General features: G+C 37.1%; 5 protein-coding genes and 1 non-coding gene across 8 annotated transcripts; 4 read left to right on the forward strand and 2 right to left on the reverse strand.

Moving 5' to 3' along the window:
• Positions 1-17746: 17746 nt before the first annotated feature.
• LOC108985787 (UDP-glycosyltransferase 73E1-like) lies at positions 17747-19441 on the forward strand. Its single transcript, XM_018958210.2, has one exon. The coding sequence runs from the start codon at positions 17870-17872 to the stop codon at positions 19337-19339; it is 1470 nt and encodes a 489-aa protein (XP_018813755.1). The 5' UTR covers positions 17747-17869; the 3' UTR covers positions 19340-19441.
• A 1031-nt stretch (positions 19442-20472) lies between these two features.
• LOC108985791 (protein CYPRO4) lies at positions 20473-25239 on the forward strand. Its single transcript, XM_018958214.2, has 2 exons — positions 20473-22354; positions 24684-25239. Exons 1-2 carry the CDS (start codon positions 20708-20710, stop codon positions 24963-24965), a joined length of 1929 nt encoding a protein of 642 aa, XP_018813759.1. The 5' UTR covers positions 20473-20707; the 3' UTR covers positions 24966-25239.
• A 3170-nt stretch (positions 25240-28409) lies between these two features.
• Positions 28410-31637, reverse strand: LOC108985786 (UDP-glucuronate:xylan alpha-glucuronosyltransferase 2). 2 transcript variants are annotated; one of them, XM_018958208.2, is made up of 3 exons: positions 31416-31637; positions 30647-31289; positions 28410-29558 (listed from the first exon to the last, which is right to left on the reverse strand). In XM_018958208.2, the coding sequence occupies exons 1-3, from the start codon at positions 31608-31610 to the stop codon at positions 28615-28617; spliced, it is 1782 nt and encodes a 593-aa protein (XP_018813753.1). In that variant the 5' UTR covers positions 31611-31637; the 3' UTR covers positions 28410-28614. The 2 variants fall into 2 exon arrangements, with proteins under 2 accessions (XP_018813753.1, XP_018813754.1); XM_018958209.2 differs by having other exon boundaries at positions 28442-29558; positions 31411-31466.
• Positions 30366-30438, forward strand: TRNAR-CCU. Its single transcript has one exon. It is a non-coding gene; the product is annotated as a tRNA-Arg (tRNA).
• A 1719-nt stretch (positions 31638-33356) lies between the features above and the next one.
• LOC108985790 (protein TIC 22, chloroplastic) lies at positions 33357-37152 on the reverse strand. Of its 2 annotated transcripts, XR_001995251.2 has the most exons (9): positions 36711-37151; positions 36453-36515; positions 36180-36254; positions 35377-35427; positions 34677-34736; positions 34503-34574; positions 34089-34124; positions 33798-33974; positions 33357-33689 (listed from the first exon to the last, which is right to left on the reverse strand). XR_001995251.2 is itself a non-coding variant. In XM_018958213.2 (8 exons), exons 1-8 carry the CDS (start codon positions 37101-37103, stop codon positions 33882-33884), a joined length of 843 nt encoding a protein of 280 aa, XP_018813758.1. In that variant the 5' UTR covers positions 37104-37152; the 3' UTR covers positions 33797-33881. The 2 variants fall into 2 exon arrangements, 1 of the variants encoding a protein (XP_018813758.1); XM_018958213.2 differs by lacking the exon at positions 33357-33689 and having other exon boundaries at positions 33797-33974; positions 36711-37152.
• A 12860-nt stretch (positions 37153-50012) lies between these two features.
• On the forward strand, positions 50013-52207 carry LOC108985789 (patatin-like protein 2). Its single transcript, XM_018958212.2, has 7 exons — positions 50013-50238; positions 50446-50627; positions 50786-50960; positions 51159-51323; positions 51434-51736; positions 51835-52010; positions 52122-52207. Exons 1-7 carry the CDS (start codon positions 50104-50106, stop codon positions 52204-52206), a joined length of 1221 nt encoding a protein of 406 aa, XP_018813757.1. The 5' UTR covers positions 50013-50103; the 3' UTR covers position 52207.
• Positions 52208-72089: the final 19882 nt, after the last annotated feature.

The raw sequence follows: 72089 nt of genomic DNA on the forward strand, positions 1-72089 counted from the left end.
CTATATCATAAGTGAAAATTAACCTATAAAATTGAGTTAGTGTAGGTTTGAGGCTGAGATGAGAATTTTGTGTTTTGTTTTAGGGTAGATTTGGAGGGTAAGATGAGAATTTTGGCTTCGTTTGGTTCTTCAAATACTCTCAACTCATCTCAATTCATCATTACAACTTTTTCAAATCCCAATACAAAATATAATAAACAATTCAATTTTTTCAAATTTCAAAATAATAATAATATTAAAAAATAATATTTTAACAATATTTTATCATCTCAACTCAACTTAACTCAACTTACTTCAACATCCAAACACAACTAAGTGTTTTGTTTTGAAGTTTAAAATATTAAGTTTTAATATTATTATTGTTTTGGGATTTGAAAAATGTGTAATGATGAGATGAGACGAGAATTTTGTGTTTTATTTTATGCTCCAAATCTGTCTTAGTGTTTAAAATATTATGTTTTAGTATTATTCTTATATTGAGATTTGAAAAAGTTGAATTAAGATTTGAAAAAAATGAATTGTTTATTATATTTTATATGAAGATTTAAAAAAAATATAATGATGAGATGAGATAAGATGAGAATTTTATATCTCATCCCATTCCAAATCTATCCTTAGTGTCGTCTTTTTTTTTTTTTTTTTTTTTGAAAAAAAAAAATACTAACGGGCGCTGAGAAAGAAAAGATATAAGATTTTGTGAAGCAAATATTGCAGCAGTTAGAGATGAAGATGCTGGATGGATTGGACTCGCATTAACTATGGTTCTGAATTAGAGACTGGGTTCAGTACGTAGTTAGTACTGATAAGAGTTTGGCAGCAATTGACCTGAAAAGCCATGCATGTAGTTTATTAAGGATACCTTTTTCTTTTCCATCATGTAATATTTGTCCAATTCACCTGCATAATTAGAGCAGATGTTTAGTTCACCAAGCTTAAACTTTGAACCTTTGATCTCCTCTTCCACTCTTTTGATATCATATATGCTCTTTGTTAGGCCTATATTCATATAAATTATTAATTAATATATAGTTAGTATAGTTACAAAATATAAAAAAAAAAATTAAACAATTATTATTAAAAAAAAAAATATATTATTATTTTGACTAATCTAATATAAAATTATAGTTTGAATGTTTTTGAATTTATGAAAAAGAATAGTATTATATGTAGTTACAGTTTTACTTATATTTTTATTTATAAGATTTATTTTACTAGTTTTATTTTAAAATTTAAATTTTATAACTTTAAGCCTATCAATAGTTGACATGTACAAAAATAAATTTTTTAATAAATATATTTAACATTTCACTACTCTTTTATGTATTTTATCTAAGGATAGTGCTACTGGACTGACAGTCCCAACCAATAGTGAATCCATGCAGTGTATTTTTAGAGTTTTTTTTTTCTTTTAAGTTCTTTTTATATTTTAAAAACTTTTTTTTTATAAAAAATATGTAAATTAAATATTATTTATTTATTTAATCTAAAATAAATAAATTATTGGCCAAACCATGAGTAGACCATCGGTTGAATAAGCATTCCCCTTTACCTAAATTTTGAAGGTGACGATGAATCCCATGTGCTCTAACTATATCCAAAACACGAGGCCCCACAGAATATTTATATGCACGAGACAATTGAGGTCACATATAGGTCATAATGCATAGACCTTATCGACGTTAGCGCACTGATAAGTATTGTACGTGCTGGAAGCGCCACAACACAAATCGAGCAGAGTTTTGCAGTGCAGGTGGTGTCCATCCCAGCCCTGTAACTGGGAGGCTGAGTGGTCCAAGCTGGGTGGTTGAGTCTTGTGTGGTGCAATAGAGTCCGTGTAGGGCTGTCCCATGCAAAGCGTCCTGAGCAATGCAAGGTTATCCGAGTCGTGTAGGCCTGGTTCGTGCCTAAATGGTGAGTGGTCAGGCCGTGGGGGGAAGACAAATCCGAAAGTTGAACTGAGGCTGGGGTCACATCTTGAAAAGCTGAGTTGATGAACTGAAGGGAGATGAGCTCGACGAGTCCGAGTTGTGAGGGGTCTAGGCACACGGTGTCCAAGTCCTGCAACTGGGAGGTGCCCATGCACGTAGGGCTTACCGAGTTGTGAAAAGTCCATGCACGTGGGGACTGTGCAGAGTTGAGCGTCTGAGGGGAAGTTCGGTTGCGGAGTTCCCGAGCTAGGTGAACGGTGTCCTAGCAGTGGGGCCTGGTCCGAGTCGTTAGGTTGCCGAGCAGGTGGCTCCCGAGCTAGTGCATGGTTTCCAGGCAGATGGGTCTCGTGCCAGTGAGGGACTACTGAGGAGGTGATCACCATGGTTGTGGCAGATAATGCCGGCAGCCCTCGTGGCGGTTGACCATTTCCTTTGGCCATGGATCTGAGACCATCTTGGGTGCACAGGATCATGCACCCGTAGGGATGCTTGCGTGCGATTACTGCAGGAGGTGGCCACTCAATGGAAACATAAGTAATCAGCAGACCATCTGGTTGTCACCGTAGTTCCTGTCGTGCCACAGCGGTCTTGGGCTGTGAGGCCTTCATCTCATGCAAGAGCACGGTTTGTGGTCCTTTCGTCGGAGCTGCCTTAGGAGGATGGTCTCCGTCAAAAACTGCCGGCGAGCCACTTAGTGGCCATCGGCAGGTGCAGTGGGCCCGCGGCTGGCTGTCATGGGCCTAGATGATGCATGCGATCATGCACCCGTTATATGCATTGTGCTCAGCCCTTGGCGATGGGAGCGATTCGATTGGAGACAAAAACCTTCGGTGGCCTCGGTAGTGGCCGCTAAAGGGTCAGGTGCCAACCGTGAGCCTTTCAGTCTTTGCGGGGCAACAACCTGCCGTGCACGACGTGCACAACCTTTATTTCTGGTGATCACCATAGCCGTGGCAGAAAATGCCGGTGGCTTGTGTGATGGCTTGGAGTGCCTCCTATGGCTCTAGGCCATGCATGGCCTGAGGTGCAGCTCAGGTGCACAGGACGTGCACCCGCCGGGTTGCCATGCATGGCCAATACGTACACGGAACTGTGCACTTTTATGCCGTGTGTGACACATGTTGTGCATGCATACCATATTGCTTTGGTGGGTACTGCATGTCTAAGCGCTCAGTAATTGTCCGCTAGTGCATGTGTCCATGCACAAAACATACCCCCGAGCTCGGAAGGTAAGTGGCCCGGTCACTTGAGTTGCAAGTGCCGTGTGCAAGTCGTTCGATATTATCTAGAAGACGTAGAGTTTACTCACCCGATCTTTGAAATGGTGTCATTAATAAAAACAAGAGCAATGAAGCAAAGACTACTTATCTGTAGGAGACTTCATTCAGAGATTTATTTAGTGCACTAGAAAGTCATCCTTCTCCCACCAACGACTTAGAATGTGATCAGATCCCACAGACGGCACCACTGTTGATGCTAGAAAAATTTCTCAACACATCGAGAGAAATAGTCAATCTCAGCCCACTGGGGTAACTTGGGCCTCGATCGATGTTATTTGGAGCCCTCAACAATGTTTCGGTGTGGCGTAAGGTGTCGATGCATATGCCCAAGGTAGTGGATAGAACATAAATGCAGAGAAAGTAAAGAGAGATGGACACAAAGATTTACGTAGTTCGGCACTAGGCCACGTCCACGGGGGTTTGGGAATGGGAGTTTCCACTATAATGTGTTTGTTTACATTCACTCAAGGTTCCTCATATCTTACTGTACAAAGAAAGCTGGAGATTCTCTTGTTGGAGAAGAAAATCCCTCTAGAGCACTCCTCTTCGGGGTTGAAGAAGAACCGAAGAAGAAGAAGTTGAGAGCTTCCTTTTAAAGTCGTCTGGTCCATCCCCTTTATTTGATCCCCCTGTCATGAGTTGACTTTACCCTTGGCGTGTCTAATTTGCTCTCATTGGCCTCTGACCCTTCTGACATTTGCATGCTCTCATGTCCCTCATTGTCTCTTTCTTGTTTCCCTTCTCGTCCCTAGTGGTGGCCTAGTGGGCTTGGCCCAACTATGGGCTATGATATTTTATCCCTCCATAATAGTAATCTAGACTTTCCTTGATCCTACGTATGAGTCTTCGTAACTTGTTGCTTGTCTGAAAATGCATGCTAATTTCAATTTGCCTTTCAATGCCAAGTTTACGATCTCTCCTTGCCAAATGATATTGGAGTTCTTTTTCTTTCTTTCATGTAGATTAGCTTTTTAAAATTAAATGTGGAACATCTACATTATTTGGAGTACTTTGGGCGCTGTAGTTGGAACGTAACCCGACCTTTGCATATACCTAATTTGTAGTTTGTAGTTTGTTGACGTTCTTCCAGCCTTTAGTTCAAACGTCAGGATTCGTTGCCAACACAGCGAGCCATGCATGCAACACGTACAATTAGTTCCACATATGGATGTCTAGCTTTTTTCTCATTCCTCCTTTTAAATATCCTAGCATAGTTTAATTTGCTTTATTAATCTGGTTTCTAAGCACATCACTTGGCATGTGAAACTCAATATATGATTATTTCAAACTTTAAGATAGCAATAATTTTAAACATAATTGATATAAAAGAATTACACATCAACAGTACGCTAGGTTGGTGTGTAAATAAAGAGATTTATAAATAGCTTTTTTTTTTTTATAAGTGACATCATTGCATATTCAAGGATATGCAAGTATCCAGTTAAAGAAGTTAAGTTCTTGGAAGGGATAAAATATAACCAAACTCATTGTATTTTCTAGGCCCAGCCCAAGGTGGGAGGTCTCATCAGGAGGAAAGAAAGAGAGATGATGGGAAAAGACAAAAGACAAAAGACTAATGGAGGACAGAGTGTCAGCATGAAAAGAGGAGAATTGATATAAATGATATGTGATGTGACATAAAACAAGCAAGGGTCAGAAGATAAAAAGAAGGAACTAGGCCATCAACGGGGGCTTCTTCTTTAATCTCGACTCTAGCTTTTCAAGGGGAGGGGATAATCTTCAGTGACGATCTCTCCATCAGAAGATAAACTCTTATATCCATTGTACAGTAAGGATGAGAGATTATGAGAGACTGTAAATAAGCTTATTATAGTGGATATTCCCTCCAAAAAACTCTCGTGGACGTAGGTTTTATGCCGAACCACGTAAATCTGTGTCTTCCTCTCTTTTACATTCTCAGTATTTATTTTTTATTCACTGTCATGGACATACGTACAGTTGTACGGGCTACATCGAGGGCTCTAGACCATACCGATCGAGGCCCAGATCGTCATAACGGGCCGAGAATGACTATTTCTCCTATTCTGTCCTATTGTGCGATTTTTGACATTAACAGTTGGCGTCGTATGTGGGATCTGGGTTCCTTTCTATACCAGAAGTGGGAGAATGACGATTTTCTGATGCGCTAAAAGGTCACCAAACATGCAGATTAAATCCTCCCATATAAGTGTTCTCAATATTTTAATTTTAATTTTTTTACAAAAAATACAGTTGCTCACCCATGCAGTTAAATGTGTTGCACTTAAATGCATTTTATGCGCCCTGTGTGTAGGGCCAGGAGCCTAAAACTCTCCAGCAACTTGAACTGGGATAAGCAAAGTTTTGAATTTTGTTCTGATGACCATTCCGGTTGAAGTACTGGAATGAAATATTTTGGTATCGGTACGTTTCAGTGTATCGTTTTGGGATAGTCGATATATAGATAAATTACACACACACACACACATATATATATATATAGAAAAATTATATTCCAAAATAATATGAATACAAGTCTTAAAAATATATATATTCAAAAAACTCAATAATATTTTTAAGTTGTAATTAGTTCTCAATCACACTGCTAAAAAAAATCAATGTAAAAAAAACTGCTAAAAAAAATCAAATATCTTCATAAAAGAACACAGTGCATATATACTACCATGGGTTCTTTTTGGCAATCCGTTATTTCTGATTACCTTGAAAAGATCATCAGGTCTAATTGCCTCTCTCGCCCATTTACTTTACTTCAATTCATGTATTAACATTTAAGTTGTAATTAAGGTCTTTTTATTAACTTGCTTGTACAAGAAATGATGCATATATATGTGATGAAAAGGGTTGAGACTTTTACAAGTTTGCCCTTTTCTTATCAGAATATTTACTAAATTTTCATTTAGCCCAATTTTGGATTGGAATACATGTTTTGGCCGAAACATCGAAATTTGGCCGAAATGGACTGGAACTGACCAGAACGGTCAGAATTTGAGCTGAAACGGAACAACCCATCACACCTTACCAGTTACTGTTTCGGCACGAAACATTCCGATCGTAACGGAACGATTTTTAAAACCTTGACTCTGAGTGCTTACTACTAGATCTTTATGCATATTATGCACTTAAGTGCACATTACAAATGTTGTGCATGAAAATACACTAGGCCATGCACTTGGCCAGCGGGCACAAACTAGGTGTGCACTAGGGGAATCTGATGACCATGCATGTTATGAATAGTGCCACACACGGTATGTAAGAAGGGTGCACGTTAACGTGCACCCAGGACGTCCCTCGCCCATCGACCTTGAGCCTGGTGAGGGTCCCGACGACCACCAATTTGGTCGTCTGATATTTCTACCGCCGCAACGGCAATCCTCGTGCACAGAGGTGGCGAGCTCCGTGAGCTGGGGCCACGCACGTAGACGGTGGTCGCATTATCGGCTGCCTCCGATCCACCAGCAACCTCCACTACACTGCATAACTCCCTCTCATGCCGATGGCCACCGGAGATTTCTGCTGCCATGAAAGCAACCACCCCGCATGAAGGCAACCCTATCACACAAACAAGTGCACAGGGCGGCTGCTTGTGGCCAAAATCATTTTGGCCCAACCCAACTGTTGTATGGTAGCAGTGCTTGCAACCACCATGTGGACTGTTGGAGTTTTCTATCCCTGCCAGAGTGCCTGCGCTTAGCATTGCCCACAGCGAGCAATAGGTGCGCACAACACGCACCCATCGGGGCCTCCCTTGTGGTCATCACGAGCTAGCAGAACCACAGCTAGGTACTGCCAAGTCCGCCGACAATTTATGTCACTGGCGAGGTAGATCGAGTTGCTCGGCCACCAAGTGGCAAGCAACCACCTCCATGGCCCAAGAAGAACTTCGGCCACTCATTGGTGAGCAACCACTTCCTCGCCCAAGCTCCTCACCCGAGCTGCACAGCCCATTCCACGGCAATGCAGACCTCTCGCCTAGACTTCTCGGCCACGCACACTCGTTGCCCACTCAGGGCGAGGCCTCCCCTCGGCCAGACTCTTCGCCCACTGACAACAAAGCCACCCCTCGCCCAGACTTCTCGACCATGCAAACTCCTCTCCCTTTTACGTCAAGGTCTCCCCTTGGCTACACCCATTGCTTACCTAGGCCACAGCCTCTCCACAATCATTAACATGCATGCGGACACCCCAAACCTCCCTCACAACCGAAACATGGCTGCTCACGAGCCCCGCCAAGATGCCTTAAACCATCGTCATGCTCCGATGGGACAATTCATGTGCGCCCCAACTATTCACACCGATTCCTAAACTTCCAATGACGAGAAGATCAGGGGAGCCAAGCATCATGTCTTCAAGGGCTTGCCTCATCCCTTCCCTCAATCTATGATGTCGACAAGAAGACCAGGAGAGCTAAGCACTGTCTCCACGGGCTTACCTCAATCTACGAGGTTGATGAGAAGACCAGATGAGCCAAGTACCATGTCTCTGCGGGCTTAACTCATCCCTCCCCTCAGTCTACGAGGTTGATGAGAAGACCAAATCCAAGTACTATGTCTCTACGGACTTGACTCATCCCTTTCCTCAGTCTACGAGGTCCACGAGAAGACTAGGGGAGCCAAGTACTTTGTCTCCACGGGCTTGCCTCATCCCTTCCCTCAATCTACAAAGGCAGACAAGAAGAAACATGGGATGGAATCTCCACCAGCGAATGCCGGGTATGCACTAGTGCCATAACATCTGCCAGCAAGACTCCTTCAAGAACGAGCCTTCGGAGTTAACGAGCCTCTAAACTCCACAACTACCATGTGCAAAATACCTTCGAGAACGAGTCAACCGCCTAGGGTGGATCCAAGGGGTCTACAGGTTCCATGACCACTTTGAGTGGGTTACCAAATACAAACTTCAACATTGACAATAAAATGGACATGTCAATAGCTGTTCATGATGGAAAAGACAAATCTCACTGACACCATCGAAAACAAAAATGTCTAATGAATACCCATTTACATGCCACCGCGCTCGCCATTTACGCAGTCGAGTACATCACCAGTCACAGCCAAGCCCCGAGCTCGCGATTTAGGTGGTTGATTACATTTCCCGCCACAGCCAAGCCATGCGCTTGCCATTTATGCGGTCGAGTATATCTCCCACTAAAGTCAAACCCCGCGCTAGCCAATCAAGTGGTCAAATAACTCTCCCGCCAAACTCCAGCCCCACGCTTGCCATGCTCGCGGTCGAGTACACTCCCCACCAAAGTCGGGCCCCACGCTCTCCATTTACGTGGTCGAGTACACCTCCAGCCATGATCGAGCCCGAGCTCGCCATTTATGCGGTTGAGTATATCACCCACCACAGTCGAGCTCTATGCTTGGCATTTATGTGATCCAATACATCTCCGGCCACAATCGAGCCCTACGATCACCATGTACATGGTCCAGTACACCTCCCTCCACAACCGAGCCCCATGCTAGTAGCTCTACGCTCTCCATGTATGCAATAAAGTAAACCTCTCACCACAACTGAGCCCTGAGACAGCCACTTATGCGGTCGAGTACATCTCCCGCTACAACCGAGCCCCGCGCTCGTCATGTACACAGTCGAGTATACCTTCCGCCACAGCTGAGCCCCGAGCTCGCCATTTAGGTGGTTGAGTGCATCTCCCGCCACAGCCGAGCCTCGCACTCGTCATTTACACAGTCGAGTACACCTCCCACCATAGCTGAGCCCCTTGCTCACCATTGGCGAGGTTGAGTACAACTCCCGCCACACCTGAGCCCTACGCCAGTGATTTACAAGGTCGAGTACATCTTCCGCCACAGTCGAGCTCTACGTTCGCCATGTACACAGTCAAGTACACACCCAGCCAGAGCCGAGCCCCACGCTCACCATGTACATGGTCGAGTACACCTCCAACCACTGCTGAGCCCCGCATTTGCCATTTATGCGATCGAGTACATCTCCCGCCACAGTTGAGCCCCGTGCTAGCCATATACGCGGTTGAGTACCCCCCCCCCCCCCCACAACTGAGCCATGCGCTAGTCATTTACGCGATCTAGTACATCTCTTTCCATAGTCGAGCTCCGCGCTCATCATGTACACAGTCTAGTACACCTATCGACAAAACCAAGCCTCACGCTCACCATTTACACAGTCGAGTATATCTCCAGCCACAGTCAAGCCCCGTGCTTGCCACGCTTTTTGTCGAGTACACCCCCCACCAAAAGCGAGTCATGTGCTCACCATTTTTGCAGTTGAGTACAGCTCCTGCCACAATTGAGCCTCACGCTCGCCATTTACACTGTAGAGTACATCTCCCACCACAATTGGGCCCGACACTCACCATGTGCGTGGTCAAGTACACCTCCTGCCATAGTCGAGCCCCGTGTTCACCATTTGCATGGTCGTGTACATCTCCTGTCACCTCTCATCACAATCGAGCCCCGCGCTCGCCATTTACGCGATCAAGTATATCTCTTGCCACAGTCGAGCCCTGCGCTCGCCATTTATGCGGTTGAGTACACCTCACTCTACAACCGAGCCCTGCGCTCGCCATTTTCACTGTCGAGTACAGCTCTCGCCATTTACGCTATCGAGTACATTGTCCACCACATTCGAGCTCCACACTCGCCATGTACGCAGTCGAGCCCAACTCCCACAATAGCAAAGCCACGCGCTCACCATTTATGCGGTCAAGTAAAGCTCCTGGCACAGGCAAGCCCTGTGCTCGCCATTTACGCAGTCGAGTACATCTTCCGCCATACCTGAGCCCCGCGCTCACGATTTAAGCAGTCGAGTATATCTTTCGCCATAGTCGAGCCCCGTGCTCGCCATGTATGCGGCTAAGTACACCTCCCGCCATAGCCAAGCCCCGCGCTCGCCATGTATGTGGTCGAATACACCTCCCGCTAGAGCCATGCCCCGCACTTGCCATTTATGCGGTCGAGTACATCTCCTGCCACAGTCGAGCTCCATACTTTCCATGTATGTGATCGAGTACACCTCCCTCCACATCCAAGCACCGCCCTCGCCATTTACGCGGTTGAGTACATCTCCCGCCACAGTCAAGCCCTGCACTGGCCATGTACGCGATCGAGTACATCTTTCGCCACAACCAAGCCTCTTGCTCTCCATTTACGCTGTCAAGTACATTTGCCACCTTAGCCAAGCCCCACGCTTGTCGTTTATGCGGTTGAGTACATCTCCTAGCACTAGCGAGCCCTGCACTCGCGATTTATGCAGTCGAGTAAATCTCTCGTCATAGTTGAGCTCTGCGCTGGCCATTTACACGGTTGAGTACAACTCCCGCCACAGTCGAGCTCGTTGCTCACCATTTATGCTGTCGAGTACACCTCCTGCCACAGCCGAGCTCCACACTCTCCGTTTACGCAGTCGAGTACAACTTCCGCCACAGCCGAGCTCCGTGCTCACCACCTAATGCGATCGAGTGTATGTTTCGCAACTCTCCTAATCCCACACTAGGTAATCTTTGTCGCTTAACACGAGTCAAATTGATAACGAGAAACCCGCTCTTGGAATTTGTTTCTCTATGAACTTTGGCAGGTGATTTCGATTGCATATTTTATCTTGAAAGATTCTCAAGGTCTTTAGTAGAACAAATCACCTTTAAGAATCGTGGGCAACTGGAAGAGATAAAATATAATCAGGCCCGTAGTGTTTTCTAGGTCCAACCCAAGGCGTGAGGTCTCATTAGAAGGGAAGAAAGAGAGAGTATGGGAGAAGACAAAAAGCTAATGGAGGACAAAGTGTCAGCAAGAAAATAAGAGAAGTGATATAAAGGAGATGTGATTTGACATAAAGCAAGCAAGGGTCAAAAGATAAAAGGAAGGAACCAAGCCATTGATGGGGGCTTCTTCTTTAATCTCGACTTTGGCTTTTCAAGGGGAGGGGATGAACTCCAGCGAAGATCTCTCCATTAGAAGATAAACTCAGATATCTATTATACAGTGAAGATGAGAGACTGTAAACAAGCTTATTATAGAAGATATTCCCTTCTAAAAACCCTCGTGGACGTAGGGTTTATGTTGAATCATGTAAGTTTGTGTGTGTCTCTATATTTTATATTTTTAGTATTTATTTTCTATTCACTGTCATGGAAGTACGCACAGCCATACTGGATCACGCCGAAGATCGATCGAGTCCCAGATCATCATAACGGGTCGTAAATGATTCTTTCTCCCATTTTGACATGTTGTGCAATTTTTAATATTAACAATTCTCTATAAATTAAACAACTTAGAGCCTTAGCATTGGGTTATGCAAATGCAAATGTAAAATTTGCATAATATGACATGATTTTGCATTTGGCTATTCCACTCAAAACTTATTCTCACATTGGATTATCTATTTATTAGTCAAAATAATAATAAAATAATATAAATTTAATAATATTTTTTTTTCAATATTTTTTGTTCTATTAATTTTTGTTCTAAATAAAGAGCTACGTGGAAATATTAATGTTATACAAAGCAGGAAGGGCCAATCCGAGTTCTACTACAATTTACAAAGAAGACAACAAGATATAATTTGGAGGCTTGAGCTATTGATCTACACACTTGAGGTGGAACGCATGGGAACACCGAACATGGCAACTGCCTCAATTCTTCCTTGTCCTTGTACTTGGCTTGGCAAATGCAGCATTCCTGTCATTCCCACCACAAACATAAAGACAACAGAACAAGTTCATCAGCACTTCAAACAATGGAATTCAGATAAGAACCATCATCACAAAATCATCACATCAGTTTTATGAGCATATATCTTAAAGCTTAGAAATTTCCTGTTATTTCAAAGCACATACTGAGATGGTTTTATGAGTATATATCTTTATATATAACAACCATAACCAATGTTAAGCAAGAGCTGGTGCAATCCTTGAAAGGCAAAATGGACTGTCAAACTTATAATTAGCAAGACCAAAATAATCATTCTGAGATGAGAAGCAAATTAATGATAGCAACTCAAACGATATTATTATCTATTTAATGCACCTTCAAATTAAATTGCATTAAATAGCAATAAGATCATCATCATCTTTTTTTTTCTCCTCTTTTATTGACAACTATGTATCTATTTGACTGCCAAAATATATTTGACAATAGATCATGATCATATATATTTGACTGCCAAAATACATGAGATGATCAAAACTGAAAAATATATTGCCACTCTAACTGAAAAAGCATTAAGACTGCATCAATCATGAAATGAAAGCTGAAGGGCCTAAAGCGTTTGAGATCTATTATTATTTGACTACAAATTATATTATACAATCCAAAACAAAAATGATTTCGATTAAAAATCTAATGCATAATATCTTATAGCAATTCTTTGAAGGCAAGGGGCAAGCAGTTTAAGCTACATCCAGAATTAAATTTTCCAATCAAATTCTGTTACAGAATGGATGCACATTAAGTTTCCCAAATTATGTATATGATCGATGTTTATCGTGTAACATATGCGCCAATTTGTTGAATCTTTCATAAACAGGAAATAAAATATTATGCAGCATGAAACTTCCAACTATGAACTATTTTTCAACTATGAAACTTCCAACTATGAACTACATCTTTACACTAACAAATTCTTTGCAATCAAATTTCTACAACTTGAAAAGGATTTTTTGAAGAGTATCCAATATCAATCTAAAACTTCCAACCATGAACTATTTTTCCTGGCTAATCTGAAACTTCCAGCTAATCTGAAACTTCTAACACATGTCCTGACTCTTGGCTAATCTAAAACTTCTAGTTATGAACTATTTTTCCTATCATTTGGGTCAACAAAAAAAGAAAAAAAAACACACACATACTTACCACGGTTTGGTTTCCAAGGAAAATGAGAAAATTGAAAAAGAAAAACTAAGAAAATGATAAAAAGATTCCAAGGAAGTCGGACTACTCAAAAACAAAGAAAAAGAATAAACATCTAAGAAAAAAAGAACTACACAAATCATACACGAGATAAATATGAACATAAAGTTTGAAAAAGAAAATCCAAGCTCAGTAACCTTGGCGAGAATGATATCCAAAAGCTTCGTCCCTGCTTTTGAATCTCCAATCTTGGTTTGGAAGTTCTTCACTGAAAAGAAATTCCACATCTCTCTCAATACCACATTTTTTATTTCAAGCTCAATATCCTAACTTCTCTTTCACCCACTGGAATGAAAGAGAAAAGGCATGAGGGCTTCAACGACTGGAGAGAAAAGGCACAAAAATGAAACCCTAGGAGAAGAGAAAAGGCACAAGGGTGAAATGGAGAGAATTTGCTAGCGGGAGGAAGAAACAAAGGGAATAAAAATAGTTAGTATAATAGAGATGAAAAATCAAGGGAAGAGAGAGAGAGTGTGCAGACGAAAGAAATAGTTTTTTAATAGTTTTGGATGAACTACAGTGAATGTCAAATATAATCGTAAGAGATGATTTACTGTAGCTAAAAGTCATCTTAGTTTACATTTGGATAATTCAATGCAGGATATTTTCATCTTCTGTTAACCAAATTATTCATTTTATTTGCAATTGCATAATTCAATACCAATGCTCTTAGAATAGCACATCCCCAATAGCCATAGCTCCTAATCGTGGCAACATAGTCCACCATTTGGATTGCACAAAAACTACACATGGTGACTCGATCCCCTTTAATGGGGATGGGTAGTAAAGGGGATCGGTAGGGATCAGCTTTATTGTCAATCTCGTAATCTTTTATTTTATTTTTATTTTTATTTTTTTTCTGTATTAACTATGGTGGCCGGGTGTTTGTTGGGATTTTTCACCCTTAGGCATCTTATAACCATTTTTTAAATTGCATATATATAATATAAATATATGAAGAGTGCATAGAAAAAAAAAAATTGCAATTGTCAGCACTTTTTTAAGTCTATGCATGTACCCTATATGATCTCACGGCCATAAGTGAAACAGCCATTAAAGAATAGTGTTATCATTCATCTTGATTTTTAATTATCATATTGGACCAAACTAATTGATGTAGTATATTTTAAATAGCCTTCTAACAATGCAAAATAAAGAAATCATTTAAAGCATATGACATCAATTAGTGTAGAAATAGAAAAATATATAACGAAGAACAATTAACGCCTGATTTGCTTTCAAGACTAAAATTCAAAATTTTGAAAACTTTAAAAATTTATCATCTTATCATTAAAACTTTTCTAAATTTTCATACAAAATAAAACAAACAATTCAATTTTTTCAAATTCCAAAACAAAAATAATATTAAAAAATATATTCTAACAATATTTTATTTTATTTTTTAACTTTAATTTCAACTCATCTTATCTCTAAAAACAAACAAGGAATTTTCTCACAAAAATTTATACTTGGAACTATTTAGAGAAAGTAAATCACATAGTAAGAAATTCAGCAAAAGAAAAAAATGACATAGGAAGAAGTGGAGCTTTTGAACTTTGCAAGACCCTCTGAAGTCTCATGCACATGATAAGTACTACAAATTTAAGTTTTTTATTGACAATGGATGGATCGATTTTAATCTTCCTTTCCATTTTCATGATCATTCTTATTTAAGTTTTTGAACGAACAGAATATTTCGATACCTTATTTTCTAATGTACTATTTGATAATTAACTATACATATATAAACTGATAATTAATAAAAACAAATATATGTATATATAAGTATGTATCATGTATGTAGTTGTGTGTATATATATTTTTATCGCTATTATATTATGGAAGAATTGAAGATTTTTAAAATGAAGATATGTTGAAAATGTAAAAAATTAAATAAATACATAAAAGGTAGGGATATTTGTGTCAGAAGATAATGATATAAAAATTACAAACTTGAGTTGAGAGACACAAAAAAGATAAAGAAAAAAAATAAATAGACGATAAATTATTTAAAATAATGAAATTTAAAAAAAAAAAGATTGAAGGGGACATATTTAATGTTACAAAAAAATTTTAAATTGTATAAATTTCTTTTAGATTTTAAAATTATATAAATGCCATCTAAATTTGAAATTTATAAAAATAATATGCAAACATAATATATCTATATATATATATATATATAATTGCCATTACATAAAAAGATTGAACAGACCAAGATTTGCAACGAAAGTGAATGAAAATATATATAGTATACTAGATAGTTCACCAAAATCGAAAATTCCGATCGTTTGAGGTTTATACAAGGATTGTTTTGATTATAAAAGTCAGATGAGGTGAGATAAAAATTTAAAAATTAAATAAAATATTATTAAAATATAATTTTTTATTTTTATTTTTGAGATTTAAAAAAATTAAATTATTTATTATATTTTATATAAAAATTTAAAAAATTATAATAATTAAATAAAATGAATTGATATAATTGATATAATCAGATCAGACCTACCTCTCTAATGGTCAAGGTCACTGCGCGCAATGGGCAGGCTTAAAGTAAGGTGCCAAGCCCGCCCAGTTTTCAACTAATGGTCAAGGTCCTTGTTCCCTTTTTCTAACTAACGATCAATGGTGAATGTTAGAGCATTAGCATTAGGTTCATCATTTTCATTTTTAAAATTTGATGAAAAGTATATATTTTTCATAAATCTAAAACTTCTCTATTTATAACTCCACATTAGATTAGCTATTGGATTCATCAAAATAATAATATAATATTATTTTGTTAATAATAATATTTTAATTTATTTTTTTTATATTTTACAATTACACTAACTATATGTTAATTAATAATTTAATTTGATATTTAAATTATTGTTTCTCAACTTAAATATATTGTGGCTCAAAATTGGGAAACACTAATTTAAATAAATAAAATAATGATTATAGAGTGTGAATAGTGAGTCTTCAAATTTGAAGATGAAGAGAAATCTACTGTAGCTCAAAGCTTGACATTTGAGCATATGATGAATCCAATGCCAGGAGTTTAAAGCTAAAATCATCAAATTTTGAAGATTAGACTCATTTGATGAGTCCAATGCCAATGCTCTTACTGCAAGTTGCAACCGAATGAGCAAGATTTTTTATATTATTTTATGACTTTACAAATAGTGATCAACATGCACGATGCAAAGCTTACGATTAAATTTATTTGTTAAAAGAACAATACTATATATAGGATATACAAGCTCTACAAAGCTCTTTTGATAAAAAAATAAAGAAATATTTTTGGGAGCATCCACTGTTTCGTTACATCCGAAGCATACTTAATGTGGACAGCAAACACATCGTTTCATTGAGTGAGCTGAGAGTGAGACGGATCTGAGAGAGAATTGATGGATGAGAGAGAGAGATAACCGATGAGAGAGAGAGAGACGATGAGGGATGAAAGAGAGATCTGATGAGAGAGAGAGTCGAGGAGAGAGAGAGGCGAGATGAGAGAGAGACCCGACAAGAGAGAGAGAGACAATGAGGGATGAGAGAGTTGATGAGAGAGAGACTGGAGAGAGATAATGAGAGAGAGAGACGCTAGAGAGCGATGATGAGAGAAAGATGAGTAGAAGGTCTGGTGCGTTTTGCACAAAAAAAAAGTAGATACGTAACGTGTGCTACGGATCAGTCGTGAGTAGTGACTAATCCGTAGCACAACTCAAAAATAAAAGAGTCCATCGTGAAAGTAAGCTTTTCATGTCGGCTTTGAGATGTGTGCCACTTTCTTTTTTTTTTTTAAGGAAAATGCTTGTGGAGCCCCTCAAAATTACTGCTCAATCTCACCGTTCATGCATTTTAATTTTAATTTAATAATTAAGGAAGTGATTATTAATAAAATTATATATATGTGTATTTTTTTTCTTAATAATTAAGAATGTTAAAAAAATACTTGAAAGAAAAAACAAAAATTACGTCCAGAGACAAACATTAGGCACCTGCTAGCACCATCCTTTTTTTAGACAGATTGTAATAGACTTGTACCCGCTTGAATTGTAGAAATCATTCTTATTTTGTATCAAGGTTCAAGATAGTACTTTCAATCTTTAAATTAATGCAAAATGATAAGCTTATAACTAGTTTACAACTACTTTACTACTCTATTTAAAATGAAGGGTAATTACATAAAATTAAAATGATTTTTTAATAAAGTGTCACAATTATATTGATTGATATAAAATAAATTGTAAACTAATTGTAAAATAGTTGTAGGTGTATCATTATCTTAAAATAGAATATTTTTAATAAATTAAATAATTTTTACAATCTTAAAATATGTAAGTCCTGTCTACTCTCTTTAAAAAAAAAAACAAATTTGAAAATTCCATGAGAAAATTTATTTTTGAACAATGCTAGATAAATAGGGACTACAATGCAAGTCTAAATAATTTTATCTTTAAATTTTTTTAAAATTACAAAAATATTTATCTTAAAATGATATTTTTTCTCATTTAATAAAAGGTCTATACATACAGTTCTCAAGTGAGGACTGTAAATAAAATTTCTCTTTATTTCTTAATAGCGAGATATATTTTTTAAATAAAATGCACTAAAGTTGTACCAATTTACAAAAGTTAAGGGCACATTATAACCTATTTATCTATTTATTTTCACTCATTGAATCTCTTACCTGGCCCAAAGATGACTTGCCCTTTATATATAAATAAAACGCAATGCCGTCAAACTATACTGCTTATCCTCGTCATTCAGTCTCCACTAACATTCAAATCTAATGGCTCTTGAAACCCAAAACCTTCACTTCGTTTTGCTCCCCCACCTGTCCCAAGGCCACCTGATCCCCATGACGGATATGGCCAAGTTACTAGCACAGCATGGTGTGTGCGTCACCATAATCACCACCCCCATCAATGGCGCTCGAGCTAAACCAGTCATAGATCAGGCCACCCAATCAGGGCTCCATATCCAGCTTCTCCAAGTCCAATTTCCATGCTCTGAAGTTGGGTTGCCTGAAGGATGTGAAAGCATGGACGCCCTCCCCTCAAAAGAAATGTTCAAAAATCTGTTGACAGGCATCAGCATGCTACAACAACCAGTGGAGCAGCTTCTGGTCGAGCTAAATCCTCCTCCAAGCTGCATCATTTCCGACAAATATCTTGCCTGGACTGACCGCACAGCCCGTAAGTTTCGGATTCCCAGAGTTGTTTTTGATGGTACTAGTTGTTTTGCGCTCCTGTGTACACACAACATAATCACATCCAAGGTTTGTGAGCACGTGTCCGAGTCGGAGCCCTTTGAAGTTCCTGGTTTGCCTGATAGAATTGAGCTAACTAAATCCCAACTACCTAATTCTGTCAATATTGTCCCCGCCAACACAGCTGGTATTCGCAAAGAAATTAGAGAGGCTGAACTAGCAGCATATGGGGTTATAGTCAACTCTTTCGAGGAATTAGAAACATCATATGTTAGAGAATACCGAAAGGTCAGAGGCGAGAAAGTTTGGTGTATTGGCCCTGTGTCACTAACCAACCAAAACAACCTAGAGAAGGCTGCCAGAGGTGACAAGTCTTCCATTGATGAAAACCAATGTCTGATTTGGCTTGATTCGTGGAGACAAGGTTCCGTAGTCTACGCTTGTTTGGGAAGCCTCAGTCGCTCGACATCTGCACAGCTGATAGAGCTTGGGTTAGGCTTAGAAGCATCAAACCGACCTTTCATTTGGGTGATAAGATCAGGAGACAGATTAGCTGAGCTTGAGAAATGGATGTCAGAAGAAAAATTTGAGGAAAGGGTCAACGGGAGAGGGGTTGTGATTAAGGGTTGGGCTCCGCAACTGTTGATTTTGTCACATCCTGCAGTTGGAGGGTTCTTGACACATTGTGGATGGAACTCATTACTTGAAGGGATATGTGCAGGCTTGCCAATGATAACATGGCCGCTGTTTGCTGAGCAATTTTACAATGAGAAGTTTGCTGTGCAAGTGTTGAAGATCGGTGTGCCTGTGGGGGCCAAATTTGCTGTGAATTGGGGACAGGAAGAGAAGCATGGGGCGGTGGTGAAGAGGGAACAGGTTAAAATGGCAATAGATCAGTTGATGGATGAAGGAGATCAGGAAGGACATGATAGAAGAAAGAGAGCTAGAGAGCTTGGGGATATGGCCAAGAGTGCAATTGAAGAAGAAGGCTCTTCCTATCTAAGCATGAAATTGTTAATCCGAGATATCATTGAAGTATGCAACAAGTGATCATTATTGGTAATTTAGTATTGGATTATGCAAATGCAAAGTAATAATTTGCATACTATCACATGATTGATTTGATTATTTCACTCAAAGCCTATTCCCACATTAGATTATTCATCTATTAGTTAAAATAATAATAAAATATTATTAATTTAATAATAATATTTTTTCTAATTATTTTTGTCAAATTTTGCAATTCTACCATTTATATGTTAATTATAATTTGATTATTAATTAAAAATATAAGATTGGCAGAGACAAACTGTATAACTAACCAAAACAACTCTTCTACACTAGAGAATAAAATTACAACATCTAATTGCACCAATCAGTAACCAGCAGCAGCTAATTTTACATCAAATTACAACATCTAATTCCACAACAACATTCCACAATGAAAACAAGAAGTCACAGCAGCATTCCACAATTCCACAACAGCAACAGGGACATGGTACACAAGCAAAATCCACCACAAGTTTAATTCACTTGCTAGAGACATTAAGGTTTGGATAGTGAGATAAAAAGTTTTGGTTTAAGATAAAAGTTTAAAATATTATTTTTTAATATTATTTGTTTTTTTATTTGAAGAAGTTGAATTGGGATACGAAAAAGTTAAATTGTTTATTATATTTTGTGTGAAAATTTAAAAAAATTATAATAATTAGATGAAATAAAATAAAAATTTTATATTTCATCCCACTTGCCAAAACCCAACATAACCACCTCCAATTGAAATATGTGTGTATCCTAGAAGGTTAGAAGTACATTATAATTACTCGACATATACATAGCCTACCTCTAGACAAATAATTTTTTTTTGGCATAAGGTCTCATTTGGATATTGAAAAGATTTATTTCATTTCTTCTCATCATTACAAATATTTAAAATTTTTACATAAAATATAATAAGAGAAATGATAATTACAGTCATGAATATACAAGTACTGTACAATCACTTTAACAAAAATAAATAAATAAGAAATTCACATAAAAAAATTAAATTTTTAATAATAATTTTTTTTTTCAAAATAACTGTACGACATTTATGTATTTCATTACTGTAAATAATTTTACTCATATAATAAATAATTTTACTCATTACTATAAATAATTTACTCATTTCATCTCAATGGTTTAAATGGGTTCAACGGTTTCTAAATGAGTCGTCGACCGGATCCATCTCTTTACCTCTTTCGATTAAACAAAACAGAAAACCTAACCTAACCAGCAAAGGGAAGAAGCTCAAATTTCAAAATTCGAACTTGGCGCTCTTTCAAGTTCAGAATCACAGATCCCTAATTCCCATTTGTCAGATTGTCAAGCCTTTCCTTTTCTCTGTTTCTGTCTCTTCCTCACCACAAAGCAACAGAGATGGGTGCCAATCACAGCCGCGAAGATCTGGAACTCTCCGACTCCGACGCCGAAAATTACGAGGAACAGTCGGAACAAGAAGAAGCTGAACAAGAAGAAGAAAACTACCATGACGCAAAAGATAGGTCCTCGGAGCGCAGACCCAAAACACCGTCTTCGCTCGATCAAGTAGAGGCCAAGCTCAAGGCCCTGCAGCTTAAATACCCCTCCTCAGACCAGAACCCCAATCTGAAGAATGCCGTCAAGCTCTACCTCCACATTGGTGGAAACACCCCAATCGCCAAATGGGTAGTCTCAGAGAAACTCACTTCGTACTCTTTCGTCAAGACCTCTCGAATCGACGGTGACAATGACGAGGACGAAGACGGGGAAGATGACGAGGAAGGCGGAGATTCTTGGTGGTTTTTGAAAGTTAGTTCCAAGATTAGGGTGAAGGTTTCAACGGAGGCGCAATTGAAGACTTTTGGGGATCAGCGTCGTGTTGATTTTGTGGCCAAAGGTGTTTGGGCGATGAAGTTTTATAGCGACGAAGACTACAAGGGCTTTGTTGCTAAGTTTCAGGAATGTTTGTTTGAGAATACGTACGGGGTAGAGGCCACCGAGGAGAATAAGGTGAAGTTGTACGGGAAAGACTTCATTGGGTGGTTGAAGCCGGAAACTCTGGACGACTCTATGTGGGAAGACGCTGATGATGCATTCTCAAAGAGCCCGAGTTCAGAAACGCCGGTGAGAGCGAGCCAAGATTTGAGGGAGGAGTTCGAGGAGGTGGCCAATGGTGGGATACAGAGCTTGGCATTGGGGGCGTTGGATAATAGTTTCTTAGTTGGTGATTCGGGCATTCAAGTTGTCAAGAACTTCGCTCATGGAATTCAAGGGAAAGGAGTTTATGTCAATTTCGACGGTGGGGATTACAGGAGTGGTTCGAGTTTGGCGCACTCCACGCCGAGAAAGGCACTGCTTATGAAGGCAGAGACTAATATGCTCCTCATGAGTCCAATGAATGGTGGGAAGCCTCACTCCAAAGGGCTCCATCAGCTTGATATTGAAACTGGGAGGATTGTTACGGAGTGGAAGTTTGAGAAAGATGGAACTGATATTACAATGAGGGATGTGACAAATGAGAGTAAAGGAGCACAATTGGATCCCTCAGGCTCAACGTTTCTGGGATTGGATGACAACAGGCTTTGCCGGTGGGATATGCGTGATCGAAAAGGGATGGTTCAAAATCTTGCTAATGCTAGCACCCCCGTCTTGAATTGGACACAGGGGCATCAGTTCTCCCGAGGGACTAATTTTCAGTGCTTTGCAACTACTGGTGATGGCTCAATTGTTGTTGGGTCTCTTGATGGGAAGATTAGATTGTATTCGATCAACTCTATGAGACAAGCAAAGACTGCTTTCCCGGGCCTTGGTTCACCTATTACTCATGTGGATGTTACCTTTGATGGGAAGTGGATCTTGGGGACTACGGATACCTATTTGATCCTTATCTGCACGCTCTTTACTGACAAGGATGGAAAAACAAAGAATGGGTTTAGTGGCCGTATGGGGAATAGGATCTCAGCTCCGAGATTGTTGAAGCTAAACCCACTGGATTCGCATCTAGCTGGAGTAAATAATAAGTTTCGAAATGCTCAGTTTTCATGGGTAAGTGTACATATTCTGTGCCTGTTCTTTGCGCCTTTGTTCAGCAGCTAGCCGCAAAAATAGTTTAAGAAGTTACTATTTGATTCTTATGGCAATTACATTTGGAATTGGGTGCGTAGATATAAGAACATTTCAACTTCAGTAATTGCTAGAATATATTATGATTGCATATCTGGCATTCCTATTCCTTGCATTATCTCTGCATATTGTAAATACATATGGTCATCGGTTTCCATGTATAGCAGATCGTATAGCTGGTAGAGTAGTTTAATTTTCTTATTTTTTGATCCCTGTAATGTTTATTTAAATCAGTACAAGGCCACATACATACAAGATCTAGGCTGTTTCCTGACAGTATCTATATGTGTTTCATCTGCTTTAATTGCATAATTTCATCCATCTAGTTGTTAACCATACTTAACACGTTTGGGAACCCATGAATTGGCAAAAATACATTTAATTGGAATTCATTTAGCCTATTTCGTGTGCTTGGTGTGAATTGAATGCAAATTTATTTCACGTATTACCAGGCACATGAATTGAATTCGAATTCATATTATCAAATTTGATCTGAATTTATTTCATGTCACGGAAGAATCGTTTTACCAAATACCCCACATTATGTACTGACACTAGCGAACTCTCTCTCTCTCTCTCTCTCTCTCTCTCTCTCTATATATATATATATATATATATCAAACAATTTATGTTTTTCTTTTACTGAAACTCCATAAAAGAATATATGAAGGGTTGAATTGTCCTTTAACTTTTGTCTGATTTACAAATTTGGATACTAAATTAATCTAGGGGGTGGTATGGGAAAACTCATCCTATTATTTTTATTTTTTGTTTTTCCAAGTATTAAATGAAGCTAAACTCTGTCTTGTCTACTCCAAACAATTAAATTTGATTGTGATGTCTACTAGTTCACTTTATATATGAGTTTAGTTGGTATATATGAATTTAGTTTATATTTCCTGTTCTTCTCTATTTAATGAAATTAATTGACTTTGAATTTGGATTCATAAATTGGTTCCAAGCAGGGTGTTAATGGAATAGCTGGTTCTTGATGTGTTCTATTGTTGCTTTTATCTCTTTTTTGCTTTATGTATTGAAATTGCAAACTAGCTTCTTGAGAGATGAATTGCATGCTCTTGATGTGTCTCATTAATCTTGCCATGTACTTGGAATTTGATTTGGAAAGCATTGTTATGAAAGCATCTTGAGTGAAGACTGTCATTGAAGTAAATGTTATGTCAACTCTACACACTATAATAGTGTTTACAGGGAGAAAGAAGAATCTTCTCCTCACCTTTCTCTCTTTGCTTGAGCCTCTTTGTACCTCCAGCTTTTGACCGGTTGACACATACACGCGCACACATGAAATTGGGTTTCATACCTCTTGTCAGATTGGGAATTTTCAACTTGAAATTTTCGTTGTAGTTGTAAATATTGATTATATTATCATTATGATGATTTTGTGCTGTTGAATTTGCAGCTCATGGATGCTTTGGTTTAGTGGTTGGGCAATCAGCTATTTGATTAACTTGGCTAGCATTTCTTGCATTTATTTTAATGCTGTCATTTATCATGAATTCCTGCTGAATCTGGTTGATGAGCATTCCATCAAAAAGATTGCGTTTCGTTAGCAATTTTATGCCCCTCTACTTGGGGGAGCAGGGTTTTCTTCTGTAGAAGCTGCTAAGTCCCTGGATGTTTTTCCTTGATCTATGTTTCTTTATCTTTACATATAAAATAATTTCTTTATAACCGATTTGTTTGTGTTTGTGTAACTGAAGCTTATGCTCAAATTCATAAATGTAGAAGTCCATATATCAGTTGCGGAATTAAGTTTTTTGTTTATATTATATATATATATATATTTTCATTGTGTATATTGTCTATGTATGATACACAAAAAATATTATAGACATATTGAAGATAGAAAATATATTTTCAATATAATAATTTAGGGATTTTTGGAGCAAAATAGAGATAAGAGTTTTTATTATTTAGGAAAAAATTTATTATCAATATACCAATTTAGGGATGTGGTCTGTCATGGTTACGCCCTTTTCTCTTCTTTTTTTCCTTCTAAAAGTTTTTAAGTAAATCTTTCTCTAATCTTAAACTTAATATTGGAACTTTGATCGTATTTTTTAATGAATGTTCTTTGTGCCGATTGTGAGAAAAGTGTTATTAGAGCTCTCTGACTCTGTCGGTAATGTCTTTCATATACACTTGCCATTTTTTTTGGAACCTCTAGTTTTCCTGTGATTTTCATTAGTTCTTGGGTGCACTCTGAACAATTTCATGCACATATTCTTAGGTCACGGAGAATGGAAAGCAGGAGCGCCATTTGGTTGCAACAGTGGGCAAATTTAGTGTGATATGGAACTTCTTACAGGTGAAGAATAGCTCTCATGAATGCTACCGCAATCAGGATGGTCTCAAGAGCTGCTATTGTTACAAGATAGTCCTGAAGGATGACTCCATAGTTGATAGTCGTTTCATGCATGAGAAATTTGCCGTCACCGATTCACCTGAGGCCCCGCTGGTCATTGCAACCCCCATGAAAGTCAGCTCCTTCAGCATATCCAGCAGGCGATGACATTCTCTGTCAAATGCTTTGGTTTTGGAACTTTACTGTATTCTAGATTATTGTTTCATTAGGGCATGTTTCAGAATGAAATCAGTAACAGATAGTTTCTAATTCTTCTGACTGTTTTAAAGGAGAGTTATACATTGTCTTGCAATTTGCAAGCGATTTGATGTCTCCCAGCAATTAGTGTTGTATTAATGCTTGATGAAGCACAAGATGTTCTTTCTCTACTTTAGACCTATGAAGTGAACTTCGGTTTAAATGAGTCTTGTTCTGTATCAAACTCCTGTTCTATCTAGTGATCTAAATCAAGCCTGCTTGGTATATTTTTCTCCAAATTTGTGCTATGATAATACCATCATGTGTTAGTCATTCTCGTAAAGACAAACAGCTGAAAAATGCCAATAATTTAGGAGTCATTTGGATTGAGAAATATTCAATTCATTTCATCTCATCTTATTATTATAATTTTTTTAAATTCTTGCAAAATATATAATAAACAATTCAATTTTTTTAAATTTTAAAATAATAATAATGTTAAAAAATAATATTTTAATAATATTTTATTTAATTTTTAATTTTTATTTAAAATCATTTCATTTCATCTTATCTCACTATCCAACCAGATTTGACAAATGATCTTCAGTGTCTTCGAGAAAAGTTATTTTTACTCGTTTCACAGGTTAATAAAGCTCATAAAGAAAAAAGGGGAGAGAAAAGACTTGTTGATTTGCTTGGATGTTTAGGCCCAAATGTACATACGAATATTCCAAACGCTTATCGAATTGATGGGGTCCAAAACAATTAACTCAAAATCCCAACCCATAATTGCACATAAATGGGCGGTTGCTGGCCCATTGTTAGATCACGGAGGTTTTGCTTTTGTCCAACTTGTTCGACTTCATATTTCTTCAACCACCCCTTAACTCTAGCCAATATCATATACAAATCATGAGCGATTTGAGTTTGAAGGCTTCTTTTGTTCTACTTTTGTTCAACATCCAAAGTATATGAGAAAAGGCTTTTCAGTATTGATTTCCTACATGCATTGATCGGTGCATGAGCTGCTTGAGGTTTGAAAACTGTTTCCGTCAGGTATACTTTGGACGCCATTAATAATGATTTTTGTTTTATTCTTTTATTTTATTTCAATCCAATTAAAATTTGCGATAAAAAACATCTCTCGTTCTTTCTTTCTTTTTATAGCATTAGTAATTGTTAACGCCAAAATTGCACAACAGATTGGAAAAGGAAAAAAGAGTTATCCCTGACCCACGTTGGTGATTCGGACGTCGATATGATACTTTTCGTGTTCATCCATGATATAAATAATAAATAAGCAAATAAAAATAAATAAAGGGAGACATGAATTTACGTGATTCGGCATAAAAGTCTACGTTCATGGATTGTTAGAGGCAAAATCCACTATAATAGGTGATGATTTTACAATGTCTCATGACCTCACATATCGTTCAACACAATGGGAGAATTTAGTCTCATTAGAGTTGGTGGAGAGTGCCTGGAGAGAACTTGGTCTTACATAGAGGTTATTTCCTTGGAGCGATAGAGTCCAACTTGACTTGTGATATATTTTTCTTTCAGGAATCTGGGTTATCTCCCTCTTAGGAGTCTGAGTCCCTTATTGTCTTTATCTCTTAGCTAAAATTGTGGGGGCTCAAGTATCCTTTCTAGTTATCCCGCTAATTTTCTTTGAGTTGGCACATGAGCTGTAATTTTGATGCTTTACAACTAACCATTAACGTAATTTTGATGCTTTATTAAAATTTTAATTTTTCAAAACTATCCTGATCCGCCATTTGGAATATAATTGTAAAATAGTTGTATAAAATTCAAACAAAAAAATGAGCGCATGCACACACACATGATACACACGTATTTATTTCGAAGAACTTTCTAACCACTTCTATCGGATATATATGGTTTTGTCATGAGGTTAGGCTGATCACGTATTACATATATATTAATTTCTATACCTAATAGAAGTTGAATTAATTATTAAACTTACTGGAATTGACTATGTTAAGTAATTAAGCTTGCATCTGTGAAGTCATTTTCTCATGGGGCCATGGAATAGATGTATTTTTAGGGGCAGCTTTATCAGTAGGTGTACCTAATTAATTGGGTTTGCTCAACCAATCCTTTCGTAATCACTAGCAAATTCTACCACACTATATATATACACGACACACGACACTTTCCTTGCACCCAAACAACATTTTATCACTTGATCAGACGGCTAAATTCGTTACAGAAAGGAACAACTCAACGTTTTTGATCTGTAAAAAGAATAAACTAATTGGTTGGCACAAATTAAGAGTCTTTACGTACAATATATATTTGGCTATATATATAATGTATACATCTATAAGAATAATCAATGAATCAATTACCATTGAAAAGAAAAAAAACAAAAAATTAATTAAGCCGTAATGTCGATTAATTAAGACACGTTTGGAATATTATATTTTCCTAGAATTTTTCGGTAGAAGAATTACGCAGGCGGAAGAGAAATAGATATATGAAATGGATTTTACACCGTTGATTGATAATGTATGTGTTCTCTAAAAAAATTACATGCACGCATGCACTTGTTTCGTGTGTGTTTATGTAATATTTCTCTCCCACTAGCTAGCTAGTGTAGAAGATTGATCCAAATATGGTCTTGGATCATGCATCAAATTAATAAGAAGATTATTGAAAAGGATATTCTCTCCAACAATGGTTTGTGTCAGATTATTTGCAACGATAACTTGCAAGCCTGCAAGGTGTGATATCAAGTCATATTGTCATTAAAGGCTTGAGGATTTTCTCCCATACATCGATTGGTTTTAGATGGATTAATGACAATTTACAGACAAAGGTCATGATCAGCATAATCGTTAAAGTCCCAACGTATGCATGAAGGAAGGATGGGTTGGACAGAATGTTTTAAATAGATTACATAATTAGATGGATTGGACAAAACATCATTAATGTTTACAAAAGATGGCTCTAGACTCTAATTAAGTATATATATATAGTTAGATGAAGTATAACTAAATTTATTTCTTTCATATTTTCTTAACATATCTTTGAATCAAATGAACAAAGCCACAGCTTACTACATCACCACCAATTTTAATTATGAAAATTTTTATTCACAAACTTTTTTATTATCATCAGATGTGACATTAAATGATCGACCCACAAGTGAAACATGATTAATAATCTCAATTTATTTGATACCACATCATAAAATGCAGGTCGGAAGATGATGATCATAAAACTAGGAATGGTGGGTAATATATATTATTTTTTAATTATTTCATAATTTTAATGAACTAAACCTAGCTCAAGATCAGATGAATTAGCTAGATTGGGGCTTGGCGCTAGGCCGTCAGCGTACGTGAATCTACTTCATAAAGCAACCAAAAAGAAAATAAAAGCAGATCATGATCAAGATCAGCATAGATATCCATATTATATATGGCTGAGACCAAGATCTTAGGCAGTGTTTTTCTAACCATCTATTCACACATATAAATTATGTGGTGTAATGTAGAAATCTCAAATATCCTTCTACGCGTAGAGAGAAAAGGGGTAAAAAGAAAGCCAAAAAACAAAAAAAACGAAAAGAGAAAAATAGTTCAAATTAGTTCTAATCCATCAAATGAGACCGTCTAGGATCTGTAATATTAATCCGCCAATGCTCATCAGGCAACCCCATCTCCCTAGCCTTCTTTGTGTCCCAATCCAACTCAATCCTCCTCCTCTCCGTCAACCCACAAAAACGCTGCAACCCTTCATCCATGGTGTCGTGAAACTTCCACCACCTCCGGTGCGCCACATCGGTCGCATAAACACGTTGGTCCGGAATGTTCCAGTTACAGTCATAGTCCCTATAGCATTGCCATGGCTTCAACCCTAAATAGTGTATAGAATAAACCTTAGGCGGGTCCGCCCCGAACAGCTGGTTCTTAAACCCTGTCTCCACCGTCGTGTTCGCCCAAAAATTCTTCAAGAAATTCACCCTCCTCGGGAACCGGTGCCACCACACAAAGATTTCGTTGAGGAAACCTTGGTCACCGCCGTTGTACGAAATTATGTCTTCTCGATGATCCATGAGCACTCGAAACGTGCAGTTGGAGGGCTCGATAACCATTATGCCGGAGTTGAAGATGGAAACGTCGTTGCCGGTGGCTGACAACTGAGGGAAGTAGAAGAGGATGTCGAGGTTACGTAAAACAAGGACGTCGGAATCAATGAATATGAGTTTGTCGTAGTCAGTGAGTTGCCAAAGTCGGAACTTGCTGTAGTTGTACTCGTTGTACGTGTCCTTCTCGGCTCTAGGGTTGCGTATCCGCTCGATGATGCGTATCTTCCAGCCTGCGGCGGCGAGGGCGTCGCGTTTGGGGGTGGAGATGGAGCTATCTATGAGCAGTATGAGGTCGCGCTTTGTGCCGGTTCGGATGAGGCTTTTGGCGAGGGTTATGGCACCGCAAACATAGGATTCAGAGGAATGAAGAACTGTAACGTAGGCTTCTCGTTTTGGTGTCTTTGTCGAGCTTTGAATGTTGGAGATGTCGAAGACTTCACGTATCCCTGCGAATCAATTCCCAACAACTGTATTAATTTGGGATCTATGAACAACATGCAGTTCTATGCAGGTAAAACCCACGGCGAATAATATTAGATACAGTTATTGATTATGTATTATGTAAATACTGTACATTCATTTAAAAAAAGAGTAAAATATATTATTAAAAAATAAATATTTTTCAGATGAATCTCATCTTAACTCATTTTTTTTTTAAAAAAGTGTTCATTGCTTCCGCATTTTATGATTATAAATATAATTTCTCAATTGTTATTTTTTACAGAATTTGAAGAGAATAATTTGTTAGAATATTATAATTAAGTTAAATTATTATATTTCCAAGCTGATATGGTGGAGAGATATAGATGTTTCCCAATTCTAAAAGACAATATTACGTATGCATGACTAACTGTGTTTGGCTCCTAGGAAGTAGTTAGGAATGTTTCTTAGAAACAAAGCTAAAGAAAAAGAACTGCCCCACCCACCAAAAGCTAGATGTCAAGACTTAAAGCAAGCAAACACACTTCGCTCTTTAATTGATATTTCACTTCAAGATAATGCCGCCAACTAAACCTCGATGGTATCGAAATTAAATGTAGGAAATAAACCATAAATTAAAGGGAGAAGTGCTACTTACATACACAAAAAAAAATTATTAATTTAAAATCTAACGTACCATGTTAAATCATGTAAATTTATAGTTTTACTTTTGCAAAATCTTTTTGTAGCTTAAGAATTTCGTGGATATCTTGCTTCGTTGAAATGTCCTTTTGATTAGGTTAAATAAATTACAATATCATATTTAAAACAAGGCGCCTGTAGCTCAGTGGATAGAGCGTCTGTTTCCTAAGCAGAAGGTCATAGGTTCGACCCCTATCTGGCGCGTCTCTTACTTTTGTTCTTCAATTTTTTTGCCTATGCTTTGTAAATTTACATGAATGCATAAAGAAAACTGAGAAGACTCCAATTGAAACAAAGGACTCGAAGATTTCTTTAGAATCATGTGCTATGTAATCTTATGAATGAATAAGAAAACTGGGAATTTGGATTGAAATTGAAGCAAATTAAGGAGGAGTACTCGAATCATTTTTACCTTGTCCCCAAAGTGGTAAAGACAATTTGCAAGACCCAACTGGCAATGAAACCTTCTGCTCCAACCTCCCCATGTCCGACTCAAAAAACCACCAATCTCCTTCTTGTTTCACCAAATCATCGCATCTAAACAGCTCCATCATCGGCCTGCACTTGCTCAAAAACACCACCTTGGTCTTGCTGTACCAGTCTCTCTTCCCTTTCTTCACTGCTAAATTTGCTGCCACAAGATGAACTTGGAGCCTCAACACGTCTCTTGCCCAACCCTTCTCCGGAAACTTGCATGGCAATTGCGCCACAATCATGTCCATGTTTTCGTACCTTCTGTAATCCGGCATTGGCACCTCGGGGCAGGTTGCAACATCAATCTCTTCCTCCTCGTCTATCCATTCAGGAAACAAATCTTTCCATTCAAAATACTCGGAGACCCGTTCGAATGTGACTGGTATTGTTTCCAAGCTGCGTGCGCTCCATTCGCTCACATCCAGGTCTTCCATATTCACCATCCCAATCTTCATTCCTCCCCCCATTTCAATCATGAAGCTTGGCATTTCTATTATCTTGGTCAGGTTTCCTTTAACCTTTTGTGAATTTGCAGCTTCTGTCTCCTCCAAAACCGCCTTCATCTTAAGACCTGTGCCCGCCTGCAAAAGTACTCGAAGGTTCAGAATCATGAAAAGAACAAAAAAGAAGACGAAAAGGTGAGAAGAGATCAGAAGAATTCTGAGGGGATGTGGGCAGGAAAAATAACTTGTGCCGGCTCACCTTACCTTGTGATGGCACTCACGCAATGAACACCTAACAATCGACGCAGCATTCTCAAAGTAAACTGAAGTAGATGGCCGGAGAAGAAGAGATGCATAAACTACAAGGAAGAAAGCAAGGAAGATCAAGTTGATTTTGATCACCAAAGCCTTTGAAGGAATGACCTTCATCATCTTTTGAAGACCAAATCCTTCCTGCATAATGTTATGCAAAAAATCTGTAGTGCATGCCTCAAAAAGAGTGTGAGAGAGAGAGCTTTATATATATCTAACTAATTACTCCATTTTCGCATTGAAGCGTAATGGTTAATTATTATGATTAGGACCTTCAAGGAAACTTTTGGATGCAGTGGTTAGAGAGCTTAGGGAGTGCTTTCAAGAAAATCTCAAAATCAAGAGGGCCAAAACCATTTAAACAACTCCAAGTGGCATTTCCTCTTGTAATCTTGTTGGTTTTCAGTGAAAATCATGCTTAATTTTACTTTCTTATTCTCATGCTGTAGGATATTGTTGGTATTTCTAGACAATTTTCTCGAGTTCCCTCCCTATCTATACTCGTATATAGAGGTTTTTCTTTCGATAAGTGCTAACTTATTACATCAAACCACGTCAGTTTATGAGTTTTATTTTTATAAGATTTCTTTGTGGCTAAAACACTACCATTTCCCTTATGATCTCTATAGAAAAAATAAAAATAAAAATATGAAAAGAAGCAAATGAAAAAACAAAAAAATTCCTTTATTCAAATAAAAGGGATAGAGAAATTAGAAAAAAAATAAAGTCCATAAAAATTGTGTCCAGTGTAAAAAAGAAAAGAAAAGCTAGAAATGTGGAAAGAGGCAGGTAAGTAGGCCGTCCAACAACTCTTCGGTTGGGCAGTCGACTTCACGAAAGATAATGTCGCTGTTATCCGTTATGAAATCGTGAATCTCCACCAATATTCTATTTCTAATCATTTAAACATTTATGTTTATCTTTTATTCATAATTGTTATTTATTTTATATGGTTGCTTTAGGTTAAATATCAGCACATCATACAACTCATCAATATGAATGTAGCCCATGTTTTTTACACGACCTTGTGCCTAGGTTTATGGTGAACTATCACATTGCTATTTTTTTTTAAAAATTCTAATCAGCCTCCTGATAATGACCAACGCGAAGTGGGGTTCTAGTTATAAGACAAATGGGCTATTTGTCCCTAAATCGATAATATTTTTGTGCATAAATGTGCCATGTGGAGATGGTGCATCCTCTTTTTTGCTGCATCTGTTTTGGGCCCTGGATTCCTCTTTTTCTGAGAAAAATCTCTAACGAACGAATACTGGGCAGTATGATGCTCAGCTGGCAAAGAGGACCCATCCTAAAGAGTCCAAAGTGGCCAGCCATTCGATTACACTCAATTTATGGAAATAAAGGTAGAAATCCCCTATGTGGGAGATGGCAACATTTATTGAGCAAATCGGTATTATGTTGGCAAAACATTATATTTATAGTTATTATAGAGTGTGCACGTACTGCACATTCTTTTTAAAATAAGTGAGTAAATATAAAAAGAGAATGTCGCACTTACATAACTCATGATCGTATCTAATATTACTCTATCTAGATGACAAACCCAGTACCCTAGAAAATGAATATCGGAAAAGTTCTCTTTTTTAGGTTTCTCCTGATAACAGAACCAGTGAAGACCCGGTGGCCATGTAACTCAAGAGTAACAGAGCTCTTGACTACAAACCCCAGTGTCGAGGGATCATATCCACCCACCCGCAGCCATCGAGTGGAAGCATGTTTCCTCCGGTTAGCTTCATAATGCCGCTGTAAATTAAGAAAATCATGGAGCCACGTACCTTATCCCTCTTCAAGCTTCAGCGTCAATACACAGCAAAAATTCCACATGCTATAGACTACGACCCCTTTTTTGGATAGGTATAAACCACAACCATGTTCCAACAAAGATATTGCCATTTCAATTATATGTGGCAGAGGAAACATAAAGATGCAGAGATGCCGTTTGTATGAGCGTCTGATCATTCATGTTCCATAAATCATGTATGCGCAGTTAAAAGAGATTTGCCGAGCTCTCTTACAAGGTGTGATTTCGCTTGAAATTGATCTATATATGTTTAACAACATATATAGGGCGCATTTGTGTCAATGCAATGAAACTGTACACAAACTACAACAGTCCCACAATTTTTGTCTCAACATGGTGATTTCCCTGACCTTCACTGGATCTCTTTTTAGCTGTAAAACCCACACTCCAGAGCTTTAATTTTCCTACACACCATTAGCCGCATGTCAAGGAATTTGTTTTGTTACATTCAAGTATGCAGTATACACAATCAAACAAGCATACAGGGGTTGCTGATAGTCATGATGGCTGACCTGCTTTATTTTGACCAAACATGCCGTATGCTAACAGCTTCCAGATCCTTTCAAATGGTCAGTTGAAGTCACGCATCACATGAATCATGCTTTAAGCACTTCTTGAATGTGTTGAGAGTGGCTTTTGCCAGGTGGAATAAAAATCAGATCTTCCCACCCTGAGTTCCGCTCACTCATCTGCATCAGTTATGAGGAGCCAAATCAAGAATCAATTTTTGTTTTTCATTTTTTGTATTTCTCTTTTCTATAATGAAAAATACCATTTACATTGGAATTGCCAACATTCATTACCTCCATTTTTCTCAAAACAGCTTCCAAGCTACCAACCTGTAGAAATAATTTTAATTAACAAATGTAATAGGGATGGTACCAAGAATAAAAGCATTGGACTGTTTGAGATATGTGCAGAAGTCATCAAACATGAATAGTTTCCTGTACATTTCTGCCCTAAAGAGGGCATGAGAATGAAGAGTCATACTATCCGAAGAAACAAGACAAGATACTAAACTTGGTGTGTTGCAAAGAAGGCAAAAAATGAACCACGTAATAAGCAAAAAATGAACCATGTAAACATATTTTGAAATTTTCTTCAAGCTTCTGGACAGATTACAGATTATAATGCAATGTGTTTTCAATGAAAAGATTCCGCCATAAACCCTAAATGATTAAGAGAGAGGTGGGCGAAAGAATTGCTGCTTGTCATACCATAATATGTTGGGATAATGCTAGTCCTCTTGATGCCCTAGAGACCTTCGACAGTTCTTTTTCTATATCCTCCTGTGTAGGAACAAGCAAAGGCCGCTGCTAGTAAATCATACACTCATATCCACATCTTAAAACGTAATAGCATCTACAAGAAGTTCAATTGGCTAAACCAACCTTTGTAAAGTAAATTGGACAGTAACGCTTGTTTTTCTTCTTGACAACCAGAAGGTCGGACTGTAGCCACAAACAACTGATTATACAAAACTGAGGAAGAACGATTGCTCCAGGGCAACTAAAAGCCCAAAATTTCATTTCAACGTACACTGAAGCAAGTTTTGGTCACCAAACTGATCCCCAGCACTGTCAAGGGCAGACAATATCCATGCTACAATTCTATTTCTTTGTCATGGATACAGCCCCATACATCCATAAATAGTTTTTTACACGTACACATTATCAATGTAATACTTGAGAAAAATCCACACTAAAATAACAAAAAATGAATTCACAAAAATAATGGAACATATAAAAATATGTTGTGAGTTGGGAAAAAAACCAGACCTTATAAAAAAAAGTGTCATTTAGATCATGGATTTTCTGTTTCTTACTTTCTCCTTCATACCAGCCTCTTTATATTTGTACGTCAAATTATTTCAATTATGGACACATGCGCGTATAAGCCATCAATGGAACAAATTAGATCCATGGGTTATTTTACCTAAGAGCTCAGTTTAACATATTATTGCTTTCACTCTCTTGTATACATCATGTGCTAGGGTTCCACCTTTAGCCCTTTTTAATAAAATTTTATTGGTATTAGAAATGTATTTCTGCTTTCAAAGATGGAACTAGATTCAAAAGTAGAATAACAAACCTGAAAAACAGGAACTCCATCAAACCCATTCCTGGAATCTGCGGTTTTGAGCTAATCAACATGAAAGATAATTGTGAATCCATCTAAATTAGTAGATTAATACAACCACACAATAGCCAAAGACAATTATACATCATTTTCCTTTTTTGATAGGTAAAGAAAAGTATACAGCATTTTCATAAATAAGAATTAGGAGTTTCTCTCACAACATTTTCTATCACAGCTAAAGTGTCCGCTCGGTGGAACTTCACATTTCCTGCTATCCGCACAAGAAGCCAAAACCAAATGGTCTTTGTATTGTGCATGCCACCCTACTTTTTTTCTTCTTATTTTTTGGCATTATATTAAGTCATATGTATATTAGCATATGGCCCTACTTAAGACAGAATAAAAATTTACGATTCAATACAGAGGTACAAAATAATGAGATTGAAATTGATACATGATAAATATCATGGAAAAATTATGGCACATTATAAAAGATAGAGTGGTACAGTTCTATTCTCATAATAATAAAAACAATTAAAAAAGACTAAATATCAAAGTTCAAAGCACAAAGGGAGAATTTCGACCCAAAAAAGAAAAGAGAGTATAAAGGAAGTTAAAAATACAATGGCGGATCATCTAACTCTACATTTACATATAGCAATGACCATGTGAATGTTAGTTGCTTACTGCGCATAAAGAGTTTCGGTTATCGCTCTCAAAATTGAGAGATAAGATAATACAGTATAGGCATTGCCTTCAATCTAAACAAGCGGCACTGATGTGACTTTGAGCGACGGGAAGTGACACAAACTAACCTCCAATGCGTTCTTTATTTGAACAGGGTCAGGCAAAAACCGAAATGCAATTCCTTCGACCTTCAACATATATACCTATAATTCGAAAAGAGAAATGAACAAAAATTATATTTCAGAAAATGAATCTAACAATGAATATAAAAATCTGAGAAACCAAAACAGCTACATAGATTTATCAGTTATATTCACAACTATCTACCAAACCCACCATCAAGCGCTAAGAATTTCGCTTAATTGGAGATAAAAAAAAACACTTAATTTCCAACTAAGTACCTGGTCAAGAGTAATGGGAACAACCTTTGCCTCACTTCGTAGTTCTCTTTTCCGTGTTCTAACCTGAAAATGGCCACAGAAAAACCATCAATATCTCAAAAGAGACAAAAGAAAACTTTCAGCTCGGTTGCTGAGAAAATGTAGCAGACCCATTCCATTTATATTGCTTAAAGCAAATAAACAAAAAGAAAATCTATTCATTTGTATTACTTTCCTATCATTTCTCGGGAACCGAACACGTTAGATAGAATTACTAACTTGAGCAAGGAAGGCCTCGGCGTCCTCCTGGCGAAAACAAAGCAACCCAATCGAGTTGACACCATTGGGATCAGAGATAAGGACGAACTCATTGTTCGAATTGCTGACAGTGTAGACTGACGTGCCAGTTAGGGTTTTTGCCACGTGGTCGGAGCTCAGACCTGCGGCTAAGGCTTGCTTCGCCTGTGTTACCGACGCGAACAGCGGAGGATACGACGAACGGGGACGCCGGCTTGCCACAGGGGGCCAGCCGTCAGATAGGGTTCCAGCGAGTCGCTTGGTGTCCTTGAAGCGGCTGGCTAGCTCGGCGCAGAGCCGGTGGCAGTGCTGGTGGACGAAGGTGGAGAGCGAGAGAAGGGGGTTTGTGGGGCCGTAGGGTTTTGGGGACTCCATGACTTAGGAAAGGAGAGGAAAAAACTAGCGGTGCTTGCATCAAGTTGATCCCGTCTGAGAGTTGGAGGTGTGCTATTGTCACCTGTAGATGATGAAGTACATTTCACGGACGTATTGGCACGCGAGTATACTAAACGTAAGTGTTAAGCGAGTATCAATATATGTTTTAATGGGCTGGTTTACATTTTTCGGCCTTGAGCCCAATGTTCAGTCACTTCGGTCTTCATCCAACTTCATAAAAGCCGAAGCCCAACACTCCTCCAACCCCCTATCTATATCTATATATCTTTTCAAAAAATTTACTCAACCTCCTACTATTCATACAACCTCCACACTCTGTATTATTTTTAATTTTTATTATTTTTATTATTTTTTTCTTTTATTAAATATTTATTATATAAATAATGAATAAAAAATTTAAAATAATTAAAAAATATTAAACTCAAAAAAAAATATTAAAAAAAATATTAAAAATTTAAAAAATTTAAAAAAGTGTGGAGTGTGGAGTGTGATGGAGGTTGTGTAGCAAAGCTCATATCTTTTTATACTTAAAAAGCGATTATAGAACAGTATAAACAGTCATTTTTGTTTAACATTTTTATTCCATCAATGCCCTTGGTAGTTAGGTGTTATTACGATTATAGTCTTACTTTTTGTATTTTACTTTTTCAATTTGCAATTTGTCAGCCACTCACACTTATTTGATATGTCATTACGATTTTAGTCTTCTGATTTTATCAGCCATCCCTTCATCTTGAGTGTCTAGATTTGATCCAACGGAAAAGGTTAAAATATTAAAAATAAATTAACTTAAATAGATAATTAAAATATAAATATCATATCATACATTTAAAATTAACTTTAATTTATAAAATACTAATATTTCATCATTAAATAAATGATGAAATTTTGCTAAATATTTTTAAGAGAGTATAACCATATAAATAATTAGAAATTTTAACATAATTTAAATCTCATAATAATTAGGCTATTTACTAATCAATCTTATGTACTCTTTTAATCTTGATGATTGTGAACTAGCATTTAATTCAATTATTCAAGATTTTGTCCACCATGTAGGGAGTCAGACTTTATTTACGATTTGGACACATTATTTTAAAGAATTTTATTTTTTCTTCCAATTAGACAAATGTGGCAAACGTGCTTTGCACGTTAAACCACTGCTAGTGTGTGTATGTATATATATTTATAATATATATATACCTACTCATAGAAAACATATAAACACAAAATAGTTCAAATTAGAGAAACAGTAATATATTTTTAAAATCCTACCTAAAAAACTTACATAACAATAATAATACCTTTGTTGAAGAAAATAGTTGACCGATTTAATTACCATGCAAGATTAGACTCAGAGCTATATATTAAGAGCTTTGCTAAGTACAAGCGATTTGGTGCACCAAATCGCGTATTAATACTGACATGATTTTTTTTATTAAAAAGAAAAATATAAAAATAAAAAATTTGAAAGAAAAAAAGGTTTTCTGTCTCATAAAAATTATTTCTATCTTTAATTTACACCATTTCATTAAATAGATGATTTATATATCAGTATTAGTGCGCGATTTAGTGCGCGATTTAGTGCACTAACTCATTTATAAGAAGACTTTTTCATATATTAAATAAGAATAATGATATATAGAAGTACCAAATGTATAAATCTATCATATACATTTTATTAAAAAATAGGCTACACCATTAAAAAGTATGATTTTTTTTTTTTTTATAGGATCCACTTTTCTAAAATAGGCCTACGCAAGATAGGAAATTACCTTTTACAAAACTCATTCAGCACCTGTGGCTTCCCAACTTACCGATTAGCTAGGGAATTACCTTTCTTGCTATCTTAGTTTCCCGTCTTATAAGCACTTAAATTATATAGATGAGAGGAAATGAGAAATTTACGAATAGTAATGAGATAATTTATAAATAATAGTTAAATTATTTGAGTTAAGATATTTTATAAGATTTTGAGAAATGATACATAAAAAGTTAAATAAAAAATATTATAAAGTTAAAATATTTTTAGAATATAATTTTTTTAAATAATTTTTATTTTCAGATTTGAAAAAGTTGAATTGTGACGCTCTCGACCCCCACTTGCCTTCAGACAGGAGTCACGACACCAAAATGTTGGCCGTTTGGGTCAAACACCTCTCGTATAACATGAAAATGTAGTATGTACTCGCATGCTTAATAAATATGTACAATTAATTCACAATGGAAAAATAAAAATGGATAGCCAATTAATTTTAACAATACCAGAAAATCTAAGATTACATCACTATGCAAAATATCCATAAGCCACCAATCTCTAAATCCTCGATATAAAATTAATACAGTCATCGGATTAAGTAAAAGGAAAGCACCAAACAATGCTACATAAGGGGAAATGTACCCAAGTCATCACTCCTGGCAGAGCCAATCCTCCAAGTTTGTATTTGCCAAAAGTCTACACGGAACCGCAAGTGGGGACATCAAAGTAAGATTTCACAATCTTAGCAAATAAAGCTGTAACGCCCCAATGGAAGATCCAAATCACATGATCCATATTCCAAAAGGATTAGTCAATGATATAATTAGAGTCCTATTGGAACATTAGAAAGAGCAAAAACTTCTTATTCTTAAGCAATGTGGGATTTCATACACCACCTACCCTTATTCTTATCATATGGAGTATCACAATCAACCCCTCTTAAATTCCTGACAAACTCGTCAGGCCAATTTGTCGTATGTGGCACGGCTCAAATTCTACATGTTTGGTTAGGATAGGCTCTGATACCATTTGTAACACTCCAATAGAAGGTCCAAATCACATGACCTATACTCCAAAAAGACTACTCAATGATACAATTGGAGCTCAATTGGAACCTTATAAAGAGCAAAAACTTCTCATTCACAAGTAATGTGGGATCCTATATACCACCTAACCTTATCCTTATCATATGTGGGTATCACAAAAGCCATAGATTAACACCCAAAAATACAAATACGAAAAAATATGGACATTCACAGTAAAGAGGAAATTGAGATCTTTAGCATTAGCAGATTGTACAAAACCAATTTCCTTCTCAATACTTACAGAAAAAGCCACACACTCAAATTCACATTTTTGTTTGAAAAGCCACAATTTATTTAATTAAGATATGCACCATGGTCTCACCTAGAGACCATCTGTACACTCTAGCTCCATTCGCCACACTACGAGTAACGATCGTGCATGTGACTTCGTAACGAGTGATGCCTAGCTCCTCAGCTAGTGCGTAGGTGATAGGGCATCCATTAACCTCCTCCAGCAGAGAGGCTATGGAGTCTACACGAGAGCATTACCGTCTTGTCCGAGTCTATCATCGCCCAACGACAATCCAAGGGACGTCATTTAATTTTATATGCTCTCGAGTGACCAGAGAAACTCCATCGAGATAATGTCACATCTGGGCTTGGGGTCGTGATCGACATAAAGTCCATACACTCATTTTAATTACGCATGCACATAGTCTCCCTTAGGGACCATTCGCATACTCTGGCTCCCTTCCCCACACTATGGGTAACGATCATGCGTGTTACTTTGTAACGAGTGATGCCCAACTCCGCGCCCGACACATATGTGACTAGACAACCTCTAGTCTCCACCCATAGAGAGGCTACAGAGTCGCCATGAGAGCATTGCCGTCTCGGCACGACAATCTAGGGGACGTCACTCAGTTTTACACATTCTCGAGTTACCAGAGGAGCTCCACTGAGATAATGCCTCATCTCGACTTGGGGTCATGATACACACACACCCCTTATACACGTTTTCAATCTTTTGACACAAAAACCACAGTTTTCCAAGTTTATAGTACAAGAAAAAATAATAAATTAACAACAGATAATAAATAAAAAGGCAGTCATGCAACATGTAATTATTAGATGACATGGTACAACATAATACAACAATCAAACACAGTGTAGCACACAATTTCATAGTTTAATGTTTTCACCATTACACGCGATTCCCAACGCTCCACTCAACCTTCAGCCAACAATCCATCACCAACTACAGATTTTACCCCAACGCTCCACGGGCTTTTGGCCACTTAACCAATCACAACCATATTACCATAATAACACAGTTTTCCAATGTCAGTCTCCGAAGGGTTAGTCTAGGGTTTTACTTACAATGCGGACGAGTAATTCTGGATGATCAAGTGCACCGAATTAAAGTAACCCTCTCAGACTAAGAGAAACAGTGAGTATGTGCATGCACGTGTCACTGCATAGATGGAAAAAGGTTAATCGAATCTGAACGCGTTCTAAAACTAATATACAAGGTAACTGGCAAAGAGACTTATTGTGGTGGTGTCTAGAGGGGTGGAGCATCGTGGTGGTAATTGCAGTGTACGTTGACCCGTGGATCTAGACAGATTAAGGGGGATCTATGACTAGGAAAATTAAAGGGTGGCATATTCAACGTAACAGAGGGTGGAAGATGGGAAACTCAAGGCGGATGGTAGTGGTAGGCAGAGGCGTAAAACCCTAAAGGAGGGATCTAGGCATGGGTTGGGTGGATCTGAGGGGGAAAGAGGCCGAGTAGAGGGGGACAAGTGAGGGGGTGGTTGGACAACCTCTAGAGAGCTCCTGGAGGAGGCGGACCACAATGGCGAGTGGCAGAGCTTAGGCAAAGATTTCCTAACTTACAAAAAAAGAGATCCAGAGTGAGATAGAGACCGAGAGACTTAGGGAGGGCAAGATATGAACAGAGTGAGTGAAGAGGCCAACCAATGAGGAACGACGGTGTCATGATGGCAAACAACAAAGTAGAGATAAAGACGAAGGTATGGGTAGGGAGTGAGACAAACGGTGTGGGGCATGTCTTCTCAAACGGTGGGGAGCGACGTTTGACATAGAGGGCTCGACATGGTAGTGGTTGGTGGTCGGCAAAACACAAATCATAGAAGAGGGAGAGAGAATAGAGAGGGATGATTAGAGGGTTTTGCAGCTCAATCTTGAAGTCCAACAGAGACAGCTAATGATGGCTTCCATGATGGTAGTGAAATGGGGAGGGAAGGAGAGAGAGAGGGAGAGAGACACGAACAAAAGAGGAGGGAGGGCAAGATTGAGAGATGAGAGGATAGGGCTTACCAACGACGTGAGGTGGCGAGATGTGGACAACGAAAAACAAGGGATGGACGGGTTTGCAAGGGAGGTGGGAGAAGGAATCGGGGAGGGGATGTGGCTTAGGGAAGAAAGAGGGAGGAAGATGAAGGATTTTAGGGTTTTTTCACCCTTGCACAAAAATGACGCCATTTCCATGGGTTGAGGGGTTGGGCTTCTTTTCTTTAGCTAGGCTTCCACAAAGGCTGGGCCCACTGCCTACACACACACACACCAAAAGAAAGAAAAAAAATCCACTTCCGAATTAGTCTTGGGCTTCACATGGGCTGGGTTTTATATGAATTATTTTTTATATATTCTTTTGAAGTTTAGAAAATTGTAATGATTAGGTAATAATTAGATGAAAAAGTTGAAAGTTTGAAATTAGAAAGTGTTTGTGTTTGAAATGCATTTGGATGTTGAGACGAGATGGAATGAGATTGGTTTAGGTAATCTATAAAACCAAACGAGACCTTAATTAGTTTGAGACTTCAAGACACTGGTACAATGATGTTGTGCTGAGACATCACGCAAACTAATGGTTATCACCAAATGGTTTGTAGGCCACCCCATATGTCAATACCTTCAAGAGATCATTCGTGAATCATCCTATCCTATGTGATTAGTCTCGATGCAACCAATCTAGGAAAGTGAATTTGGAGGTGGGTTCTCCCAGGTCTACCACTCCATTTTACATAGAGTAATGAGGGAAAATATTAAAGTGTGTTATTAGAGTGTGTAAGTAATTTCATGTATTCATTTAAAAAAAAAAGTAAGGTCTTCTATTAAAAATAATTTTTTCACATGAATATCATATTTACTCAATTTTTTTAAAGGTAGTGCATGAGACTCGTATACCCTAAGATTGTAAATATTATTTCTCTTTTATTAAAAGAAAGTTAGAGAGAGAGTGCAAGAGAGGGATGTAAGAGAGACACAAAAAAGAGAGCGAAAGAGAGATGAATGGAGTAACATATCGGAGTTGACGAAGGAAACCAAAAATAGAGGGCAGCGGCGTGAGGTGTCAAATGGGAAAAGAAATTAGTAGAGGAGAGAGAGTATTGGGCTGAGTGAGGAAAGAAGTAAGGGAACTGAGCCATAAAAGGCACCTTTTCTGTGCTCTTTTTGTTTTTTGGACCAATAAATTGGGTTTTAGAGCCTTGGTCCTGGTTGAGTATGTAATACCAAGGTCCAAGATACAGCTCAGGCCCGCAAAGATGCCCACTTGCCTGTAAAATGGTGTTGTTTTGGTAAATGAATTTCTCTTCTCGTTTCCCTCTCCTTCTTCCCCTGACGGTTTTCTCCCCCGTGTTTCTTTCCTCCTCGTCCTTCTCTCCCCATTTTACTCTGCCCACTCTCCTCATTCTTCACAGTTTCTCTCAACCTCGACAGATTTTCTTTAGTTTCCCTCTCTCTTGTTGCTCTCTCTTCTATGTTCTCTCTCTGTGTTGTGCCATCCATCACTGCCGTAAGCCAAACAAACCCCTTCTGGTTTTGAATAACCATTGCCGCAAGCCATCATCTTCTATTCCCTTTACGTTGTGACCATTGCCCTCTGATATTGTTCTAAGCCGTAGCACCTCCACCAAGGGCCACCATCACTGTTGCCAACCCATGAATGAGTAAGCCACCCTCGATCCCTCACGGAAAATCGCAAGCCGCACGTCCCACGTGCACCACGCCAAGGCCACGACCAGCCCTATACACGTCAATTTCCATAGCCTTACTTCATGTTGTGCAACTCCCAGAGGAAGACCACCGTCAGCAACCGTGAAGACCGAGGGTAAGGCCACACGGACATGCCCAATGTCCTTTGTTTGGGAACCTAAAACAGAGCACATGCTTTCTTCTCGTGAGCCACAAGGTTGGGGCCACCCTCCTTCGTTCGACCAATGCAGACCAACTACTGGAGCACGGACTAGGCCGAAATCGTTAAAGAATCGGTATGCCAACAGTAGAAATTCCTTAAAATCGAAGTTGGCCAGTTTGGTTTAGGTTTGAACTTGGTTCAAACTGCCGAACTATCCGATTAAATAAATAAATATATTTTTATATATATCTTAGGTAAAAAAATATAGTTTAAGTGAAACGGTGTTGTCACTTAAACTGCATTGTTTTAGACTTAACGTATACAAAATAAATATAAGTGGAATGACGCCATTTTGTATTTAACATATTAAAAGAAAATATAAGTGAAATGACGCTATTTGGCCTTAAACCAAATAGTGTCGTCTCGATTTGAGCCATCTTCTTCCCTCTCCCATATTCTTTTCCAGTTCGATTTCTCTCACTCTCTCTCTCTTTTCTCAAACTATAACTCTCCCTCACCTCTCTAAAACGAAGCTTCACTCCACCACCGCCGACCTAGAGCCAACCGATAAACTGCTAGAATCAGTACGGTTGGTATTTCTCCTACCCAGCGGCCGGTTTGGTCCGTCTTCCTCTCAAAATCTTCCCTATTGGTCGATTTTCACCCCTAGATCTAATTATTGCAGTAGAAGGTCTAGCCGCCAGCTTCCGCATCGGTGAGCCTCTATCTCACCATCACTTTCATTTTACAAGTGGAAAATTATCGTGTATCCTCCATAAAGCAACCATGTACAAACCAAAATTATGTATTTGCCCCTTAACTTGAAAATCAATGGCAGGAACTGATTTTATGTTGGACTTGTTTATGTTGAGTTGCTCCTTGGGTTGTGGGTTGGGCTTGTTTTACAGTTGGTGTTTATGCTGGGCTTTGTCTTATTTTGGTTAGTCCAGAAACTCATATTATTTTTACAATAAATTACTTAAGAATTGAAGTTACATTATTAAGTATTAAATTTTTACAACTAAATTTCAGTAGCAATTAACAAGATTTTAATTTTATTTTTAAACACTTTAAGTCTTATTTAATTCTATCTTCTAAATGAGTTTCTGCAGGTTATGTTAATTGAAATTCATATAATTATTTTATTAAGTTGTAAATTGAAAGTGTACATAGGTTATTGTATAAATTAAATAATATTAGTATCTATTAATTTCTGTATATAACAAATAATTATTAAAGCTATTTCCATAGTATATATGTTAGTAAATGGAGAATTTTAGCAAGTCCTTTTAGAAATTTAGTAACGTTTAGTATTCCGTATAGGTAACGATTGACATTCGTTCAGCACAGTTGTGGAAAAATCCAAATAAGTCAAAAAGTCCAAGTAAGCGGGATTCCTATGCTAAACTTTACATAAAAGAAATTGAGGTTTGATTTTGAAAAAATATGCATGTTTGTTATGGAAAGAAATTTGAAATAACTTTAGTTATTTGTTTAACATTACTCATAAAATCTGTATGAAAGAGAAGACTATTTTTGTCATGACTGATGTAGACATGAACAAATTTTTGACATTCTGTTTCTAAACTGTGCAAAAAGGACGAATATGAAATCTGAAAATTTGTGTATAAATATGTGAAGATGCTCTGAATCTATTTTGATTATGTGAAGATGATATGATTCTGTTCAGTACTCTTTTTTAATATGATATGACATCTGAAAACCTTTGGCATGACATTTTGATTCTATATCTAGTTATGTTTCTGCTCTACTCTGACCTTACCATAAGTGTAAAACTGTGGCCTCTATTATATGGTTGGTACCAACATCTCTATTTTTGAGTGCACTCTCTTTGAAAACAAAATAGTTTTTTTGCGTAGTCTTTTATGTGTACACACTCAAGGCTCCGAGGTTGAATAAGTGGAATATTTTCAATATGATACTTCCTGGTTTGACTACTAGGGATAGCACAACCCCACCACGAGGTTAAATATGGTTTCTGTTTTGATATGATGCTTTGATATGATATGATATAATAAGATGCTATTGTTCAGTTATGTTATGCCAAAGGACTTTTGAATATGAATATTTTGAACTGTCACTCTAATGTTCTGATAACATGTTTTGGATTTTGTGAAAAGACTCATGTTTACATACTAGTATATGTTCTCTGCTTACTGAATTGTTGATAACTCACCCCCTTATCTTCACAATATTTTCAGATGATGTTGATGGTTCAACTGAGATCAAGAATATGAAACATGACCAAGATTAGTTGAGGATAGGAAGTTGAATACCTAAGAGTACCATTGCTGATAGAGGATTTTTATTTGCTAGCGTGGATTTCATTATGTTTATTTGGTTTATTGAGACTGGTGTAATTGCTAGTTCATTATGTTGAGGTTATTGGGAAATTGTGGAACCGTTGATTTATGTTATTGGATTATTCGCATTGATGACCTCGTAGAGGAATTTATTCAATAAGTTGAAATAGAGGAACTTATGTTTTGTTTTGGAGCCTTTGTAAATTATTTTTGTATTTGGAAGACATGATTATAGGTGACAGGTGGTGACTCTCCAACCCATCTGGGTACGGGGCGTTACAAGTTATCACACAAATACTTCTATAAAACCATGCATTAGTAGTCTAGGGGTGGCAATACGTGTTTGCATGTCGTGTTTGTATTGTGTCAAGTCAGTACTAGACTATATGGATCAACCTGACACGACTCGCTCGTTTAATTGTCAGACCTTAAAATCCTAATAAATAATGGGTGACACGATATAATTCGCTTAACCAGTTTAGTAATTAATTTTTATTGGGTTATCCTGGACACGAACTATTTAACTCGTTTAGCCTGTTTCATATAAATAAGTTGAGCTGACCCTATATTTATTTTTTAACCCAATTAATATAATTTCATATATAATATAAGAATAAATATATAAATTATTCACAATTATAACTGGATTCATGATAAAGTATTTTATTATCAATATACAAACCAATTAAAATATATAGGAAAACTAATATTTTCATAGAATAAAATTCCCTATTAACAAAAAGTTTAATAGTTTGATATATTAAGTAATCAAATACTAATATTAATATTAAACATTCCCAACAATTAAAAAATACATAAAACTAAAAATTTATAAAATTAAAAAATAGGATTTATTCATGTTATATAGATTGATTGTGGATTTTATGGATTGACCCGCAATTGACAGTTTATCAATCGTGTCGTATCGGGTCAACTCGTTTTGATTCAAATTTATTTATATTAAACCAAAACTAGCTTATTTCGTGTCGTGTTAGTTATGAGAAAATAGTAAGTAAAAAAATTAAAGTCCAATCTTTTTTTGTTACCAATTAGCAATTTTACTAGCTAGTTCAAACTTTTGTGGGAAAATAATTCAGGTGGCGCTTAAGAGCATTGGCATTGGATTAGCCAAATGCCTTTTCATCTTTATATTTGACTAATTTTAACAATAAATGGCCCACATTGAATTAGCCAAAGACTTTTCATCTCAACTATAAGCTATAGTAATTTCATTTTTCTTTCCAAAGATGAAAAGTCATGTAGCAAGTCTAAACCCATTGTTTATTATATTTTGGCTCCTCTCTCTAGCGGCTCTTTTCCTTCTTCTTTCCCGGGACCCTTTTCCTGCAGTTGTGATGTATTGCCTCACATTATAATATGGTGGGATAAAAGCAACAAATATCATCTCATGTTCGTTGCTCTACCTTTCTCTTTATATGGTGGGATAAAAGCAACAAATATTGATATTGATTTTGTTTATTGGATTGTGAAAATAAAAATGAAAATGATTGTTAGAAATTATAGGTGATTATAGGAGGTTATGAAAATAAAATTAATTAAAAAATAAAAATTAATTATAAAAGTATAAAAATAAAAAATAATAATATTTTATTATTATAGAGAGTGTGATGACTAATCTAATATAGACTTTAAATTTTGAATGATTAGTTAAAAGTGAAAAAATTATATATTAGTTAAAATTTAAAGAGTAAAATAGTCAATCCAATACCAATGCTGTAAAGAGCCAATATTATCGTTTATCGTTCGATGAAGTGAGGGACGATAATTCATGCATGAATAAAATATATAAATAAATAAGTAAATGGACTTTCTCCTTTAGCACCATTGAGTATTATATTGAATTTCAAAAGCTGACCAAGAAGAAAACGTACGGAGAGTAGCGGCCGGACGGGACCGGATAAGATCAGAGTAGGAAATTTGGTAAAAATATTATAATGAGTTAATCCCTTTTATTCCAATTTCTCTAGTAAATAATTAAAAAGTTCAAATATTTTTTAATTAAATGGAAGAGATACGTATTAAGATTGAGTACTGCATGTTCGTGGCAAGATCAGATTTAACCTCGTCCAAAGGCCTTGCTTGTGTTTGGTAGATAAACTCTGACGTTCGTCCAATGTTCATCTTTCGGAAAGGCCGGAGCTGGCAGACAACCAGTGTGTTAGCTAGGCTCGTGTACTGGGTTGGGAGTGCTCTCTTTGGCACCCTGCAAAACAAGATAGAATTAATATACATAGAACACCTATATATATACACATACATATATATATATATATGATTAATAATGCTACTTTGACATCTTATTTTTTTACTTAATAGTTAAGACAGTGACTATTAATGTATTAATATATTTTTTATATTTTTTAAATGTTTTAAAATGATAAAAAAAAAATGTATAAAAAAATTAAAAAAATTGAAAAGTTGATTTTAGCATAATGGTAACTTACACCGGGCATATACGAGCGGCAGAATAGCACTACTCTATATATATATATATATATATATATATATATATATATATATATATATATATATATATATATACACGCACATATCACATATATATAATATATATTTGGTGTTTAAGGTGAACTTGGGTGTTAGGACCGGAGAGGGGGGGCACTTGATGATCATGATCTGGGTGAATCAGTATATGAGTACTATATCATGCATGAAAGGGTACTTTTGCGTGAAAATATTGGTATCTGTAATCCTGGAGCCTCAGATTGTGAGTCCAATAAGGTAGGTCGATATCTTGGTCAAGCTGCCAATGCACCACTTTAGGATAATGAAAATTAATACTAATTTTTAGACCAGGTCAGCAATCCCAAAATATAATATTAGTTTTGCAGAGAGACATGTGGAATCATTGTACGCTAAATTCAGGAGGATTGTTATGCATGCTTAAATATTGAGGCATGCGTGTAAATAAAATATATTATTAATCTTTGTTTGACCAAGTTTACCAATGAATTTGAAGCGTTCTTCTCACTGATTTTCATCCAGCTAGGGTGATGGATAAGCATGTAATACTTTTGCTGCGTAGGACCCGTAATGATCAGAAATTAATTAAACACGTGTCTTATATATATATATATATATATATATATATATTTGGCTCGTCATATAACACGACTTAAGAATATGACACAAATCATGATCATATGCGACAAAGGCATATGGCCGAGCTAGCATAATTCACAGTTTTTAAATTGGAGTTGTAAAATTCGAAACCTCTCACCCTCAAATAATAATAATAATAAAAAAATCATGATGATATGCACTAGTTTGAAGATCCTCAATATATATCCCACGTGAAAAGTATTAATGAATTCTTACCGAGCTGTTATTAATAAATCATAAACATATTATATTATAGTCCAAGAAACATGTTTGGAAAGTTTCAACAGCTAGGAGACGAACATATGCAGTTCCTCGATCCTTTGTTCAAAGGCGGCCATACATGTACGTACCCTATGAACAGAATTGCGGCAAGAGAAGCTAGGACATAATAATTAATTGAAGATGGCCTCCAGAACTGAGGCTATAAATACGTGTAATTTGTCGATGGATCAAAGCCAAGAACAGAAACTTAAGCTTCCTTTGATCTTCCATAAACAACAACCAAAGCAATCTTTCGCTTCTTAAGATCATCACTTACGTATAACCTTAATTTTTCGTCTTCGTCATGGAAACAACAATGTCGGTTCAGCCTCAGCACCCAACATACAGGAACTTGATCACCATTTTAAGCATTGATGGGGGTGGTATCAGGGGGATTATTCCTGGAACTATACTAGCTTTCCTTGAATCACAACTGCAGGTACATGAATATATATATATATATATATATATATATATATATATATATACACTTTGGTTTACCGGGAAGTTTCAATATCTAGGTCTTCTATAAACACACATGCATATGTGCACAGCCGAAATTTTATATATCCAGTACTGCAGAAGAAGTTATATGAATGTCACCACGTAGTAACAAGTTTGATATGACCATGGCGTGTATATATAGGAGCTGGACGGTGAAGAAGCTAGACTTGCAGACTACTTTGACGTGATTGCTGGAACAAGCACAGGTGGTCTTGTGACCGCCATGTTAGCTGCTCCAAATGAAAATAATCGACCTCTCTTTGATGCCAAGGATATCACGCCCTTCTATCTCCAACACGGTCCTCGGATTTTCCCACAGAAGGGGTATTATTCTTGATATATACTTGACTACTCCCTCCTTCACAATAGTAGAGTACTACTGTATATCTTACTTGTACAGTACATATGAAAGCTTTTGTATATTCTCCATATTTAAATATTAACTAATGAAAATCTTTTGGTCTTGAATCTTTTGATTACAGTGGCTTATATGGAATCTTCAGATCACTGATAGGGCCCAAGTATGACGGGAAATACCTTCATGGGGTTCTAAGGGAGAAATTAGGAGAAACTCGGCTGCATAGCACATTGACCAATATTGTTATTCCAACTTTTGATATCAAGAATCTGCAGCCAACTGTTTTCACATCCTATGAGGTCTGATCTCTCTCTCTCTCTCTCTCTCTCTCTCTAGAATCGTGAGCTTCAGATGTTAGTTTCCTTTCATATAAAATTAATATTAATAAATTCTGAGCTTATGATATAGAAAAAATCGAATTCTTTTCACTTTTACGAGTCTGACAGGGCAAGAAATATGTATATCAAAGCCATTGACCTCATCCCTCTTAATTGCAGGCGAAGAAAAATCACTCCTGTTTGAATGCTCGACTATCCGATATATGCATTGGTACTTCGGCAGCTCCAACATACCTTCCTGCTCATAACTTCAAGCACCAAAACGATGGGGGAAAGGTTTCTGAATTCAATCTTATAGATGGAGGTGTTGCTGCAAATAACCCGGTATAATATTTATATATAATCTTTAAAGTGATATTCTTAAGTTTTAAAGTTCCAAAAAGTTGAGCTGATTTTTTTTTTTTTCCTGGCCTTTTGTTGGCTCCGTGGTCCAGGCTTTAGTTGCCATAAACCAAATAACGAAAGAGATCTTCGATGCCAATCCTGAATTCTTCCCAATAAAGCCCACAGACTATGGTCGCTTTCTTGTAATCTCATTGGGCACTGGCTCAGGAAAGATAGAGAAAAAATACAGTGCTCAAATGGCAGCAAAGTGGGGCCTTCTTGATTGGCTAGTTCATGGCGGTTCAGTTCCAATAGTGGATGTGTTTACTCAAGCAAGTGCAGATATGGTTGATTTGCACCTAGCTGTGGTTTTCCAAGCCCTTCATTCAGCACAGAATTACCTCCGAATTCAAGTAAGAAATTGCTTCTTTTGATCTAGCTGGGTTTCAATGCTTGCAAGGGATTTAAATTTTCAAGTTATTAATTACAATTTCTATAAAATATTGTTTAGGATGACACCTTGACTGGGACAGCAGCTTCAGTTGATGACTCTTCAAAAGAGAACTTGAACAAACTTGTAGAGATAGGGGAGAAACTGTTGAAGAAACCAGTATCAAGAGTGAATTTGCAGACGGGTCATTCAGAACCAGTCAAGAATTGTGGCACAAATGAGGATGCTTTGAGAATGTATGAAAAACAAATGTTTGAACTCGCATAAATACACATGATTTCATTATTTGATGTTGTAGTACTCATAGTTTATTATAAAAATAATTAATACATAAATTCTTTCTGCAGGTTTGCAAAAAAACTTTCTCAAGAAAAAAAGTGTCGTGAGGCCGGAAAATCTACACACATGGAGCACGTTGATCCAGATTACTAGTCTCTGAAATCGGGCTATTCGTGATCACCTCCATTCTACATATTTATAGCAGTTCTCAATGATTTGCTCCCTTCTAATTCATACTATTCTTTTCATAAAATGAATTCATTCTTCGTTGATTGTAATTTGATGCATGCTACAATAAACAAAAAACTTGTCAAGAAATTTGAAAGTTTGATGTAATGGTTACGAATAAAGTTATATGTGATGATTGAAAATGTTAGATTCATGAGATTATGTGTAACATTAATATTGTGAGCTTTTTACCATATATTAGACAAATATTTGCAAAGAACTCAATAGCAAATTATTGTGTTGAAATTCCAACTTTTTAGTTAATAATATAATTAGGATTAGATTTAAATAATTCTAAGTTATAAAGAAGCTTATGAATTGTTAAGGATTTTGATTATAACACCCAGGCTCAGCACCAAGTCCAAGCTAAGCACTTGTGCTATAAAATTTTTCTTTTGGATTAATATGTATAAAAAACCGTTTGAGTTTTAACGAATAATTTTAATGTAGGTTATGGACCTAAAATTTATTTTGATAGAGTATGAATTTTATTGGATTTAATAATTAGGTTAAAATCTTCTAATGAGCCAAGTGGGAATTGACGCAAGAAATTTTTGTGACAAGTTCAATTATTTTTAAAACTTGAGACAAGGCTATGAGAATTTATCGAGTACTAGGCCCATTAGTATGTAACGGGAGAATTTATCGAGTACTAGGCCCATTAGTATGTAACGCCCTGTCCCCGATGATCTGGAGAGTTAATTCATATTACTTGATAATCAACTCTAATACTGCTAATATACTTCCAAAAGCTCTAAATTTAACGTAAACACTTTCAATTTAAACACTCATTTATCAAATCATCGATATAGAAACTCAAAAACTATATCAACTTATCTACAAGTCACTTAAACTTACATTTCAACAATATAATGATAGACTCTAAATTTCCAACATTATATCAACTCCAATACTGCTAATATACTTCCAAAAGCTCTAAATTTAACGTAAACACTTTCAATTTAAACACTCATTTATCAAATCATCGATATAGAAACTCAAAAACTATATCAACTTATCTACAAGTCACTTAAACTTACATTTCAACAATATAATGATAGACTCTAAATTTCCAACATTATAAAAAAATTCTGATTCAAACTAAATTTCTCAATATAATCAATTCTTTAAAATACCATGTCATCAGAACACAATAAAATTTTCTTAACAATAATTGTTAATACTCATCGAAACTTTCTATTCTTAATCCACTATTCTTAAGTCATCTCGCACAATGCTTCACAGTCTTGATCCTTAGTTGAAATGTCCAAAATCATCTGAAAATATTGGAGATAAGGGGGTGAGTTATTAACAATTCAGTAAGTAGAGAACATATACTAGTATGTAAATATGAGCATTATTTTGAAATGCTGAACAAAATATTTTCTCTCAAAATGAAAAATCAGAAAACTTCTTTTCAGAATGCAAATCGAAACATGTCACAAAAAATATATGAGCGAAACTTTCTTATTCAAAATTTCCTTGGTATAACATAACTGAAACATCATATCAGAACATAATTTCATGTTTAACCCCTGTGGTAGGGTTATGCATTCTGTGGAAAGCTAAGCAAAACATAAATCACCATGAATATTAAGACAATTGCACTCAGAATAGAAAACCCCTATTATATCCCGAGGTGGGTCAGAGGTCATTATTATATTCTGTGACAGGGTTAGAGGTCACTATTGTATCCCGTGATAGGGCCAGAGGTCATTATTGTATCCTGTGACTTGGCTAGACGTCACTATGTATCCCGTGACAAGACCAGAGGTCACTATTGTATCCCATGTCAGGGCCAGAGGTCACTATTATATCCTGTGACAGGGCCACATATCAGAGTAAAATAGAATTAGAATCAGAGTCCGAACAAAATCAGGACCAGAGCCAGAACATAATCAAAATCAGAGTCAGAACAGAATCAGAATCAGAATCAGAGTCAGTTGGAAATATTCTGAAAGCAAATGTTTTGATTCTGATTCAGTTGGAAAAATCAGAGTCTGATATTTTTCGTAACATGTTTTGATTTTGCATTCTGAAAGCAAATGTTTCTGATTTTGCATTTTGAAAGTAAATATTTTGTTCTGCATTCTGAATTCTAAAAATGCTTATGTTTACATACTAGTATATGTTCTTTGCTTACGTACTGAGTTGTTGATAACTCACCCTTTATCTCCACAATATTTTTAGAAAATTTGGATATTTAAGTTAAGGATCAAGATTATGAATTATGAGTGAGATGATTTAAGAATAGTGGATTAAACATAAAAAATTTCTATGAGTATTGATGAGTTTTATTAAGAAATTTTGTTGTGTACTGATGACTTGGAATTTTGGAGATTGATTAAATTGAAAAAATTAGTTTGAATCAAATTTTTTATATGATATTGAAAATTTGGAATCTATAAATATATTGTAGAATTTGAGTTTAGTGATAAGAAGTAACTCTCCGACCTCATGTGGGACCGGTGCTGAAAAAGCTCTCAATAATCTAAATTAATTAATTAAGAAAAAAAAAAACTAGAATCAATCGACGTGAAATAAATTGTTAAACTGGCCTGCAACTATTTTTGCCTCAAAAGCTTTGAAGAAACCATGGCTTGGCCAAGGAATAACAATTATCTAGGAGCTGATCAGAGTGTGTGAGTGATACCTTTCCAGCATGAATTGTTAGGAACGATGAGACAAAAAAAACCTAATCTTGCGGGCCGTCGATCAGGTATGATCTAGATCAGTCAAATATGAAAAAAAAAAATACAAATGCAATAAATCCTTGTTAGACTAAAACAGGCCCAACATGAATTTGCCGTCTATAAACAAAACCAGGCTCCAGACTAAAACAGGCCCAACATGAATTTGCCGTCTATAAACAAAACCAGGCTCCAGACTAAAACAGGCCCAAAATGAATTTGTAACCAAAAAAGTAATTCTAAGATGTGGGACAATGCTTGGTCACCGAGAAAGGTAAACTTCAAAAGTGACCGATTTTTATTTTTTATTTTTTGGTTAAGAAAGTATTTTTAATGAGTTTGTGTATTTTGTTTAAAGGTTCAAAAAATATTTGAAAAAAAAGTACAATTTCAACGCAGGAGTCACCTTTTTCAATGGCCCTACTATCATTGCCAAAAAAAAAAAAAAAAAAAAACTAGACATATCGAAAAGGAATACTAATAATTTTGGGAAGAGTTAGTGCAAATCTTTCGCATAAAGGGACAAATCCACATGAAAATTTCAATTCCGTTTCCTGCTCGTTCTCAACTTTATCGATCCCTTCCTCATGAAGGATCAACATTTCCATATTTAATTTGGTGATCGGAAATTAGGACATGATGCACCTACCTACGGAAAGAAATTCAAGTCATATGGTTTGGCTAAGGATAAGAAAAGAACAAATAAAAAAGGGAATAATCACGGATTTAATTAGATATATTCCTAGATTAAATTAATCATATTAAAATCAAGGGTCCTCATTGAAATCATCCTCCTTTTGGCATATATGTTTATAATATACTAATTAAATATCGATAGCACTGAATTCAAAAGAAAAACCTGTTACCAGGGTTCAGGTTACGGGTTTCGGCCTGGAACAAATCCGGGTTGGTACCCACATAGAAAAACTTAGGGACCTTTTTTTTTAGTTTGAATGTTTTGATTTTTTTTTTGTTCATTTCTAGCAACTAAATGGACAAAAATTCAAAAGAAAATGCATATTATGTCCAATGAATCATCCATTTTATGATTTTTTTTTTCTCTCTTTTCCACATGGCTTTTTATTGGTGGTCAAGGAACATGAACATGTACTTTGTCCCATTGCTATTTTCTTACTAATTTTCTTTTAAGCATTACATGCATTGTAATGGAACGAAGAGACATGGGTATAACCTATATTTGATCTTGGGGATGATGGGCTATGGAAGTAACATAATTAAGCTGGGTTAGAATTATTTACTAATTGGGATTTGTGGAAATTAAAGATTAGTCCTAATGCTAATAGATGATGATAATTTGATTGAAGATTCAAAATGCATATAAACAATGTAATATGTGGTTTTCATATAAACAATGTAATATTATTTAATAAACAATAAAAAATTAAATAAATAGAGTTTGAATGCTGCATCAATATTTTTTTCATGAAAAAATATTCATAACATGTAGGCTTTGATTAAAAAAAAAATGAAGTGCAACCCGGAACCTAGGTTCCGACCCGGGTTTAACTTTGACTAACCTGGTCTGGGTTTTGAACTTGGGTTTTGGTCCTGGTATACCTGAGTTCTCGGCCTGAAACCTTGATGAATAGTCTTAATAAGTTGATAACAATTGCTATTAGAGTCCCCTATTATAAGGATCTTCTATTGCTACTAGACTTCTAAACTAATGTGCTCCTACTCATGCTGGATTTCTATTGTTGTTGGATAATGCACGTAACATCCCTCCTTGCTTTAAGGAGTACCTTGTCCACAAGGGTAGAAGACTTGGGACATCGTTGCTCAAACGAGAAGGCCTCCTCCCATGTCGCTTCTTCCATATGTAACCCTTGCCAGTGAACTAGAATTTCTTTTCTCCTATGAATATGTTGGTCCAAAACGTCTACTGATGGGAGAAGAGATTCTTCTTGTTGAGCCACGGGTGGGAATTGTGTTGCTACTGTGATTGCCACCCCCACCTTTTGCTTTATTGTTACCACTAGTACTACATGAGAAGGGTGTATGACCCTTGTGACCAATATCCCGATGAAACAAATTCTGCCAAATCACAAGCGGGATCCGGAGACGTCAAATTCACCTTCTCTTATCTTGTCGCTCAATATTGGGTGGTATTTGCTTCTTTAATTACCTCTAACCAATTAAGTCCTGGTTGTGAGATAGCTTGCAATTGTGATGGGGTTTTCTGGTGTTCTTCCATTCTTGAAAGGGCGTGAACTGCATTTTCTCCTCCCTACTTGTACTTAATAATAAAATCAAACCCCATAAACTTATAGATCCATTATTGTTGTGTTGCAATGGTGATGTTCTAGGACCATAGGTACTATAAACTCCTTTGATACATGCGTACAATGAACTCTCATCCCAACAAGTATGATCTCCATTTTGAACTGTTTTCACCAAGACAAGCATTTCTTTCTCATATGTGGAAAGAAATAAATGCCTCGCATGAAAAGCTTTGCAAAAAAATTCCAACGGCCTTTCTTGGTGTAAAATAGCCCCTATACCCAAACCAGATGCATCACACTCAAGTATGAATGTCTTGAAAAAATATGTAAGTACAAGCACAAGTGCTTGGTTCATTACCTCTTTCTACTTCTAAAAGGTGTCTTCTGCAAGTGGTGTCCATGTGAATTGTTCCATTTTTAGCATATGATTTAGAGGAGCCAAGATCTTTATGTAATCCTTAATGAATCTTCAATATTTCATGTGCTTTCTTAATATTTATTTATTATTGTGCATTTAAATTGCTTTTCATACTTAATTAATTACTGTGGGATTTAATTATTTCAATTTGACTTTACCATTACGTTTAAATTATTTTATTTAACTTGTGGTTTTGAAATCGTTTCCGTTGGATCATTTTTGTGACCCAAGTTATAAGGATGGGACCTCATTTCTTTTCCCTCTATTTTTCTTTCCTCCTTTTATTTTCTCTTTCTTTTCTTTTCTTTGCTCCCCTCCCTCTCCCCGTGCATTTTTTCGTCCGCCCAGCCCACTGCCACCGCGCTGCTGTGACTTGCACCGCCCGGCCCACCGTCTGCCTCACCCACCAGCGACCTTCCCCCTTCGATCTCAGCCTCCCTTGCATCGCCGTTAGCCTCCGCGCGCACCACAAAGCCGCGGCACCTCTTGTGCTCATGCGCCGCCGTTGCACCACCATTGGCCACCATCTTCACACCACTTCATCCTCGACCTCTTGGCAACCCATTGGACCCAACCCCACGTCCGATCCGTCACCGGTGAAGCACAACCAACCCCATTTCCATTTTGGGTATTTTTGGCCTTAAACCACCCCTTGTGCCGCCACCCACGGCCAACCTTCACCACCACTACCTTCATCGACATCCCTAGACCATATCCTATCATTTTTAGGTCTTCGTTTGCCTCCGTTGAAAAGTGGGTATCTGTGACCCACGGCCACAGTGTATTTTACATTATTCTGCAGCTGTTTTTCCACTTCTTGTAGTTTCGTGATCCTTCGAAAATTATTATATAGCACTGTAAGTATTTTCCAAAGAATTCTTGTGAATTTAATGTATTTTTGCACTAACACATTTCACTGTATTTGAACTGTTGATTGGTTTTGCCGGACTGAGTCCGAGAAGTACGGGGGTCGGATAGATTGGTGATTGGAGTTGTTTGGTTGGATTTGATTGGGTTGGTTATTGATGGTTGTTGATTAGTGTCGGTACATGTACATTTCATGATATCATGCATGATCATGTTTGTAAAGGAAATTGGGTTTTCGTGAATTGCATTCATGTTCATGTGTTTATGAAAACTGGGTTTTCATGTGAGAATGGAATTTGGGTGCGTGTGTATCACGACCCCAAGCCGAGATGAGGCATTATCTCAGTGGAGCTTCTCTGGTTACTCGGGAGCGGAATATACTGAGTAACGTCCCCTGGATTGTCGTCGGGCGACAATGGGATCGGATGAGAGATTTGTGCCGACTCCGTGGTCCTTCTGCTGGCGGGGACTAGAGGATGTATGGCCATGAACGCGCTGGGCGCGGAACTGGGCATCGCTACGAAGCCAGGACGTGCGGATGGTCCCTAGGGGAGGCCATTGTGCATAGGGTAATGACGGATTAATTGGCTATTTTCTGGGAAAATGTTTTACGGATTATTTTTGGGCTAAATGAGATTTTGGCGTGTGTTGGAAAATTATCATTTTCGGAAAAAATGATATTTTGAGGGAAATGCATATTCCTTCATATGCATGCATGTTGGTTGCATTAAATGCATTTTATTTCTGAGGATTATTTGGGTTATACTTATCTGCGGTACCATTTTGTGGTAACGCAGATTTTGATGCAGATGAGGAGGAGGAGGGCGAGCCAGAGGAGACGGCTCCGCCCGAGGAGTGATCTGGGATCACTGGCTTTGTTATTTTATTTTACTCATTTGTATTTTGGGGCATGTGTTAAACTTTATTTTGGATGACTGTATAACTACTTTTTAAACCTTACTGATGTTTAGATTGTATTTAAATTCTGGTACTTAATTGACTAATCCGCTGGATTATTTTTGTACACTGTCGCTTGTACACACACTTGGCATTTTCGTTGAGATGCGTGACCGTGTTATCATCATCCCGACATTTCGATTTTTGTGTTTCCTTACATAGGAGTCAGGGGCGCCACAATATTGATGCTACATAAACAGGGAGAGGATAGGATATCGGGGGCTGAGTAGAAAAATATGAGAGAATGCAAAAAGCTTGCTGAAACGATAAATACGTTTTGCACCTAAGATTTTTTTATTTTTTTTATTTTTTTAATTTTTTTTTCCTGTTGGGCTGGGTTTTTGGTTTAGAACTTGGGCTTGGCATAAAACGTGATGGGTCACTACATTGGCTGCCTAAAAATCCCATACTGAATTGTCTTTCTGAATTAAAAAAAATTGTGTGAAATTACCTAATTAACCTCCATGATGTATATTATAATGCCAATTTTGTACACTCCGAACAATATGTATGATCAATATTATTTCAAATTGTCCTATACTAATATGGTATGTACCCAATCCCTTTCATTTTTTATCAGCAAGAATATGTATATCGGCCATGCATATTATCCTTCAAAGGAATATTTAATTACCCAAGCCACAGATCATCAGAGCTAGAGAAGAGAGACTTGAAATGAATGGCGTTTATGAAGATCACTAGCTATGACAAAAGAAATAAGAATATATAATCCCCGACTTCACTTATTAACATTATCAAAATCATCAAATGATTCATTTTTTTTCTTTTTAACAAGAGGACGAGACTCCATATCTTATTGAACAGTGTCATCATTTTCTACGGAGGAATATCATGTAAAAAAAATCAAGTGATTCCTAGAAACAAGCTTGTTAATGAAATACCTTGAATGAAAGCCAATCAGGAATCATTGAAGTACTAATGGTAGACAGTTTGAATGGATTAATTTAGTCTGATTCTGTTCCAATCGATCATCACATGAGTTACTATTTTAAGTGATATTAGTACTGATCTTCGTATACAAATTGGAATCCAATATTGCTTGGCTGAAAGGGTTAATAAATTAGTGGAACGAAGTCTATAAATTCTTTAATTTGATCAAGTATTAGAGAGATTCAGATCAAATAGTACTCAAGACTATAAAACCCAGAAAGAGAGAATTTATTGAAAATTAATTAAGAAATCTGTAGCTTGCAAAGTACAAAACACACATGTTTTCCAGACTTACCAATACTTATTATCCCCCCCAATCTTCTATATGTATATAATATAAAGTTAGGCCTTGGGAATGGTGCTGAGTGTTAAGGCATATTTCACGAGCGTGCCGAACTCGTTCAAGCTGATATATCCATCTTCATTTTCATCAGCATGCCAGAGTACTGATCTAGCTCTCAAACGAGGGAATTCAACTCCCAGCTCTTCTAAAACCTTTTCCAGCTCTACCTTGCTAAGCCTGCCGTCTTTATTCGTGTCACAGCGCTCATACATAGATTTCAACTGCGCATCACTGCATGTCACAGATTCATCCTTGACAGCAGCTTTCTGAGGCTTAGCAGGAGGAGACATTATTCTTTTGCTGGCGGAGTTGGAGTTTTGGTTTCCCGTGCTAAAAACTTAAAAGGGAATATTATGGGTAATTGAAATTATATGTAGTTTGCTTGCTGTTGCAACTGCTCTGGGATGGTCTGGCCTGTATGTTGGAAATGACATGGGTTTATATAGAACTTCAGGTGCATGCATGCAACTTCGTTGGTATTGATGCGAATAATTCATTGTTGCGGAGGACAGACGTATTTTGGTAGTGATAATTCTTTAGTGGAGAATATAAAACTTTTTTTGGATCACGCCAGATGAAAAACCAGATGATATTTTTTCTAGCAATGTAATTGGATAATATATAGCTTGGTTGATGTTAGCTACTTGATTACGAAAATGATAATCTCATGATGTGATCGATTAATTGATTTCACATGATCAGGATTTTAAGTTGAGTAATATTATTTACAGTCTTGATCTAAGTGTGTAAATCTCGTGTAATGTTTTTTTAAAAAAAAAGTAGGATCCATTTACAACAAATATATTTTTTGATCTAAGTGTGTAAATCTGTACATATTTTTTAAAGAGTGTACGAAACTTACACACTCTAAGACTCTATAAATTATTTTTCATAATATTTAATTACAAGGAATGGTGAGTACCATCGAGATCCAATTAATTATCCAGCATATTATTAATTTCTTTGATAAGAACATGTTATAATCCATCGAAGAAGTCACTGTTTCAACGCTTTAAAAAAGTAAACGAAAAAAGTGATCAGTAATATACTAATATGGCCTATTGGAGGATCATGATATTATATGGGGATGGAAGTACGGCTGGGCACGAGGACATAGCCACAGAGTGGGAATCCAGTCCCCACTGATCTTATCGTGAGGGAAAACATTTCAGACATCGTCATCCCATCATATCATCATATAGATTATTTATAAATCTTTATATACATATAATAAAACTCACAAACATATCATGATGTTAAGAAAAGCATATATTCGTTCAATGTCCAACCCAAATCACATAATAATATATTATTATATATCGTTACAATCCTCTAAACATGTATAATTATTAAATATTTTTAATTACGATTACGTGATACTCTCATCAAGCGCTCATTGTTTTAAATATTTTTTTAAGTTTATGGCTGTAGGAGATCAGTAAAGTGAATAAGACTGTACAATATTAATGCTCGTGTGGGAAAAGGTCTCCAAACTGCAAAGCATATATTCTACGTTACAGATCTGTTTGCTAAGCCGACCTATTACGTATTAACAATGAACTCTATAGTATTAGAATATCAAATTGACAAACCATGCAGTGTCTTTATTCATTAATGGCATATGTTTAAATAGATAATATGTAACACCCCAATGGAAAGTCTAAACCACATGGCCTATACTCCAAAAGGAATAGTCAATGATACAATTGGAGCATCATTGAGACCTTATAAAGAGCAAGAGCTTCTCCTTTCCAAGCAAGGTGGGATCTTATACACCGCCTACCCTTATCCATATCATATGGGGTATCACAATCTACCTCCTTTAAATTCCCGACGTCCTCGTCGGGCCTGTCTATTATAGGTGGCACGGCTCAAGTCTTAATATAATTTGTAACGCCCCAATAGAAAGTTTAAACCATATGACCAATACTCCAAAACTACTAGTCAATGATACAATTGGAGCCCCATTGAGACCTTCTAAAGAGCAAGAACTTCTCATTTCAAAGCAATGTGAGATCTCATACACCACCTACCCTTATTCATATCATATGGAATATCACATATATTGTTTAGGAGTATAGACCATGTGGTTTAGGCTTTCCATTGGGGCGTTACAAATGATATCAGAGCCTGGTTCAACCAGAAATATGAGACTTGAGCCGTGCCACTTATAATAGACAGGCCCGATGAGGACGTTGGGAACTTAAGGGAGGTAGACCCCATATGATATGGGTAAGGGTAGATAGTGTATAGGATTCCACATTGCTTGGGAATGAGAAGTTCTTGCTCTTTATAAGGTCTCAATGAGACTCCAATTGTATCATTGACTAGTCTTTTTGGAGTATAGGTCATGTGGTTTAGACTTTCCATTGGGGCGTTACATAATATATCTACACGGCAACAACTATAGAAATACCAATTTTTCCCCATACAAGGCCTAATAGGAGATGTGGGGTAACTCCTTATAAAGACCAAGATGAGTTTGTTTCTAAGACGTATGAGACTTCTCAACACGCCCCCTCACGTGTGGGTTGGTATTTTCAGTACCATCATCGTGGGTAGATTGCAGGAGCCCATCATCGGTCATAGTTAAACTGTCTCTAATACTATAGAGAAATACTCATTTCTCCTCATAAAAGACATAATAGGAGGAGTGAGTTAAGTCCTTATAAAGATCAAGATGAGTTTGTTCCTAAATCGTGTGAGACTTATCAACAACAGCAACCAACATAACAATCTAATAACTAGCTAAACTCCCTATTGATAAAGATAACTCCCTACAATTGAAGATATATAATAAATAGGTAATAAGTGATAAGAATGTGATAAGTGATGAGATGATAGTTGATATAGAAGAGCTGCTGCTAGATCCCTCCATTGTTAGGATCTTCTATTATTGCTAGACTTCTCAACTAATACGCTCCTAATCATGCTGGATAACTACTGTTGCTGGATAATGCACGTAACATATATCTCTCCCTCCTTAAGGAGTACCCTATCCACAAGGGTAGAAGACTTGGGATCATATGGTTGCTCAAACAAGAAAGCCTCCTCCCATGTCGCTTCTTCCATATGTAACCCTTGCTAGTGAACTAGAATTTATTTTCTCCTATGAATACATTGGTCTAAAATGTATTGTGATTGGAGAAGAGATTCTTCTTGTTGAGCCATGGGTAGGGGTTGTGTTGATACTATGATTCCTCCCCCACCTTTTTCTTTATTGTTACCACTACATGTGAAGGGTGTATGACCTGTGTGACCAATATCCCGATGTCACAGATTCTGCCAAATCACAAGCAGGATTCGGAGGTATCACATTCACCTTCTTTTATCATATCGCCCAATATTGGGTGGTATTTGCTTCTTTAATTACCTCTATCCAATTAAATTTTGGTCGTAAGATAGCTTGCAATTGTGATGGGGTTTCCTGTTGTTCTTCCATTCTTGAAAGGGCATGAACTACATTTTCTCCTCCCTACTTGTACTTAATAATAAAATCGAGCCCCATAAGCTTATAGATCTATTATTGTTGTGCTGCAATGGTGTCTTCTAGGACCATAGGTACTACAAACTCCTTTGATCCATGCGTACAATGAACTCTCATCCCAACAAGTAAGATCTCCATTTTGAACCATTGTCACCAAGGCGAGCATTTCTTTCTCATATGTTGAAAGAAATAAATCCCTTGCATGCAAAGCTTTGCTTAAAAATGCCAACAGTCATTCTTGGTGTAAAATAGACCCTATACCCAAACCAGATACATCACACTCAAGTATGAATGCCTTGAAAAAATATGGAAGTGCAAGCACTTGCGTCTTCTACAAGTGGTATCCATGTGAATTGTTCCTTTCTTAGCATATGATTTATAGGAGCTGAGATCTTTCTGTAATCCTTAATGAATCTTCGGTAACAGGCTGTAAGACCAAGGAACCCCTCATTGATAACAAATTTCTAATTTAGGATGTTTCTTCATTGCTAAAGTTTTTTCTGGGACAAATCCCAGTCCTTCTGCCGAGATAATGTGCCCAAAGTAATCAATGGATGGCTGACCAAATTTGCATTTGGATTGCTTCACAAACAATTAGTGCAACTGCAATATAGAAAAAACAACGTCTAGACGCTTCAAATGCTCTTTCCAATTTTCACTATATACCAAAATTTCATAAAAAATAACTTGCCCAAATTTATGCAAGTAGTTTTGAAATACCTGGTTCGTCAAAGCCTAAAAAGTGGATGCGACATTGGTTAGTCTGAACGGCATCACCAAGAATTTATAATAGCCTTGGTGTGTTTAGAAAACTGTCTTCTCCACATCTTAAGTTGCTACCCTAGTTTAATTATACCCCGAGCACAAGTCAGGCTTAGAGAAGTATTTGGCTCCGCTCAACACATCTAACGGCTCTTCTATCACTGAAATAGGGAAGGTATCCTTGATGATGATTTTATTAAGGGCACAGTAGTCCACGCACATTTGCTATTTTTTACCAACACCACATGGGAAGAATAGGGGCTGGCTATGTGTCGAATGATTCCTGCCAACAACATCTCCTCCATTATTTTCTCTATGGTTGACTTTTGATATGGAGGGAACCTATAAGGCTCTACCTTGATAGGTCCTGAGTTTGCATTAAAGGTATTTTACGATCACACCTTCTCTCTAGGGGTAACAAGCTAAATTGCTTGAAAACGATCTGATGTTTCTTAAGGAGCGTATTTAGTTGTTCTACTTCTCCTCCTCACACTCCAATGGTTTCCTAATTGTTTCTCTTTGTGTGATACAATCTCATCCCCTTCTCCTTTTACTCTGTTAAGTGACAATCTCTCCCTTTATTTACATGAGTCAACTCCCTCTTTTTTTCTTTAAGCTCTTAATTTACTTGATGTACTTCCCACACCATTGAAAATCCATCTCAAATTTGTAAAAATCCTGCAATATTAACCCCAATTTTTGAAGACAATGTACTCCTAGCACCATACTTCAAACCTCAGTAGAGCCAATACACCCCCCCCCACACACACACACACATGTATATATCAATAATAAAGGTAAACCCTTGTACAATTAGAGTTAACCCTAGTGACATTTGCCAAAGATTTTTCATTTTCTCCCTTGACGCAACCATGACTTCAAGACTTCCCTCCGAGTTAGATTTTAACCCCAAAGTGTCTACAATTGCCTTGCTCATGAAGTTGGGAGAACTCCCTGAGTTTATCAAAATTACCATTGACTCAAGGTGAATTACACTCTCATGGTTTTCAATGCTTCAAAGCCTAATATAGCATGCAAATATAACATTGATTCAGCCTCACTCTCACTTCCATTCTCTTCCATCTCAATATCTCCATCTTCATCCTCTTCTTGACATGCTTCGATCACGAACAACCTTTTACACTTGTGTCTTGGCCCATACTTCTCATTACATTTGAAGCACAAGCCTTTTTCTTGCCATTCTCGGAGCTCTACTTGGGTTTTAATTGTTTGACAAGCACCGCTATCTTCATTTCTCCCCCACGAGTGTCTTCGATATTCTTCTTAGATTTTCCCCAAGTTGACTTTTGCAAGGCATTAATCCTAGCCTCATAAATGCTTACTAGCCTCGCTGCCATTGATAGGTCTTGTGGCCTTGCTGCCATCACATCTGGTTTAATAGATTCCGTAAGGCCACTTACAAACACATTGGCCTATCTTTGAGGCAAGAGACATCCTATCTTGGTCAACAGTGTTTCAAATTTGCTTTGGTACTCACATACATAACTCTCTTGTTTCAACTTTGTGAACTCACCAAATGGATCGAATAGTTGAGCAGCTCCATAACATGCATGCAACACTCTCAAGAGCTCTTGCCAAGTTATCTCTTTCCCTTCCTGTTTAAGGAGTTGAAACCAAATCTAGGCTTCACCTTCTACGTGGAAAGTGGCTACTGCCACCCTTTCTTCAAGAGGTGTCCTTTGGTATGCAAAACATTGTTCCACCAAACATGAACAACTTGTTGGATCCTCTACTCTATTGAATAACGGAAACTCAAGTTTCACCATTCTTTGTGTTTTTTATTGATAGGGCTGAAAACTTGGGGTCCTCTACTCCTTTACATGTTGTTAGAATATTCCTGCCACCATTTCTATTAACTATTGTTGTACTTCTGATATCAACTTTATTAATTACTCTAGCTATGAAACTCTTCGCTCCATGGTAGATTGTTGCCATTTATTGTAAAAGAATACCTTGTAATCGGCTAAGAAATAATGGAAAAATCCTGAGAAACTACAGGTTTGTTCATTTTTCGGTCTATGATTGGGTGGCTCTTGTGCACTCTGGTATTTTTTGTTTCATTTGAGGGAAACCGAACCTTCTTAATTTCTAGTTTCTTTTGAGGGAAACCAGACCTCCCAATTATTCGAGTAGCCTAGCTCTGGACACCAATGTTATGTACCTTGACTCTCTTCAATGTATTAACAATGAACTGACACAGTACTAGATTAATAAATTGACAATCCAACGTCTTTGTTCATTAATGGCATATAATTAAACAGACAATAGACCAACACTGTAGATGGTAACAACCGACATAACAACTCGATAACTAGCTAAACTTCCTACATTTAAGGATAAATAATAAATATTTGATAGGTGATAAGAAAGTGATGAATAATAAGTTGATAACAACTGCTACTAGAGTCCCCTATTGTAATGATCCCCTACTACTGCTACACTTCTCAACTAATATGCTCCTGCTATTGATAACTACTGCTGTTGAATAATGCATCTAACACAATCATCTCCACAGTACCAAAGAGCTTGGAGACGCTTGTAAGAAAACAAGTTTCAGAGTAGCACTTGGGAAGCGAAGGATGAGAAGGAAATGTGAGAAGTGAAAACAGCTTCAAAATGGAAGAGAAAGCTATGAGCTTCTCATTAGAAAATGATATGAACTACATAATACAATATGTAAGCATGTATCAAAAGCACCTATTGCTATATGTATAGAGGAAACAAACATATATGCAGCTATGCAGCAGCCAACTTTACATACAGACAAGTCTAGACAAAAAGACAAGAAAAATGGACTAATGACTCCACTACAAAGAAGGAATATATAGAGAGAAAATTTCTAGGACATTAGTACATCCATGCAGCACAGCCATGCACCATTATGCTCAGGTGATTGCATATGTCGAGGCCACCCTTTGTGTTGTACCTTCCTTTGTTGCATTTTCATTATCATGGTCCAATAGCCCCCCACAAGATGGAGAGTAGTAATTTACTACTCCCATCTTGCGGAGATGTGAGTTAATGAGATAAGCAAGAAGTGCCTTTGTGAATACATCAGCTAACTGCAACCGACTAGAAATGTGAGCAATTTGATTGCCCTCTAATTTCTTTTCCCTGATGAGATTGTAGTCTAGCTCAACATGCTTGGTTCATTCATGAAATACAGGGTTAGATGCAATGTGCAAGGCTACTTGATTATCATAGTAAAGAGTAGTAGCTTGTACATGAGCTACTTGTAAATCTGTGAGGAGATACTTTAGCCAAGTTACTTCACAACAAGTCGTAGCCATGGCTCTATGTTCTGCTTCAGCAGAAGATCGGGACCCAATGTACTACTTCTTAGACTTCCAATATATTAAGGAACTCCCAAGGAACACGTAATACCTAGTGACTGATCTCCTAGTGTCAGGGCAAGAGGCATAGTCAGAGTCACAATAAGTTGACAATTGAAGTTCAACTGAGGAAGAGAACAAAGTCCCCTAACCAGGAGCTCATTTTATGTACCTTAGAACCTTTTGTGCTGCAGCTAGATTAATGTTGGTTGGACAGTCCATGAATTGGCTCAGATTCTGCACATTATAAGAAATGTCAGGACGTGTAATTGTTAAATAAAGTAATCGACCAATGAGCCTTCTATATATTGCAGGGTTAGGAAACATTTGGGCAATATCTTTGCTCAGCTTAGTGTTTTGATCCATAGGAACCTTAACAGGCCTTGAACCAAGGGTGCCCAAGTCTTCAAGGATGTCAAGTGCATACTTTTGGCAAATGTGGATTCCTTTGAAGGATCTAGCCACTTCTATCCCAAGAAAATACCTTAAGTAACCCAAGTCCTTAATTTTGAATTTTTGATGTAGGAAGTTTTTCATGAGGGCAGCTGATTCTAAACAGTCACTAGCTACAATGATATCATCCACATATACTAATAGTGTAGTAAGTGAGTCAGTTCCTCTCATTGTGAAAAGGCTACAGTCAGCCTTTGATTACTTAAAACCAAACTCGAGTAATGCAGTTGAAAGCTTAGAATACCGCTATCTCGAGGCTTGCTTCAAGCCATACAAACTTTTTTGTAATTTGCATAATTGATTTGGTTTCCCTCTGTTTTATCCTGGAGGCTTTTGCATATAAATTTCCTCTTCTAAATCTGCTTGGAGGAAGGCATTGTTTACATCAAATTGATGTAATTGCCAACCTTTGACCACAAGTATGGAAAGCAGACTTCTCATTGTAACCATCTTAGCAACAGGGGAAACTGTTTCATGATAATCTATCACTTCTTGTTGTGTATATCCCTTTACAACAGGTCGAGCTTTTAACCTCTCAATTGTCCCATCTGAGTTGCACTTCAACTTATAAACATACTTGCAATCAATTGGAACCTTCACTGGTGATAAGTTAGAAATGACCCAAGTGTTGTTAAACTCTGTAGCTGTTAACTCAGCTTCCATAGCCTTCCACCAATTAGGATCTTTAACAGCCTGGCTATAGGTTTGTGGCTCAGTTTGGGTGAAATGGAGGTGGAAAAAGCTTGAAAATTAGGAGAGAATTTCTAACAAGACAAAGTATTAGACAAAGGAAAGGGTGTACCTTAAAAAAATGGAACTAACTGATCCATAGATTGGAAGGAGGAATGAAGAGTGACCTGCTGGCAATGATATTCTTGGAGATACTGAGGTGCTTTCTTAGTTCTGGTTGATTTTCGAGGTGTAGATGCCAAAATCTGATCAGCATAGGCAGGAGAGTGTATAGGGTTGCTGTCTTCAGAGGCTTCAGGTGTAGATGAGGGAGGTGGTAAAATTAGGGCTGAAAATGGCTTCAGGAAAATATGATGGTCTAGATGGAGAGAGAGGCTGATTTTCTGTTTGGAGGTGTTCAAAATTTGGTGATTGAAGGGTTTATGGCTGGTCTTGGCTAGAAGGACCATTGAATTGATGCGGATTTTCAGCCAAAGAGAAGTTAAAAACCTACTCAGTGGTAGGTATGGGTAACTCCTATGGAGATGAATTCCTTTGAAAGGGAAAAATAGACTCGTGGAGAATGACATCCCTCGACAAAAACACACTTGCTCTCAAGGTCAAGTAATTTGTAACCCTTCACTCTGAAGGGATAGCCTAAAAAAACACACTTACTTTCCCTAGGATCAAACTTCTTTCTGCCTTGAGATAAGGTGGAGGCAAATGAAAGACAACCAAAAACTCTCATGTGTTCATAGGTTAGTTTGGTCTAAAAACAAGTCTCATAAGGTGTTTTGTTGTCAAGCAAAGGGGTTGGAATTCTATTTATGATGTAGGTGGTAGTGAGGATGCATTCATTCCAATAGTTGAGAGGAATGTTAGACTGAAATTTTATAGCCCTTGCAACATTCAAAAGATGTTAATGTTTTCTCTTAAAAATCCCATTTTGTTGAGGTGTTTGGACACAACTCCTTTGATGAATGACACATTTCTTACTAAAAAATGCTTTCATTTGAAACTCAGCCCCATTGTCACTCCTAACAGTCTTAATTTAGCTCCAAATTGGCTCTCAACCAGGCTGAAGAAGGACTATATGCACTGTCTTGTGTTAGACTTGTTCTTAAGAAGATAAACCCAAGTGGTTCAAGAAAATTCATCCACAATAGTGAGGAAAAATCAAGTAACATCATAAGCAATTTCTAAAGAAGGGCCCCAAAGATCAAAGTGAACAATTTCAAATCTGTTAGAGGAAGAATGAGAGCTATGAGGAAAAGGTAACCTATGTTGTTTGGCCATAGGACAAATACAACAAGGCATTTTATTATTAGACGGTAAGGAGTTTTGTACAATAGGATCATTGATCAAAGATAACCTAGAATTTGAAACATGGCCTAGGCGACAATGCCAAAGGTCTGAAACAAAAATGCTATTCATGACAGAAGTATAAATAAACCTATCATTATTGTAAAGCTTTGAAAGGGTAGTCATCAATGCTGAAGGGAGACTTTCATTGTTAGCAGGTGGTACAATTTGTCCTTGGTTTCACCCATTCCAATCATGGTCCATGAAAATAGGTCCTATAGGAAACAAGAGTTTGACATAAATGCAAGGCAACAAGCAAGGTCCTTAGCAATTTTTCTGGCAAACAATAAATTAAATGAGAATGATGGAACACAAAGCACATCATGTGAAATAATGCGCTCAGTGATTCTAACAGTTCCTATGTGTGTGACAGGTACCTTTTCACCATTGGGAAGCATATTGAATAAAATAAATTAGTAGTGACTGTGTCAAAAAAAAAGGGGTTGCAAATCATGTGGTCAGTTGCACCCATGTCTAAAATCCAAGAAACATTAGAAAAACTAGAAGTTTCCTATGTATAGACTGAGAGACAAGAGTGAATACCATAAATCTTGGAAATACTGGTTGTGTTTGTTGAAGTGGGAAAAATGGTCTGCTGTTGCCCTGTAGAAGACTTGACTAAGTGATCCTTTTGTTGCAGCAAAGCAAGAAGTTGCTAATATTATTGCCCCTTGGTGAGTGCCATTTTATCACCATCCCTATCATCTTGATCTACTCCAACTGGGATGTTTGATTGGGTAACAAAAGCACTGGACCCCTTCCCTTTATTGTGCAGTTTATGCCCTGGTGGGTACCCATGCAGCTTGTAGCATTTGTCTACCAAGTGTCCATTCATATGGCAGTGGCTGGATACAGGAGTCTTGGCATTTCAAACCTTAAAACAGTTCTCTAAAGTGTGTCCCTGCATCTTACAATGTGTGCAATAAGGCCTCTCACGCTTGTTTGAGATTTGAAGTTGCCAAAATTCCCTTTAGTGAGCATGGCGATAAGGTCAGGGGAAGAGGTACCAGAAATAATCTGGTGTTGTTTCTCCTACTATTGAACCATGGAGAAAACCCTGTTCAATGTAGGCATAGGTTCAATCAACATGATCTGGTCTCTGGTATTGGAGTAGCAGTCACTTAGGCCCATAAGGAACTAGATGACACAGTCCCTTTGGTACTTATCCCTCAGAATTTTCAATTGACCACAACTACATTCAGGCATAAGGTCATATTGAATTAGTTCATCCCAAATAGTTTTGAGTTTTCCAA

This window comes from Juglans regia, chromosome 6 (genome assembly GCF_001411555.2).
Source record: "Juglans regia cultivar Chandler chromosome 6, Walnut 2.0, whole genome shotgun sequence".
Classification (NCBI taxonomy): domain Eukaryota; kingdom Viridiplantae; phylum Streptophyta; class Magnoliopsida; order Fagales; family Juglandaceae; genus Juglans; species Juglans regia.

Coding starts and splice junctions, on each gene's coding strand:
- LOC108985787 (XM_018958210.2), top strand. CDS start 17,870: ATGGCTCTTGAAACCCAAAACCTTCACTTCGTTTTGCTCCCCCACCTG.
- LOC108985791 (XM_018958214.2), top strand. CDS start 20,708: ATGGGTGCCAATCACAGCCGCGAAGATCTGGAACTCTCCGACTCCGAC. Junction 22,355..24,683: donor GAAATGCTCAGTTTTCATGG/GTAAGTGTACAT, acceptor ACATATTCTTAG/GTCACGGAGAATGGAAAGCA.
- LOC108985786 (XM_018958208.2), bottom strand. CDS start 31,610: ATGCAGGAAGGATTTGGTCTTCAAAAGATGATGAAGGTCATTCCTTCA. Junction 31,290..31,415: donor TGCGTGAGTGCCATCACAAG/GTAAGGTGAGCC, acceptor GTACTTTTGCAG/GCGGGCACAGGTCTTAAGAT. Junction 29,559..30,646: donor TTTACCACTTTGGGGACAAG/GTAAAAATGATT, acceptor ATTGATTCGCAG/GGATACGTGAAGTCTTCGAC.
- LOC108985790 (XM_018958213.2), bottom strand. CDS start 37,103: ATGGAGTCCCCAAAACCCTACGGCCCCACAAACCCCCTTCTCTCGCTC. Junction 36,516..36,710: donor CCGAGGCCTTCCTTGCTCAA/GTTAGTAATTCT, acceptor GGCCATTTTCAG/GTTAGAACACGGAAAAGAGA. Junction 34,125..34,502: donor CATTATCCCAACATATTATG/GTATGACAAGCA, acceptor TTATTTCTACAG/GTTGGTAGCTTGGAAGCTGT.
- LOC108985789 (XM_018958212.2), top strand. CDS start 50,104: ATGGAAACAACAATGTCGGTTCAGCCTCAGCACCCAACATACAGGAAC. Junction 51,737..51,834: donor AGAATTACCTCCGAATTCAA/GTAAGAAATTGC, acceptor AATATTGTTTAG/GATGACACCTTGACTGGGAC. Junction 52,011..52,121: donor AATGAGGATGCTTTGAGAAT/GTATGAAAAACA, acceptor TTCTTTCTGCAG/GTTTGCAAAAAAACTTTCTC.